The sequence below is a fragment of the Thermobia domestica genome, chromosome 8, assembly GCF_964235325.1.
Source record: "Thermobia domestica chromosome 8, izTheDome1.hap1.1, whole genome shotgun sequence".
NCBI lineage: Eukaryota > Metazoa > Arthropoda > Insecta > Zygentoma > Lepismatidae > Thermobia > Thermobia domestica.
Window position 1 is genome coordinate 1,527,557 of NC_137461.1, and position 54,437 is coordinate 1,581,993.

Below are 54,437 nucleotides of genomic sequence, written 5' to 3' on the forward strand. Positions count from 1 at the left end.
TCACTAACTGAAAATGTAGGAAAACGCCAAAAATGACCTGGGTCCGAAAGGGTTAAACGTTAAATTCTCACCATTCTATTTTATAGCTTCATGTAACTTACCATTGTACATGGTGGCGCACGAAAACGGGAAAATTTCAACTGACGTAAATGTACGAATAAACACACGACAACAGCATGCCATGAACAACGGCAGTAGTTACGGCTCTTACATCTCACTTTACCTCAAAAGGTATCGAAGAATAATAATTCAGTTCAAAATCTTTTGTCGTCGCGAATTCTATCGAAGAATTTGAAGCTTAATATATATATAAAACGATAATCATGCCTGTTGTACTGTATGGTTGTGAAACATGCTCGCTTACTCTGAAGAAAGAACGTTGACTGAAAGTATTTGAGAATAAAATACGGAGACGAATGTTCGGACCCAAAGGGAAGGGGAATAGCGGGAACGTCATAACAAGGAACTGCATAATTTATACGGTTTACCAAACATTGTTAGGGTCATCAAGTCTAGGAAGGTCAGGTGGGCAGGTCATATAGCCAGGATGGAAGAAAGTAGGAATGCTTTCAAAGTTTGAACTGGAAGTCCAGTAGGAAAACGACCATTAGGAAGACCTAGGCGCAGATGGGAACAAAGTAGAAACTGGATCCAATTGGCTCGCAGAGATAGGAATACAAAGTAGAACCTGGATCCAGTTGGCTAAGGCTAGAAGTCAGTGGAGAGCTTTTCTGAACGCGGTATTGAACCTCAAGGTTCCATAGGCCACAGAGTGAGTGAGTTAGACATCGCAGAAACTTGTTCCAATGCAGCGTACGGAAAACCCTTGCATACTTGGTGTAGGAATGTCTGTGATTTTTTCTTCATCTTTCATCTCTTCTGTTTCAATTCAGCGATGGATGCAGGATGTGTGCTGCACACTTTGCTTTACAAATAACCCCATGGAAAGAAATCGCAAACACAGTGTTCATGGGGCTCGGAGGCTATGGAATATCACCGTTACGTAAAATGATCAGTCTTCCAGCAAACACACTGACCGCACCACTCCAATGCTCCATCATTACTAAAGGTCAGAGTCTCCTCAATAATGTTGCAGCGGCCCCGAACAAATGACAGCACTAACGCGTTGTTAAACGTAGTCGTAATTTCCCGTTTCCTGCGCCATCTTGTATCTGCGTACACATATGTTGAAAAAAAGAAACGCGAAATGATGCGAATTTACTTGCATGGGCGCCCACAGAGGGTAAGAGGGGGCAATTGCCCCTCCCTGGATTTTCGAAAAAGGTTAACATTTATAGGCTCTTCTGGTGACATTAGTATACTTTTAAAATCAACATTCACTAAATGATTTAGAGTAACAAAATTTAGTCAAACCCATCTCCAAGATTTTAATCTACTTCTATCCCTAATGTGATGTTTCATATTTTTTCAGTAATATTCAGCCTGATGCTGCATGCAATGCTAAGTATTTTGAATGATGGTATCCGTCAGTTGAGTTGAAAAGAATTTCGCTCTTTGTTGTTTCTTTTGCTGACGTGGTGCTGATAGCAATGAGGTTTTGTTTTGTTGGGTTTAATTCTAGCAATTGTGTGTGTGTGTCTTGCCCCCCCCCCCCCTTGGAAAATATCCTGCGGGCGCCCATGTTTACTTGAAATATTGCTTATTAATATTAATCTATATAGAATATTAACGATTTTATACTAGGTACAATAAAAGGTATTACAAAACGTAATTTTAGAAAAATAATGTGAAATAGAAGATCGACAAAAGAAACTTAATTCTATCCTTACCTGCACTCAAATAAAACCAACCACCACAGTTATTGTTAACCACAAAGCTATTCCTATGGGCCTTATTAGATACCAACCTACGCAAAAATTGCGGAACGCAATGTAAAAGATACAAAAATCAATTATAATTGCAATGCTATTATCGTAAAATAAAATGCATATTTTGCGTTGCTTTGGCTCAAACCGTTACGGAATATGACCCCTAAATTCAAGGGATGTTCATGAACACTTGGTGGTAAATAACAGACGTTGTACAGCAGGCATGTGTAACTGATGACTCGACACATTTTTCTATGACCCTCAGTTCAGCCCGAGAAAATAATATACTATGCATAAGTTACATTGTAAACAGCTTTCCTTACGAAAAGGATCGAGTCACCAGCGAGATTTAGGTTAACTCTCGGAAGGCCAATGGGGTACATTTTGTACCCCACTCTTTGAAATTTGCTTGTTCCCTGTATTTTTCTGAGATTTTGGGTCTTTTTCTAGCTGAATATTTTTGGCCCTTCTACGTTTTCTACATGAAAGCTCCGGTGAATGTAATTAATTATTGAAATAATTGGTAATTCGTATTACTGAGGTCCAAAATGTACCCCTATAAGCTTCCATGTAAAAGTTTTTTTTTTTAACACACACACACACACACAACGGATGACTTTGCTCTTTGTGATATTAATCAGATGTTATTGACTAGTAATACAAACATTTGAGAACTTTACAAAATTTAATGTGAATGGATATTTCTTTTAATCTTTTCCATTTTTGTTTCTTGGAGTTTGCTTTTCTAGGTGCATACATTTATTTATTTAACAAAATCTTTTGTTGTTATCATAATCTTAATTCTCTTTTTGCTTTTCAAAATATTGTATCATATTGTTTGAATTTATCAATATTATATATAAAAGCTGTTCATGCAAACAAAATAATAATCTGAACGCTTTTCCCCACTATTAAGGTAAAAAAATAAGTTGGACTACAAAATGTACCCCACTGAGCTTTCTCGAAACAAAAGGAGCTTGGGATTCCGAGAGTTAATAAGATACTCATTTGACCTCTGTTCTGAGAATGTGCTTGAGCGAGTATTTTGTCTAGACACTCGAAAATCGGTTGCAAGAAAAAAGTTGCCAGGTGTCCGGAAACAAAGAATAGCTATCTATCTACTACTCGGATTTTTTTTTTCTTTTTAAAAAGAAATGCAGTATTAGCTAAGATTTTATGTACTTAATCACTGTTTAATACATTATTAAGCATGAAACTGGCTTTCTTTTTCCTCTTCTTGCGGCTCATGTCTGTTGTACTGTTGTACAGAGTCCAATAAAACGTTCACATGGATTTGTTTTTTCATTTTGAAGGCAAGTTAATATTTGGATTAGTTGTTAAGAATGACAAAATAATTGTAACTGTATTACCAAATTTTATTGTCTTGTAAATGTACAATAAATTATGTATTTTAAAAAGCTTCTGGTAACTTTAACCTGTAACCTTAAAAACAGATTACATTATCACCCTCTTAAGATATTTTCCAATATTATAACTATGACAGTATTGATTTCGCATTAACAAGATTGAACACTCTACTATTAATTCATACATTTTTTTTTCTGTTGTTGTTAGATTTTTCTCTCCCCCTTTTTCATTTCCCACATGATGAAGTATTTAGCGAAAGAGGTCATAGTTCACTTTTCTAATTGGTGATTATGTTCTTACTGTTTTCTAGTTCCGTAATTCATTTTCAGTTCCCGCTTCGGCATTAGTTTGTTTCAAATACAAAACACGTTCAGAAAGTAAGTTTCGTTTGCAATTTATGTTCTATTAAGAGTAGACGGAAATGCAGACGCTTCGTACAGAGTTGCAATAATGTTCCAAGAAAATCGGAACATCCGCCGCGTGCGGAGTGCTTACAGTCACGCGATTTTTCATTGCAATTAATTTGTCAGCAGCTGAAATTCACCATCCAATTGGTGAAGTGTACAGTGAACAGGTCACGAATACCTCAATGTTAATGGTACGGAGATGAATTCGACGGTTTAACGAAGCATGGAACAATGTACATGAAAAGGAATGCTTACAGATTTTGCCCGAAAAATATTTCCTAATCCTTTGAACAAGGGCGCCGTTTTTTCTGTAAATGGGAGGGAGGCATTCAGGTGCAGAAGGTATATATATATGAGGATTTTAAGACAAATTGCATTCAAATTATGTCAAATATTGTATATTCATAAATACAATAGGAGGGCCCACATGAGCTTTGTATTTGTTCCAGATATCGGCTTAATACAAACGAATTATTGTTACCTGGTAGAAACCCTATCAATTCATATCTATTTAGACCAATTTTCATTTGGCAGATTATCCGTGACTCCCTACGTTCCTTTGGGGAATCTCTTACGCGTGCATGGTAGGATTGTGAAACATGCAAAATTCAATACAGCAGGTATGACTTCTTCAGTAAATTTTTTACCCGCCCTCTTTACGTTGGATAGTTTCCGAACTATTGGCATCCGAAAGTAATTTTCTCACGCTTTCGGCACCTTGTAGATCCGAAACTATGTCCGATAGCCGAAAGTTCAAGACACTGAGAATTGCTTAGCCAGAAAATAGCAAAAACATAGTTACGACACTAGAAAAGTAAAGTAAGAATTCTTTCGCTTAGAAAAAAAAGCTCTGAACCTCACCTCTCGCGTCTCTCGTTCTGTAATTTTTTTCTTTCTTTTTCTACATTGGAAATATATACATACTTATTTCTATACACACTTATTTCCATAAGGACTGTACCATATACAGAACAATCATAAATTAATTCACTGGTACTTATCAACATTTATTATTGAACAGAAATTACGATATTTTATCATCTTTCTTTTAAATCCTGATAAAAACATTACAAAAATATGTAAACAGCTTCTATAAACATATTTTAAACTTTCACTTTGTTCACTAATTCAATCATATTTCTCTCTCTATATATATACATACACACAATAAGCTTCAAATACTATATATACACAACATATTGAAAATTAAACTGTGTTATAATACAACAAGTTGACTTCGAGACTAGTTGCATAATTAAAAACCCAAAATAAAAAAAAAAATACTAATACTCTGCAAGCTAAATTATAAACATAGCTCTCATAAACAGCACTCAAAATAAAATGGGTCCTATTTTCCTACATTAGAAACAGTGTTACTTCTCAGCTGCAGTTACGTTATCATTCTAGGCTTTTTGACATTATCTCTAGTAGATCATGGCTTTCTATTCGCGCTTATTATCAATTTTTTTTCTTCTGTATTTTGAAACTAAATTGTGCAACTAATTTAGCGCTTTCTTTCTGTGACACAAAGGACGAAAGGGATACATTTTAGAAAAGAAAATTTCGCGGTTCTTTTACTTATTACAAAATTGTACTTGTTCTCTCATTTTTGAAATAGAAAAACAGAAAAAGCTACGACAGCTAGAAGCTCTAACGACAGCATTCCCCTACAATCACTTACTTCAACCATTTCAAGAACAACTAAAGTCGCTCAAATAGCAACATTTAAAATAACGTTTCTTGAGTCCCTGATAAATTACATAATAATAAACAAAACAAAATAAGATTTCGACTTGATAATTCTCTCCAATGTATTTCAAAGGATAGAACAGTATTTTTGGTGTACAGTGCGTTAAAATAAAAACTCATTTATGGAGAGAATTATACACTTATGAAATAAAGTACACTTTAATTAAGTAGATATTCGTGAATATCGCTCCACTCAATCTTAAGATTTTAAGACAACAAATTTCGGTAACAAACAAAATATCTTCTTCCACATGTTCTCTATTCAATACGCTCACATATTCAGAATTTTCCAAATGGAACTCACCACGTTCTCTAAGAGAAAATAGTTGAAAAAAAAAATAGAAAACAATAGGAGGAACAACAGGCCTATGAATAACACTGAAATAAAAAAGTTAAACGCCTCCTTAAGACCGAATCTGTTGTCCAGAAAATAACTGAGCTGAAACTCAAGAAACACGACTTTGTGCATCTAATTAGTTTCTAGTTTCTTCGTTAAAAAAGAAAAAAAAAATCAAATCATGCAATATGTAAGTGTCGGAAATCTTATAGAACGGCTATGTCCATCAGCCCTCTGTCTGTCGACAGATCATCACGAGTGGAAACGGTAGAGTTATCGAAAAGAGGATTTTCACAATCGACTGAGCATCCAAAGAATAGTTTCTATTTCCTCCGTTAAGCATCTATTCACACCAAAAGTAGTAGAAATCAACCGTTTCCAGTTTTAACGTTCATCGCCGTAGACAAAAATGCTAATAAATAGCAACAAACGATTCTGAAATTGATTCCGCGTCTCAAGAAACCGTACCAAATGACACCAAATCCACAACTGGTTGAAATCGAATAGTACTTGCATTTGAGTATTGATTCACAGACAGTAAACCGGTAAGAGATATTGAGAAGCAACTTCTTGGAATGGATTCAGCGTCTCAAGAACTGATTTCATCTCCAACATTAACTCTCTATTCAAACCGGAAGTGACAGAAATAATGAATTTCCGGTTTTAATGTTTATGGTCATACAATAGAAAGGGTATGTCAGCAACAAACCATTTTTGCAATCGATCCAGCATTTTAACAAAAGATTCCATCCTCTCTTACATCTCTCTACAAATACCAGAAGTAATAGAACAGGTTTTATCCTTCTTTATTCTTCTGTTACTGCCGGAAGAGATACATCTGTTTCAATACTGAATTCACATAGTCTGGAAGTTTACGGTAGTTTCACAACTGTGAATCGAAACTCATTTTAATTTAGTTTGAGTTTAGCGTCCCTTTTAGCAGCGAGAGTATATGAGACGTGGACATACATCTTCACGTGGGATCCGAACTTAGATTTCCCACGTCAAAGGCGCGTATGTTAACCGCTTAGCCACAAGAGAACTCGAATCCAAACTTCTGCTTCCATACTTTGGCAGCCATATTTCGTCCAAGCCGCCAGATCTAAATTTAACTTTGTATTCTTATGCTTAACAATTCTGAATACAACTTTTCAATAACCTTTTATATCGTTTTAGTTTAAAATTCTCTAAATGTTTAAGATACACCTAAAATACTACATTGCCATTAAATATAAAATAGCGTTCTTTTTTAATTCTTTCGCAAATATTTTTTTTTTTTTTTTTTAATCAAACGAATAAACAATGTTGGTTCGCTAATATTCGATTATTCACCGCAATAGATTCTATCATTCCGTGAAAGTAACCTTCAGCTCTGTTAGATTCTTGACGAAATGATGGCAACTTGAATCATTCCTGAAACTCCTCAATCTCTTCATTACTAGACGATATAATGGAATGCCATTTCGATCTTCCTTTTCATTCTAGCGCTTTGAATCCTTATTTCTATTGAACGATTCTTTGACTTGTTCAACGTATAATGAATGATACACCTTGTCCAATGTATTGCTGCAATTTGCACCTTCATTTGACGACGGAATCACAGTAATATATTGGACAAGGTGTTTTGAGACTACGCTTCCCAGCGTGTCCCTTTCTTTTTATTTTAGTGATGTTGCTATGTTACCTATTTCTATTTTTATCTTTCGTGAATAAGGCTTCAGAGTAGACACGAAAGCTTCAAAATGAAAGAATTCATCAGGAATCAGAGTTTGAAGAAAGTAAAGTCTTTCGTAATATTTCCGAGTGTTTCAGCATATCCTTTGAAATGGCTTAAATTTGGAAAATTCTGAGTGTGTGAACCTGATGAGAACGAGATGGCATACAAGGTATATTGTGATATTTTCTTGGGGTTGAGTACTAGTACGATTTTAATTCAAAAGACACCTTTAATTCTTTATTGCAAACTGAAAACAGCCTGTCTACGGATATACACGGAGTTTTATTTCCGTGCCTCGTTCATAGCTTAAACATAGTTGTATTGTTGGAGCTGTTTATATATATTTTATTTCTACAACAGAACGAAAAATGAAAGACAAAAAGTATACTGCTTGAATCGTAATGTTAACTACTTCAAAATACAAAAGTTACAAAAACTAAGGCTGTACATGGCTTGCATTCAACCTCTAGCATCCTACTTTAACTACAAATAACGCTGCAAATAATGTATCACTTCAAAACCTACTTCGACCATGATGAGAATAATGATCATCCATTCTAAACGAACGTGATGTCGATCATTTAAATGCATCGACAACAATTCAATCAGTTCGCAACAGTGACTTAGTTTCTCATTCATTACCTGAAATAAAAAAATAAATAAATAACTATAATACATCTTTGTGTATATGATTATTTCAAATTATCTACAGTGTAACCATCTCACGCTATCAACACACAAAGGCAGCGGAAGACTGAAAAATATCTCTCTCTTTCTTTGTAGGATTTAAGTGGCAGGTTATAAGTTACCAGGCAACTAATTTAAAGTCCACACTAGACACTGAAACAGTTGGATCATCTGCCACCTTAAGATAGCTTTAAATTAACGCTAAGTAGATGATGGCACATGACTCCTATCTTCCCTATGTGTTTTCTAGAGAATAACAACTTGTCTCTGTACAAAGTTGGAATATTTACCACTTGAATTTTTGATTAAATTACTTTTGAACTTTGTCAAGGTTGGCTGGTTTAAATCAAAAAACGAAAACTGTTCGTAAAAGTATAACTGTTCGTAAAATCTTGCAGAACACACATTTGTGGGTTATCACGTTTCACTCCCGTATATTATTCGTATTACATTCAGACCTAAATTCTCCTTTCATTACTCAAAGAGATTATACTACAAAAGCAACTTTTGTTTTTCTTTTTTATAAGTTTATGAATGTTTCATTTGTGATTTTTTTTTATAGTTTGTTATTATTGTTGTGCAATTGCAATCGAAGAAAATTGTAAATATTGTTTCGTTTTAATAAATGTTTACTATTGATAAAATACATCGAAGTGCTTTTTTTGGGAAGGGGGGGGGGGCATACAAACCCCATGAGAGGTATTTATTGAAATCAGAAGTATCTTTGGTATCTATGTATGTATAAATGAGTCACAGCCACAGTGGACTCAAATAATTCGTATCTTTATTCACTTTTCTTACTGATATGCAAATTAAGTCGTACTTCTTTAACTTGGACTAATAAAAGTCGTAGAGAACTAACTTGAAGCTAATTAGTTCTTCTGTACTCTGCAGTACTTTGAAATTATACATATGTAATTCTGTACACTTGGTTTCACTTGTGCAATTGTTTATCTTTTTCTCCTTCTGAAATGGCTCTTGACAATTATATTAACAAGTATGTAAAGATCAGTACAACGCATTTTTATCAGGAGTCCTTCGTGAGTGAGTTGGCAGACGTATCGCATTTGTGGCCAATTAGTCCCGGTTTCGAGTTCAAATGGAGGACAATTTCTCTCGAATGTAAGCTGAGAAACGGTTTGAATTCCGCTTTATGCTTACGGGACCCCTTCCAGCATAACCCGGTTATTGCATAATAACACCAAAGCGAAACAAACTTATTTCTGTCCATATGTGGTATAAATACATGGAGCAAATTATTTAAACAAACAAACAAAAAAAAAAAAAAAAAAAAAAAACTGGTTTAAACAAAAAAAAACTTTTTTTTTTGTTTTTCAATAAAAACCATGATTTTTGCCAACCCTGAACACTGTTATTCATACAAAATATATTGGAAAAACAAGTACGTGCTACCATCTGTTGGTGATATTCGAGCCTTTACACTTACCTTAATGTTAAAAGTGTGACAAATCTCAAAATTGGGGCGTGTCCTCAACGAACGAGGAGCACGACTGAACATCACAAAGTAATGACTGAAGTGGCGCTGAATGCTCTACCAGATAATGCAACTGCTTTGAAAAGGACCGGATAAAGCTTAGAATTTGCCTTGTTCCAGCCTCTCCAATACCACCATCCAGTCAGAAGCACTGAGGAGGCAACTGGGAATACTGATCCATTGATCCGAAAATATTTCAAGAATGTAATGTTCAAATAGCGCAATAGATCACCATTCAAATTTTATGAGCACAAAACCTTTGAGTCAAGTAAGAATTCAACTGAACTCAATACAAGGGAATGCAGTCATTATTATTCCGTTCTTGTACACGTGGTATTACTAATCTTAACTATCACATTATTCCTCAGTCGGCTGTCATAGTCGAGCGGTCTAAAGTATTAGGTTGGCGATCACAACGCATGCCTGTCGCGGGTTCGAATTCTGCTTAAGGCATGCATGTTATATCATTCCGCAGTGTCTCCTTCAGCCTAAAGGGATAAAGTCACGAGATGTGAAATTCAAAAACGCTGCATAACTCATCTTTTCATTCCTGTTTCCTAATACAGTGAAATAACTAACACTCTCAGATACAGACTTCTTTTGTCTCCAACATTTTAGTAACCTCTTCATAATGAAAAGGAATCTTCTCAGCTCGTATGTATTTAGTAGAGAAAACAACTTTTTGCGTTTTGAAAATTAATCTTCAATTTATCCTTTCAACTGATCCAGGAGTACAAGCAAACTTTGATCAAAAACTAGTGTCCACAGGCTTACACGGTAGACAGCTACTGCAGACTTTTTGCAAAAATCAGAAATCATTATGATCGATTCATTCTCTGTACATTTTATGTGTAACATTTCATAATAATGCTGAATGTTCTTACTGAATTATCTATCTACATTTAATATGGTTAGTAAGTGAATTAAGGAGCTTTTATTGAAAAGAAAACCATATAAGAATTATATTTTCTAGTTCACCCTCATACAAACACATCCCTTATGAAGCAATTGTTTCTTTTTTATTTTACTCACTGGGATTTTCTTCTCATTTCCCCAGGAATCCGAACACTGGGTACTATTTCGATAGCAGCTTACATGTACACATTTATTACTAATGTACAGTCACAAACATAAATAAGGAGAGGTAAGAGTCTTTATTTCTTATGGCTGCAACCTCCACTTATTTATGTCCGTGGCTGTACATAACGGACCTCTCTCATTTACAGGCAAATAACCACGTTGCACCGGTATTCGATGTTTCACTGTATGTATAATTTTGGCACTAATCGTCTTTCGTGTACTCGATGGGAGAGCGGAAGAACAGTAACTCAAGTGCTGGAGCAATCACTTCCGGTGTAAGGATCCCTGGTTCGATCCCTGTCACGTGAACTTGTAGTGCACATCATGACGTCCGTGAGTTTTTTCGAGTTTCTCTCTTTCCCCCCACATTCTAATCCCACAAATTCTTTCGTAATCATTACCTTCATTGATGATCAGCCACTTTCAGTCTAAACGACATAACCGTGGATCTTAAAACTAGCAACGCCATTTCGTGTACCTGATTTTGAAGTTTACTCACTCAATAATTTCAACTACTTCTTCTCCAGCTTCTTCACGAGTTTGGGTAAGTAAAGAGTCAACTGCGGAAGTAGATCGCAGACAAAGCAGCTGAAATTACTGAGTGAATAAACTTGGAAACTAGGAACACGGAAAAGAACGTTATATCAAATATACAAGGTTTGAGAATAAAGCTGCAAGATAGAAAATAGTGAGATTAATGCCATGATATTCTTTCGTAGGTCACGTGACGATTTGGTAAAACGGGCATCAGTACCCTTCTAAACATCGGTCAACGAAAACACCTTACATCCTATTGGCATGGGTCCTTACATGGAACAAAAAGTGAACATTAAATTTTGCGTAAGTTAGGGAAATCATCAATACAGATTTCCGAGATGATCAGAACTGTTTACCGCGAAAATGCTGTTTCTCGTGGTTTGTGTTTGAGTGTACTCCCGATTTCGTGATGGACGTAAAGACATTTCTGATGATCCCAGAAATGGACTTCTGTCAACCAGTCGTTCAGACGATGATGTGAAGCGTGTTCGCGACCAGCTGTAGTCAAGCCGTCCGCATGATGGTGAATGTAATGTACATTTATCGCCACAAGATTGGGTCAAAGTGCTCATCTCTCGCGCACGTAGTTCCTAGTTCGATCCAATGTCTCGCCAATGAGTTGATGGACAAACACCGTATACGTTTTAACAAAAGAGACACTGACCAAAGCTTAAAACTTTACTTTATTTTAAATTATAATTTGTAACTGTTTCGGATATCTAGCATATCCTTCTTCAGACACGATCGAAATTAATGAAAATACAGAACAATTAATCCAAAGCCATGAATAGTCTTACTACCGTATACGTATATTTTCTTGGGGTTCTCTTGTTTTCTCATACTTTCCTTATTCATCCATTATCACCTATCTTATCATTACCGTCTCTCCTAGCCTCGGTGCATGATTGTGGCATATTAAAACCAAAAGAATGAAAAGAAAAACAAAATGCCACGAGATGCGTCCATCTCGCGCTGATCACCTCGTAGGTCTCTGTTGCTGATTTTCTTAGAACAAAACTTAATGTTCACCGTTTGTTCTACGTAAAACTCTATGGCAATGGGAACCAGGCTGTCTTCGAGGTTTAAAAGAAAATAGACGTTCTCTTCACCAATCTTCACATGCCCTGCAACAGAACAATATAATACCATTCATCTCACATGATAAAGTATTTTCTATCATTAGCAGTTAAAGAATACCAATATAAATCCTGGAACTTCATTCAAATATTGTAGAATTAAAAGATGAGGCTTCGCATGATTTCAAACTACTCTGTTATTCCCTTAAACCACAGGAAGAAAAACTAGCCTCGTGCTTCTGCTCTACAAGTCTCGTAACTCACGGCCTATTTCTATTGGAAAATGGAAGAAAACTTTCCTTTGGCAGCCAATTCACAGATACAATATTCACTATCCTACTTCTTACCTTTGTACGCTTCGAGATACTTAAATGACTGCAGGTTTTGTGATACAAGTCCTCCAGCTCCTCCCGTTCCCAGTAGAAATCTGGAGTGTCCAGGAGATCAGAGCCTAAATTAATCAAATGACGGAGGGCAAATAATTCTCCTGTCTTTCTTAGCACTTCTTCCTTCGTTATTCGGATTTTCGCTCCACGTTTCATGTCCTAAGTTAAAGAAACGAGCAGCGGATTGGTATTCATGTCAATATTAAGCAAAAAACTAATTACATTAATTTTTTATTATTTGGAGAGAAAGTAGGATTGCTATGATATTTATTCAGGGTTCCTATTGATGAGGAAAAATCTATTTCGCTGACCTTTAGCAGGAAATTTCCTTACTTTTATGACAGGTGTCGGATGACGTTGACATATAAATAATGAATAAATAACGGTAAATATTTATATATGAGAACATTTATTATATAGAGACAAATAATAATCAATTGCTCATACGTACATTCCACTTACCTTCCATAAAAATATGAGCAACGTTCCAAACTGTGATCATTAATATCTACCCACAAACGTCTGACAATTAATTACTCTGAAGATATGATACTTCTTAAACATTCCTTTAGAAAATTTCCCTGATTTCCAGTCTTTTTTCCTGAGTTTTCCCTGACTTCCCTGACCAACAGGAACCCTGTTATTTACCTTCTTATGTAAGATCCGATAAGTATATTTGCATACTACATATATTTACAACAACCTACATTACGGAGGCTTCACTAATTCCTACAACAGAGTGACTGCTTTGTTTGAAAGGATGAATGTGCAATAATATGGTTATTAAAATAAATAAACAAGGAACAGTCCTACGCAGAATATTAACTTAGGTTCTAAGATCAAACAAGAACCAACCACAATGAATTGAAACTTCTTATTGACATAAGATTGAACTTATCTCTATGTTCCTTGAGCTCATGTTTATGAATTGCAGTTTCTGGATTTTTAGAAAACAAATCTGTTTCTATTTTGCAAGTAAACACGGTTGCTACTTACTCGTAAGTCAACGTGTTAATTATTATTATTGTTATTTACAAAGAACGTTTTATTATCCCAAAATCTTAAGTTATTAGGAAATAATCGCTTGGAAAACGCTATTTAGTTAGTATATACTAACAATAACAACATTTCAGTGGAAAGAAGCGACCATGAGTTAAGTACTGCTTTTTGCAGAAAGCTCAAATGATTACCTTTTTCAGCAATCAGGTTCCTCATTTGAAACAGACTGATAATATTTTTGACTTAATAGTGTACAGGGTGTACCAGAAGTAGTGACTCGCCTTTTGAGTGATCATCAGATTTTTATTATAAACAAGAATGAAACAAAACAAAATTGCAGATACAGAGGAATGGTGTAAAAATCAAGTGCTTTACAGTATCTAATCCCTATTCTCCATTTAGAGGTCTACCTAGCAGCCATTAACGGAGTCGCACATTTCTGGACGCATCTCGACACATCTGAACGGAAATGTTGTGGAATTCCTATGTGATTCGAGCCGTCAATTCCGCAACACTGTTTATGTGTCTTGTATATACCTTGTCCTTGAAAAGTCTGCATAGAAAGAAGTCGGACGAGGTGAGGTCTGGTGACCGTGGCACCCAATCCAATGCCCGGGGAAGGTGTTGTTCAAAACGTCACGGACAATCCGGGCGACCGTCTTGCTGCCAGGTATCACAGATTCCTCCAGAAGTTCATCTCCTCAATCACTGAATCATCAAGGATACAGCAAGTGAATCACTACTTCTGGGACACACTGTAGGGAGGAATTTTACAGGTAAGTAATTTTGGAATTATGTTATCTGTTTGCATATTTTCAAAAGCAGTATGAACGCTCTACCACTGAGCCACCGCGCCCCCCTGTTCGGACGAAGAGACACACGTATAGACTATAAAAAGGTTTTCGTAAACCAGACTCATTTCAACAAAATTAACCCATGTTTACTGCGGATGGAAGGAAAACCGAGTAGATTTTGAAATATTGCATATGTTTATCAATTATATCCACCTTCAAGGAACGTGGAGGTGAGTGATTTTCCATATATTTATTTTTGGACCCACTGACACTACACACCACTCCATACTTTGCTATATTTCAATCCCTCGTGTAGTATGGTTAACCAACCTAATATCAATGCATTAGTACATCTTGTGATGCATACTTACTTCTGTGACGAATTCTATACTATCTGCGTAGCGGTCGAGTGACGCTTCCCATATTCCCAGTTTCACAGACAGCGACATGGCATTGGAAACGGTGTACTTTTCGAGGTCGGTAGGTCCATCGCTACTCAAGACGACGTTTCCATTGACCAGCCTCGTCTTAGCACTGCAAAACCAATAATTATACTCGTTACTTGGATCAAACAAGTTCGTAAAAATTTTAAATGTAAAGTACAATTACTGTCGAAATCTTTCACCACATTAAATATATGCATCAGGGTCAGCCAACCTTTTTATGTTCGAGGGCTACTTTTCAATTAAGAAATGACAAGAAGTCTACTTATGTATTCATTAAACAATAACAATGATCAATGCAGGCAGCATCACACACACCACCAAGGATTATTTCTCACAACGCGCTGGTCGATACATTGGACACTTCTGATATAGATAATACTTAAACGTCTGTATATAGAGGCTTATAGCATGGTCCTGTAATCCGCGGAAGTGGTAAAGAAGGGCCTGTTCTGTGCAGATGGTCTTTCCACGGTCACTAACTACACCGAATTCAAGTTACAGCGTAGCACGACGCTTACGAAAACAGTCGGTCCTGTATCGCATAAGACATAAAGAAGAGTCAATCGGTTTTCTTACTCAGACAGCTTCAGATTTTCGGATAAAGCTTTACAAGAATTCACCAGAACCTTTTTAGTCACAACGAACACATCTACCAAGAGCTCATATCCTTTGTTTGAAACTTATGTGTAACTTATCAAGACAATCATATAACAAAATTGTTATTCGTTCTAGTTAGGTAAGTGCTGAGAATACAGTGTAGTGTTAATGTGAACGTAAGTAAGCACCTGCTTTTTCTTTGTTGTGATTAAGGAATAAATCAAGCTATCGCCTCCAAGAACTTAAAAATTTTACTGAGACCGAAGATTTTAAATGCGCAGATTAAAAATTTCCCGGACCCAATTTGTGCATGTTCCATGTACTACTACTACTACTACTACTACTACTACTACTACTACTACTACTACTAAAAAAAAAAAAAAAAACCTTGGGCAACTGTTTTCTACAATCTTCAAGTATTGCGAGCCTAAGTATGTGTAAGAGCACAGAGTTCAAATTTGTACGTCAAAAGGTTCTCCAGATACAGTTTGGGTTTCATCATTTTTCTTCGGGCAATGACATTTACTAGTAAAGTGACATGAAACAGGTAAAACCACTTACTTCAAAACAATATTTCACTAATTATAAATCATGTTTTATATGATACCGAGAAGTGCGTAAAAAAAAGTTTATATAGGTAAAAGAGAAACTTCGTTAAAAGATTACAGAAATTAAATGAGTTGTGATATACAGAAAGCAATGAATGGAATGTGGTTTTACAAGCAACGTCAGTTTGCTGAAGAATCTGTGCTGAGAATGGCAATAATTTTTTACCGAAACGTTCGCAACGGAACTATAATTAGGGTGTTTTTGGGTAAGTACACTTTAAATAAATGTCGAGAATATAATTGGACGAGCAAATACATGTTCTATTCTTGTTTTAATATTCTCTAAAATTATTCACTCTTGAAATTAATTACTCAATCTAATTTCGCTGAAGTGTATCCTAAGAATTAATATATACGTAATATACAAGGTAAAATACGAACAAATAGAATAATCTTTCTAAAGCAAGGAAACATGTTTCCTATCTTTAATTCCCTATGAAAAAGTCCAAAAACCGATTGGAATTTTACACCACATTCAACACCGAGACGTAAACTACAGTTTAGGATGCAACAGTATTGCGTTCTAATTTCAATGCCTGCCCACCGGAAATTGAACCCGGGATCCCGTGAATAAAAGGCGCGCGCTCTAGCCACTAGAACAGGGGAGAACTGAAGTAAATTGTTGTGTCCTGTCATCTGAAGTGTTTTATATGTCTGTTCTAATCAATGTTTAATATAAGACTATTAGCGTAAGTCTATTTCAAGATTATATAAGCTCACACACACTATGAACACGTGTTTTCATGATTTGTAAACAAATAATGGCAAACGACAGATGTAAACCACACCTGCTGGAAGAGACGAGGAGGACTCCAATAACCTCCTACACAGATTCTCTCTCCAAAGGATGGCTATAAAAGAGGAAGTCGAGACCAAGAAGTCATGTGTGTCTTGTATTAGTCATAACCTACAATACCTACTCCAGACGCTGCTTTGGGCTAGGACACCATCCTATCAACCTGAGACAACAAAGTATGTCGAAGAGATCTCTTTATTTATACTGAAAACACTTATTTTAAAGTAATTACAGAACTTAAAGAAGATTTTTAATTGAGACTTTGTATAATAACTATATACGACTTTTTAATAAAAGATGAAGGTCTAAATGTTGAGTATTACAATATATATATATAAATCCAATAGTTTCCGACTTAGTACAACTTCAAAATTAGAAAGCAAGACAATACTGATTTCCACTACAACCAGTGTATTGTGCCGCCAAAGGAACTGTAAGTACCTATCCCAGTTTATCCATATTTATTCACGAATTTAACTTCCACAAATTCCAATTTAAACCTGCTTGGATGAAAGTAGGAAAAGTGTTGAGAGACACACACATCACTAAACAGGTAGGAATACTATTTCCGGCTTTTCACTTTATTTATTTACTTATTTATTTATTTTATTTTTTATCTTTATTTATTTATTTATTTATTTTTTATTTTATTTTTTGCTTGAAGTCCCACATTATGCTCCGAGGCAAAGGGTGATGATGCCATCGATAATAGTCGGGGAGGGGCCGTACAGGCTCAGTGGTAGAGCGTTCATCTCTGTGCATGGGGTCCTCGGTTCGATCCCAGCTCGCGCCAAGGGAGATTTGTGTGGACAAATGCCGTGTGGGGGGGTTTCTCGCGGTTCTCCCGTTTCCTCCCACTATCTTCATTTCCCATTTCATTCATTTCTCATTATCACCGTCTCCTTTAACCTAGCCGACACAGCCATGGGACGTAAAACTTGAAAATTTCATTTTTTTTCAATAATCGTGAAATGAAATGAAATCTGTGAGTTTTACGTCTCACGGTTATGCCGGTTAGGCTAAAGGAGACGGTGATTATGAGAAATGAATGAAATGGTGGAATGAAGAAAGTGGGAGGAAACGGGAGAACCCCGAGAAAACCCACGCACACGGTGTTTGTTCACCACAAAGTTCACTTGGCGGGGGCTGGGATCGAACCCGGGACCCCAAGCACCAGAGGTGAACGCTCTACCACTGAGCCACCGCGGTCCCCTTAATCGTGAAATGAACGAAGTGGAGGAAACGGGAGAACCCTTACAAAAACAATACACACGGTGTTTATTCACCACAAAGCTCACTTCGCGGGAGCTGAGATAGAACTATTGAAGTAGGAATCCCCCACAGAAGGGACAATGGAGGGACTTATGGCATATATATATATATACTCACTCTCACTCTCTCTCTCTCTCTCTCGCTCGCTCGCTCGCTCCCCCCCCCCCTCTCTCTCTCTCTCTCTTAAATGGCACATTTATAACATTAGCATAGATCATCCAGCAAACTATAAATTCCTGAAGTGGATCAAACATTTAGGAAGACTTTTAAGTTTTTTTATATCCATTTTTCCTATATTTTTTTACTGTATTGAACAAATATGGTTTATTTGTTTCCTACAGAATAAAAACTCAAGTACCTACTTCATTCCCGAATACGTATAATACATCCTCTCGCTCTCGTCTATCACCAGTCTATCGTCATAGCTGCTGTCCTCGAAGGCTTTGATGAAGTTTATGACGTTAATGCTTTCCAATTCATTCACATTCCACATCACCACAGAGCCTTCGCGAAAGAAATAAATCTCTCGAGGCTCTGGGCCAACTGGGTACTTGGCACACACGTGCAGGACGTTCTGGGCAACTGAAACGAAAGAAGAAAACACTGAAATATGAACGCACGTACGTTGTAATGTAATTATAGAGAAGAATATGTTTTGATTTGTGTCTCCGAAGCATACCACATTCTCATAAAGGAGCATACACTAAATCTGGACCAGGATGACCTAAAAACTGGCATAATACTATAATCAGAAATACACACAAGCTTAATGCAACGATTTGGAAAATAAGTTTTCCCCCTCACCTTCACACACAACTGAAGAAAACACTCATGAACGTTGAAAACTTTTGGCGAAGTTGTGTACTTCTAGCAATGAAGTAAGAGCACGGATCACAAATTTGTAGATCAGAATATAGTACATTTGTAGATTTAAGTAGAGTTCAAATTTTGTCATTTTCTTCGAGTGAGGTAAAATACCGATGCGACTTGAAGAACCCAATCAACGGGCTGCAGTTCTACGAGCAACGTTAGTTTCCCAAAAGATCACTTCTGAGGATGGCAACAAGTTTTTGCCGAAACGTTTATAGTTGAATTACAGTTTTAATAAAAACATGGATAAGTATCCCCACCATCTCATAACAGAGGACTCAGACCAGTTCGAAAACAAAGAAGCAACCAAAAGGATTGAACTCAGTAGTAAGTGAAAATCGAATGACAATACAATCAAGCTAGAATCTTACAATATAATAACCGACTATTTGGTAACTTGTCACATTTGTTTTAAGTAATACAAGTACACTAGCATATATACTTACAGAATCTACAGCGCAAATATTCATAAGAAAAGTGGTTTACCTTGAGCCTCCGTGTTTATTATTTTAATTGAAAATATCAGCATGGGTTTGAACCAGGGACACCACGCGCCCCAGGTAAACGCTCTACCACTGAGCCACCGTGCTCAAAGCCCCATTTGCGTGATCCTATTAAGTCTTAAGTGGACACAAAGTAAGAAATTCTTTTCATACAGTAATACGATTTAGTTGCAAACTGATTTACACTTTTGAGAGAAACATAAATAATATATAATCACTATACGAAATATGTGAAGAGTACTTACATGTCTGATTAGATGATTTCATGCACTCATACATCGGCGATGGATGGTACAAGTCCTGCTTTAGCAAAGCATCGTGCAGTCTTCCCAAATCATATTCTTCGGCAGTGGCAAAAGCCACAACACTAAAATACTGAAAGAACATTTCAGTAAATAAGTTTGCAATTGTGGAAAAAACAACACTTTTCAGATTATTTCCCTAATATGAACGTTTTAGGTAAGAGGCATCTATTTAGGCCTAGAACAAGCTGGGAAGATATTTATATATAAAACTTTGGAATGTACATTTGGTTGATTTTAGTTCAACTTCCCTTATGATAATAAAATCACTAAGCCAAAAAGTAAACTACATTTTGAGGATTTTTCAGGACAATCACTTATGAAGTGTTGTAGGTTTATCAATGAAAGTGAACAAAATAGCTTGAGTTGTTTCTCAAGCTATTTAGAGAAATAGTAAAGAGAGTAGAGTTAGAGAAATAGTATTAGAAAAATAGTAAAAATAATAATAATAAATAAATAAATAAATAAATAAAATTAACCCCTTTAGACTTTTCCAGAGAAATGACGTACAATGTAACATTACACACACACTAACAATCTAATCTAATTTGACCGATTTTCTGGAGGAAAAAAAAAAAAAAAAAAAAAAAAGACGCACCCGTCTGGTTGCCTATGCCACAAGCCTGCTGACGAAAGGATGAACATTTGAAATATAAGCAGAAATTCACTGAGACAAATTTCTGTTGAAACGAAATGCAATGTTAATAGAAAGAATGTATACCATATATTCTCTAGACCAAGATTAATGCAGCAGAAGCACTAGTAATACGATGTTCGTTCTTCTGACAGCCAGTGTTTAGAAACATACTCAAAACGATCAAACGTGACTCTCCCAACAGTGTTCACATTACGTTCTCTTCTTATATTTGCTCTCGACTACTGAGCTACCACGGTCCCTAAATAGTATCCTAACTCTTTCTATACTCTAATCTCTCAGCACATAACCACCAACTACGGACAGATTTACACTATGCCTGCAAACCTATATGCCATAACGACGATTACTCCTGTGCCTACTGTTCACTTTTACTACGTATGTTTAAAGATGGAATATGTTAAGTGATCCAAGGGGAAGAGTGGGGGTCGGAGGTAGATGAGCAGCGCAAAGAATTCTGCGCTATTCGTAGTCACTGTTTGGGCAGAAATCTACATAGTACACATATAGAGGCCTGCCTTTCATCGCGCGTTGTTCCCATATGTATAACTGAGGTTAAAAGGAGTTACCTTCTGCCCGTATTTTTATTTATTTATTCTTTTATTTATTTTTTTTTTTGGGGGGGGGGGGCTAGGTCTCAATAAGCTCCATCCAATGACACCAAGTTTGACCTTCGGAAACATTAAAGGTTACAGTAAGACATAAAAAAGTGAAAAAAAAAAATCTCGGCCTGTATAGACTGCAAAGCCGTAGAACCGCGCTCAACAAATAACGAAAATAATGAATCCTTACTGGGTGAACTTTACAATGCCCACTCCAACTGTTTGACTATTATTACTAAGTCACGAGAAATTACAATCAATTAAATTAAACGAAATGAGTCCAAACTTCCCTAAGTTAATGCGACCCTATCTATCTATTATACTCTAACTCCTTTTCACTCCGATGGACGTTATAACTTCGAAACCGCTACCAAGAATTCGCGAACGTCTTTTTTGTCGCGTGTTTCAATAGATATTCTGCCAAATATCTCCTTCTACTGTCTTTTAGAAATTGTATCTTAATTATTAATCTTATACTTTTCAAGTGAAGAGCAAACAAAACATGAAAACAAAGAATATCTGTGACTAACACTTAATTAACATAACCTGATGCAACAAAAAAATATAGAAAATATACCAAGAAAGTAAGAAATTTTAACTTAAAAAATTCTGTCTCTCCAAATCCAAATATATGCCTAAATAGAATAATTCTAGATAAGAATATCCAAATAACATATAAATATTGGTACAACATTGAAAACAGGATCATGTCGGTCTAATGTGAGGCTGCCATCTGCGGAAGATTAGCCCTAATGAATGTTTTGCGTTACGTTGCTGTACGCAAAACTTTGTGAAGACTAGTAAAGAATAATCCTTAGAGTATGAACTGCATTTATCCTATGTTACGATATGAGCTTAAGATCTATAAGCAGAACCAAACTGGGCTAATGTTTAGCAGAAGGGGTCCAGTAACTGTTTTAAAAAATATTACAATTTCGGTAATTTGTGTTCACAGTAGGTTAGTTTATGTTACATTATGTTAGTGTACGGGTCCAGCAAAAATTTTCAAAAAAATTAAGGAATTTCGCTTATTTCTACTAATATTAGGTTAGTTTAGGTCAGCTTAGGTTAGATTTGGTTACGTTATGTTAGATCCTAGTACTTGCATCATCTATTTCTCCTGTAAATTTTGTGACCCCTTCTGCTCAACATAACCCCCAAACTATATATTGTTGAAACTCCCTCCGTATATAAAATCCATCTATATGTACATAGACAGATGCATTTTATATGTACCCCTGGCAAACACACTTCCTCTTCTTCAACTAGTAAACGACGTTTGCGTTGTATCCTTTTCTTCGCTTGCAACGCCGGAACATTTTCATGTATTCCTTGCACTGCTTCACTCGCAGTATTACCGGATTTCAACCTCACATTTGCAGCCAATGGAAGGCAACATGTTATTTCTTTACTAAATTTCTGACAGTTTTGCTTCCAACCTATCTGCGATGAAAAGTATTGTTTATGAATTTGTTTTTTAAAACTAGAATGTAAATAACGATTGGACACTTGCATGGGAATCTGGCACTTCAGAATATCTACTCTTCGAGATATCGTTCTAACACAAACATTGAAAGAATAGCACATTTGAAACATCATTTTGAAAGAAGAAAATAAAACACAAATCCTCACGATTCGGTATCTTCCGCAACACAGTTAAATTTGGTTGCCTCCTCTGATCAGGAACTGTGAATTATATTCATTTAACAAAGCATCTAAGAAAAAAAAAGTTTTGTCCAAAAAAAATCGTTCGTACATGTCTGTAAATATATATGTGTGTGTTGTGTAAATTATAAACATAAAATGTACACAATGTATAAATGTACATAAAATCGTACTGCCTATTTCATATCTGTTGAATGTTGCAAATAACCGGCTTTACGCTCTGCGCCATATTTACAGCCTACATTTGTTATTAAATGGAGCCAGATACAAACCTGTCTGTAAACACAATCAACAAAATTTTCTTTCCCAAACCTAATGATAGAGAGCTTCATTCCGCGCAAGTCTCGGGCAAAATATGCATACTGCAATTCGATGTAAAGGTTTGAACAAGCTATTGTAAGTGCTATAACGATTTTCGTGTAGTTTTACTAGACGGATCCATTGTATAAGTTGTAGTAGGAGTAGGAATAGGGCAGGAGCAGCAGTAGGAGTAGGAACGAGTTAGAAGCCCCGCAGGGTTTCGTTGGGTTTTGTTCTCGACAATAAAATGCGCAAATTAGACTTTCCCAAATTTTTCAGTAAATTTTAGAGTCTGTGGACCCATATAGTAAAACTGCATCTCGATTTTCGCAAAGTACAATGTAACCGCCAATTAAATATCGCGGCACAGCGCAAAATTTTCCCTCCTGATTCGCGATTTATTTCGCTTGGGATTAACATACTGATGTTAGTCACATCGCAAAAAAAAAAAAATAAATAAATAAAATAGTTCGTGGTTCTCTGCAAATGCATTGTAATAATTTTGATAACGCGGGATTATTGTAAGAACGATTGGAAACCCCATGAGCAAATATAAACGAGAAGAGTAGTTCGATGAGGATAAAATTATATTGGTGTTGCACGACTACCGAAGATACCGAAGAAGAAAAACAATTGACTAACCGTAACCGCCTTAAGCAAGCATGTAGAGTTAAAGTAAATTATTTTTGCTGGAATTGTTAAGGATGTCTGAATCGGATTCTTCAAGTGATGATAACATTGAACAATTCAAGGATGCAGTTGATAAACAGCTTTTTCGTGATTCAATGTTCGGATCTAAGAATGAAAACGGTAAATAGTAACTTCCATTGCGCAATAGTATTTGTAAATTTTGTGTTGTTAGTACGAGGAGAAAATACGTTTTGTTCCTCTTCCTAGTAGATTTTTATTATTATTATTATTATTATTATTATTATTATTATTATTGTAAAACAATGTAGTTTCGGAAAAGTGAATCAGTTCTAATGGCTATAAATCTACTCGCCACGGAATGCATACAGAGATGGTATTGTGTTGTATTTGCTATGTTCGGTACAGGTTGAGGATACAGACTCAAGTGCATTTCTCATATAATTCACTGTTAGTACCTTCAAAATCATGCTTTAGGTGAACTTTACAACACACTGTAGCTGCGCATCGAGTAGGATAGGGAGAAGTAGAATACAGGAGAGTTGGGGTAACTTAGGGTAGTTTGGATTCGTTTTATTAAAACTTTTGGAGTGTAGGTTCTTGTAAGGATATCAGCTGAAGCGGGTATTGTAAAGTTCACTGAGTATTTTATAGTAACATGACATTCCCCACTGACGTACCGTAAAAAGATTATTCGTTCCAGAAACACGTATCAACGTTTTTTTTTTTTCTTTCTTGAAACAATTCATGAAGATATTCTACAATTATTTTTTTGCGACATGCTCAAATATTTGCGTACAGACTGATTTGTTGTGCAGACTGATGCATCATAAAAATGATTATTCATGCAAGAAGCTCACACCAGCCTGTCCTAGGTGGCCACTGCAAGCCGGATTTGTATCCGTTACACGTCGGGGTAGGATGTTCTGTTAAGTCCGTGCGTTGTCTCATAGGAAACAATGACGAAGTGACTGTGAGTGTATGCAAAAACTTATTCAAACAAAAGCGCACACGAAGCTGTGTTAGATGGCCACTGGAAACAGTAGTTCGCTCGTGCTTGCATGTTGTGTTTACAAATGTCTTAATACCATGTAGATAACAACCCTTGTGACAGTATCAAACTGTGTGCTGTAAATATAATTGAATTATCAGCAGGTTTACGAGTTTTTATGACACTTGTAATGGATTCACAGGAGTAACTTTACTCATGTAAACATAAACTTCATCTTCCTTATATCGTGTGAAAATACTTCGTTGGTGGAAATTAATATCTAATACAGACCTCTTTCATAATTATGTACTCACTCATTTTAGCTGTAAGAGTATCGTTTTTATGATGACCTATTGTAAACTTATACATGCAAGTTATGTGTGTGCTGACTTTACATTATGCAGTCCAGTTTTAATCGATACGAAACATAGGAGTGTTTTATTAGTGCTTTGCGTCAGATGGCGTTCTTGTACTTATGTAGATATGACACGCACGGTACAATTGTGTTATATATTTAGGCCTATGTTATAAAAATATATAAAACAGTGATAGGTGATCAGCAAGGTGGTGTTGCGTTTAATCGCGTCAGGACAGGGCGAGGCCCTGCGTGGAGTTGAGTCAATAGGAAACAGGCACGTTAGCGAGGGTAAGAGTTTTTTTTTTTTCCTTTTCTTTCAAAATCTGCTAATAAACGTATTTGTTCTCATGGTTGAAACTAGTACTGTTGTTCGTATCTTCGTAAGGATATCAACTGGAATGAACTTTGTATAGTTAACCCAAGTGGTCATTACAAGATAGCATTCATTGTGTCTGTTTCGATTCAGGACATGGCGAAGCTGATGAGTATAGCTAAGTTAGACAAGTGTGAAAGTAGGACGAAGTGGTCTCATGAGGCAGTGTGTTCTTGATGAATAGGAACTTTTCGATTAAGCATTTGAACGTATATAAAGCTTAAGTGCGTAAAAAACACAACAAATTGCAGGTTTTCCAATGCTCCTATATTTCCTATTTTTCCTATATATTTGCGTCTCTTCTTATAAACTAGCGAAAAAGTATTCATACACCTACCAAATGAAACAGAAAATAAACAAAAAATACAGAAAATTCAAGACGTCTAGAACAAATAGAAACGGAAGATGGCAAATAAGCTGAAGAAAATGAAACTGTAACTGGTACTTTTGCTGTTGTATATATTTCCTTAGATGCACTAAGTTCTGTGTGCAATTGTGTATTCAGATACTAAACAAACCAACTCTTTGTATCATGTGTTTTATGATATAAATTTTGTATTGGTTTTTACAACTCTTTTATACTTTCCTTATAGTCGTTGCTTATTACTGGTGAGCTACATACGAAAACATTGAGAAACTTGTATAAAATTTTGTAACGAGATAATTACCCATTTAGTTATATTTAGAGTAGAATATATGTTCATATAACAATTGGTGTAATTTGCATCTGATTTTTTTGTTTCTACTTATTTGACAATTGAAATGTTCATTTTTCACAGCTTCACGAAACCTCCTATATTTTTTCGTCGTGATTTCCTATATATATATATATTTTTTTTTTTCATTAGTGTTTGAAGCCTGAAACTGTGTTAGGTGGTCACTAGAAGCTAGCGGTGGGGGGCGCGGTGGCTCAGTGGTAGAGCGTTCACCTCTGGTGCTTGGGGTCCCGGGTTCGATCCCAGCCCCCGCCAAGTGAACTTTGTGGTGGACAAACACCGTGCTCGTGGGTTTTCTCGGGGTACTCCCGTTTCCTCCCACTTTCTTCATTCCACCATTTCACTCATCTCTCATTATCACCGTCTCCTTTAGCCTAACCGGCATAACCGTGGGACGTAAAACTCAAAGATTTCATTTTTCATTTATTTAGAAGCTAGCGTTGGAATAAAATTAAACTTTCTAATGATATTTGTAAGTTTACATATGATTTACATGCTTTGCGCCTACATAAATAACTTATTTTGACATTACTTTTGTTTTTTTGTTTAACGGACAGCACCCTGAATATAAAGTACACTTGCAAAGATAAAGGAGTAAAATGTTGCACGTTGCTGTTCTTATAGAGGATTGCATCTACAGAAGGCTGATATCCGTATATAGCTACTAAATAGTTACGAAAATCCATGGCACAAGATGTGGCAGTGCTAGATATATTTGTACTGGTACAGAAGGCAACATGGTTTCTATTGCAGAAGGCTCTGTTGGAGAACCACGAGGAGTTCTAGTCCCATTCATCTTTCACGGCTTTCTAGAGTCTGCTCACAGATGTTACGTGGCTCGTACCAAAAACCTTACTAAGCAATTCAATCCACATAAGTTCACTATAGTTCAGAACATATAACGTCGTTGGCCTCCCGCGCTTGGACCTGCTCGTCACTGGAGGTGTGGTAAGAGGGTAGCCAATCACCACCAACCGTTTCTGCGCTCAGAGAGCCACGATTAACCAAGCTGGCCATTCCCCATAAACTTCACTACAACTTTTTGCGGGAAGCAAACGACGTTGTACCTTCCTTAGTATAGTAGCCAAAGAAGCATTCAACAAGAAAAGATCGCTCTTAACTATAGTGCGTCCAGTAAGAGAACGTCTCTGACAGCTCGCAGTGACATTGCCACTACTCGCGTGTCAAGGTTTTTTTCGGTGCAACTGTAGTGGCAATTTAATTAATGGTATAAGACAGAGTGATTGTGGTTAGTAATACTGGTATCAAAGTAGGGGCTGCAGTGTCCCACCGCATGTGATAAGAAACGTCAGAGACCATCTCTTGTTGGCCGTGCTATAGCAGCCTTAGTATTGGACTTAGGAAGTTGTTGATCAGATGCTATATATGGAGCATTGGATTGTATGGTTCAGAGACTTGGACATTAAGGAAGTTAGAGAAGAAATATTTAGAGAGATTCGGAATATGGTGTTGGAGGAAGATGGAGAAGATAAAATGGACAGAAAGAGTAACAAACGAAACTGTTTTAAAATGGATAGGAGAGAAAAGGATGATTCTAGCTACCATGCTTCGTAGAAAGGCCACATCTTGTGAAGAAATTGTCTTCTTCATACCGCCATAGAAGGAAAGCGAGAAGTAGGAAGAAGAAGAACCAAGTTATTGATAATTTGAAAAATAGAAGAAAATATTGGGAGTTAAAATAGGAGGCCGAAAATGGAGAAACATGGAAGAAACATTTCCAGGCTCAAACTGAAATTAAGAAAGAAAAGAAAAAAACTCATTAGTCCCAGGACCTGCCAAAAGGCAGAATAATTAATAATAAGTCCATTAGTAGCTGGTTGAAAGATATGTATTCTAGCAGCCTCTTTCATATCCTGGTAGAATGCGAAAGACGATTTTGAGGTGTGTAACGAAACTTTGTATTAAATGGATGTGGACCACGTTAATCTCGTTTTCGTACATCTCAGGTAACTCCTGCTTGTAAATGGTCTCAGATATTTTCTGGTAGTACTATGAGTTGATTGTGTGGTTCTACTTCAGCCTTCGAATCTTTAGTTTCCTTCGTAACTACTTAGTCGGGAACCACTCTACACCCTTTCGAGAAAGCCTCTTTGCATGCTTGGACCCACTTTCTGAAGTTTCGAGCCCTTGTTTCTGTATATAATGGCTCTTGGTTCCCCGCAGTCAAGAAGGTACACCCACACCATACCCTATATGTAACCCACACCATACCCCATAGATGTAACGACGTACCCTCACCATTTGTTTGGCAGATGTCGCTCGTACAGCTACCAAGCGTTACACTTGCACTGCTGTCGGCGGACACTGGTAAATTGATGACCGCTTTGAATATCTTTTCAAGATTTATCCGGTGATGCAAGGTACTGTTGATCGTTCCCAAAGACACTTAGACGATTTCCCATCTGTCTTTGGATCGGGGAATTCTCTTCCATGACCATTTTGCAAAGTTTCGCCTACGTACTGGTGGTGGCTTGCTGGCATTGCCGTGTTCTTGATCCCTTTATTGGAGAAGCAAACATTAAGGCCACGGAATCCATTCCGATCACATCCTTGATTAAAATCAAACCCTTTCTCTTACACTGCTTCCTGATTATTGAAATACTAAACTTTGTACCGTAAAGTTAGTATAATGTCATATTTGATATATATTGTTTATGTTCATTAAGTTATTATTATTATTTGTTAATTTTTTCTCCGCTTAGAATTAAGCGTCCAGCAAGAGCAGAAGCATACTAAAAGGTACCTCCCTCCGTCTGTGAGGTTGAAGGAGGATGAAGAAGAAGGATTTCTTGATCTTGGTGTTTCCCGCAGCTTCCAGAGATTTGTAGCAGAACGCTTACAAAAGGTCATCGACAGGTAATTGTCTTATCATTAAACTCAGTAATATATTTTGTCATTTCGATGTTGCTATGAAAACAGTTTGGTATTATGCCTTAGTTCATAACAGTTCGCAGTATTATGAATACAGTTTTCAATAAGGATTTTTGGGATATCAGACAATGCAAAACGAAACTCAGGAATTCTGACTATCATTCCACTTACAGATTTCTGTAATTCGTGAATTTCTTTAAAAGGAATTTTAGTTCCGATAAACCTGAAACCGACATAAAAGATAAAAATGGGTTGAATTGTCTTTTTCTCCCAGATTGACAAAGTGCATTAAATAGAATGTATTACAATACGGTTTGCGTACAGCCTTAAAGCCCACCAATACTTTGGGAAAATACATTACCCAGTTTAAGAGTTATTACACGGATCCCAATGAAAATTCGGGCAAAACGAAATGAAATCTAAAAGTCCGAGTAAAGGAGCATATTAAAGATTAAAAAGCGGAAAATCCAATGTCAGGTTTCTCGGAGCCTTTAAAAGAAACGCAGCATAGGGTAGAAGATTCAAAAATTTTATTTGGAGCTAGAAATAAAATACAAAGACTGGTTTTCGAAAATTTATTTATTCATTAAAAAACAAAAAAAAAATAAGTAAATAAATAAATTTGCACAAGGGATGGTTGAGTGCAGAATGGGAGGCAGTAATTACAAAATTTTCACATGATTGGCATAACATTAAAAATAACATGAGCTGGCAACCGTCCGACAAGGAAAAAAAAAAAAGAGTACACAAATTGACTCTTCCATATTGTGGTCTGCATCAACTCAGTTCGAAAAATACCGACGTACTTGACATGTTTCCGTACAACACTGTTCTTCCATTTTTATTCCTTGATGTTTCTATTCTTTTTCTCCCTGTTTTTAACCTCCGAGACCAAGATTCCAGGGAAGAGTCGAAAGCTTGGAATTCTAAAGAATATTCAGGTTCGAATAGTTAAACCTTTGGGTAAATTAAATATGTGTTCAAAGTGCTATATCTCAGAGAGAAAAGATGAGATCTGTACCAAAACCTGTGTTTCGTACAATTTAGGCCTTTCTTTTATTTATTGCTGAGTGTGCAATGTACTTGCTACCCATAACTCATTTGAATCAGATTTATAGAATAATTTGAAGTTTTCTTTCTTTTAATGATTCTTATCTCTATCTGTTTTATAAGGAGTGAGTAGCCGAGAACTCAGTCTGTGGTGCAATAGATCCCTCCTATTCCAGACCTCTGTCTATTCCCAACTCTATTCTAGACCTAATGAACTTGTTAGTCAATAATATGTCAGTGGATTTTTTTTTTCTGAAGTTCTCCTGGTCATCGTAATGTTTTCATTCCACTTGTTTTTTCCGTGGTCATGTGTCTCCTTCAGTCTACATGGTATAATTATAGGAAATGAAATTAAAGACTTCATTTAATCATTATGAAATCAAATTTCTTCAAAACCAATTTTAAAAATTGTTCACCATTTACGAGGGAAGTTCGGGAGAAAACACTAGCTTGCAGAGAAACTAACAAAAAGAAAGCAGACTTTGGTAAATGAACTTCGGGGCCATTTTTCGCAAGGTGATAGTGCGCATTTAAAGTGTTCATATTACAAACTGGAAGAGCACAATGGTCTAAATTAGCAGTGAAAAAGTTTTCGACTCGTTACATATGTCGTACATTGCGCAAATTTTTTACTTGACGGCAGAATCAGTAGCATCTGTGAGTCACGGGTTCGATTCTTACTGGGGTCAACTTTTTTTTCTTTCTTTTCTTCAATTAATAAAGCAGACACTTATAGCTACAAGTAAAATAGTAATTCTCCATATGTTTATAATGAATTAACCATTTCACGTACCCGGCTTTTTGGGCTATTTTTTAGACTTTCAGTCAAGCAGCTACTGCATCGTCACTATTTATCCTAGGATCATGGTTCATATCTCATTCTCTTCAGAATGGAGCTGGCTTCAAATGGTACCACTTACATGCTCATGCCATATACCAGGAGCGGGAAAAATGATGTCAAAGGGAAAATTTTGGAGGGATTTTTTTTTCTCGCACTTTGGGCCCCTCTGGAGCGGCCCTGTGTGAACGTAGTACTTGGTATACTTAATGTGTGTGCCAAATTTCAAGTTTCTATCTTGAATACTAAGGGCGGGAGAAATGTTATCAGGAATTCCCACCATGCCCCAAATTACCGTAAAACGCCATGATCTCAGGTAAAACATTTCCTGAGACATCCCTAATTACCCTAGTCATGTTTCGCCCATCATTCTCTTCAGCTTAGAACTGCCTTTCAGGCGGTATGACTCACGTGTCTCCATAATGTATCTAAGGCGGGAAAATCCCGAAAAAAGGGATTTTTTGGGTCTAAATATCCTTTTTTTTTCAACTTTTAGCCCCTCTGGACCCACCTGTTATAACGCAGGGATCTGAAAAAATCTGATAAAATACTACTAGGTGTGCTGAATGTTTATGCACAATTTCAATCTTCTAGGTGCAAAAATAATACCGAAAATGTCCAAAATTCCCCTATACAGAAGTATATTTTGATAAAAATTCCCTGACACTTCCCTAATTACCCTAGGGTCATGTGTCGCACATTATTCTCTTCAGAATAGAACTGCCTTTCAGGCGGAACCATTCACTTGTCTCCATCATGTATCTAAGGCGGGAAAATCGCGAAGAAAGGGATTTTTTGGTAAAATATCTCTTTTTTTCAACTTTTTGCCCCTCTGGATCCCCCCCTGGTTTAACGCAGAAATCTGAAAAAAAATCTAGTAAATACTACTCGGTGGACTGAATGTATATGCAAAATTTCAATCTTCTACGTGCAAAAATAAGCCCGCCAAAAAATAATGAACATAGACCGGCCCCGCAATATTAAAAGAAAATATATATTTTAGAATTATGACGTCATCACCTCATATGTCTCGACGCAGGAAGGTGTGAAACCATACGTAAGGTCTTCTACAATGCCTCTGGACTTGAAAAACAAACAAAAAAAACCGGACGAAAAAGCTCAAATAGGAGAGCTATAACGCAATGTACCATGAAACACCCCGTATGATACAAATTGTACCATGGGATCCCCAAAGGGTTAAAACAATAGAAATGTTCAAATCAGTTAAAATCTTTCAATGTTCCATGTTAACTAGCAAAGAAATGTAATCTATTTCGTAAATATATTGATATCACGAGTTATATTATGGTTATCACAGTCGTGTAAAAAATGTTCAGGACATGGGTACTGATCCTTACCATGATGTAATAATATACATTTCTCAATACTCTTCCGTATATGGAATTAGTGTAGAATGTAAAACTCACGAAAAGGTGTGAATTTAAGCCATTCGTAGCTATTTAATACAATATTCATAGCATATTAAGCCGAATGGTTAGCATTTTCGATATGAGTATTATATCTCAATCCGATTTTCATTTTGACTCCCTCGTAGCTCAACACTTAACGTTGTCTTGTTTAGTCCGGGAGGTTGGATTTCGGTTCATAAGGTTCTCGAATCTATTGCTAATTAGTAGGTTAGCGTATCATATTGTCGATGCTTAAAAGGGTCGCTAAATGCTTTTAAAAGATGCCAGTAGAGGAGAACAGTTTCGGTGTTACCGTTGTGAGGCAGTGGGAAAGGTCTGCTCCATCACTTGCAATGCCAATATAAGTACACATCTCTAAAAGTTACATCTAGAATTCCAAACAGTTTGGCTGTTAGGCAAAGAAAGCATGGACTGGCGAATACATTCCGTACTTGTTTTCAAGGAGATATGTTTCAATAGGAGATGAAAATGTTAAATTTATAGTTAAAATGGGTAGAAAGTTTTTATATAAAAGCTATGAACATGCTTTAAAGAATTGAGTCGTTGTCAGGGATACACAATATGATTTGCTTTGAGAAAAGTGTTGAACATTTAGTAATGATATTGTGTAGATCGTGGTAGTAAGAGACGTGTTCTGAGATGGAATCATATAATGAAAGATCTATTACTTATGTGTGTGTACTTATGATATGGGTTTATTCTTAATTAAAGGGAGTTAAGTTTTATTGCATACATTGAGTTTATGAATGGAAGCTGGTGACCTACGAGTATCATTCCAAAAGTTTTGTAATACAGGAGAATTATACGTCTCCTGAACAGACTTTTGTAACATATGTTCAAAGTAATTCCTTACAGCAGCAATATACTTATTTATCCTCTCTTTCCACAAGTCAAAAACCTGGCGTTACTTTTGTCTTGGGATGCCCTTGAATAAGTTCATCATCAAAGCTTCAATTTCGTCTTCTGAATGAACACTGTAGTAGTATTTGCGTGACCTGATCGCGTTTTGGACTTTGACCCCGACCTTTGTGACGTCATAGGTCAAAGGTCAATGACCTAGGGGTACATAGGACCGCCCCCTCTAGATTTTGGCAGGGGTACCTTGGCCCACCCCCTAAATTTTGGTAGGGGTACATAGGACCACCCACCTTAAATTTTGGAAATTGCCAAATCTAAAAATTGGGTGTGGTAGCCTAGGACCATAGTATGTACCTCTATCAGCATTGGGGGTCTATGTCGTTCCCTTTCATGGGTAAAGAACTGCCAAAAATCAAATTTCGGAGGTTATTGAGCCCGTTTAATAAGGATTTAACACGTTATATGGGTATGTACAGAGGTTTATTACCTTTAAATGTTTATGTTCTCTTTTAAATTTGGGAATTATCAAATAACAAAATTCGGTAAACGTTTTCTAGGACCCATTGTAGATGTTGGTGTTCCTCTTATGGCCAAATATTCAAAATTTAAAGGTTATTGACCTATTTTTTGATACGGCTTTATTATTGAATAAGTACAGGATTTATTACTTTTTCATAAGACACAGGTGTATTTGTGTACCAATCTTAAATTTTGGGAGGGGTACATTTCTTATTGTCATATAAATAATTGGTAATTGTTCATTGGGTAAATCATTGTCAAATATTAGTATGATCACGTGATCAGTTATTGACCTATGATGGGATTAGGAGTCCATGACATTGGTACATTGAAACTTTGTAGGATAATTTGAAAGTTTTCAAAATGAAATTACGTCATTGGTTTGGATTATTCCCGCCTATGGACCAAATATAGACGTAAACAATACGATGTACCACGTGATTGACCTTGATGAGGTATTGTACAGAGATTCATTTCCTTTGTTGTGGTACTTCTTAAGTTTGAGTACACACTTGTAGAAAACAGTTGGTTCTACTCAGGTAAACAATTGACGGACATTATTGACCTTATTGAACATATTAATTCTAAGACTTAGGTATATCGAGAGAAGTATTCTTTAAATTTGGGAATTGTGATAAACAGAACTTTAACATAAGGCGCGAAATTTGAAACAATACTTTGAATTTTAGTCACAGCTCATAGTCTAAGATCATTTGTGGTGATTGATTTGACCTTGAGCTTTAGAAATCTGATAGCTAACCTTATTGAATCTTATGACTCATAGTCTTAAGGGAATACATGCTACAACCCTGAAATTTAGTCACAAGGTGATGTAATCTGACACTGGCAAAGTTAATGTTGATGCAATTTGATTGCTTGATCATTATTTTTCGTGCAATCTGATTGGCTGATCACTATTTTTCGTGCAATCTGATTGGTTGATGATTTTCAAATCTTCGCTGCATTCAGATTTTTTTGTTTAACATTTAAAAACTTTTTGAAATTTTTGTTTGAAACTTTGGTTTGACATTTTTTCGTTTGATATTTTTAGTTTGAAAATTTTTGTTTCGAAATTTTTTGGAATTTTTTTGAAATTTTTGTTTCAATTTTTTTTTGTTTGAAACTGGTTTGAAATTTTGTTTGAAATTTTTTCGAAATTTTTTGTTTGAAATTTTTGTTTCAAACTTTTTTTTGAAAAATGTTTGTTTGAAATTTTTTGTTTGTAATATTTTTTGTTTTGAAAATTTTTGTTTCAAAATTTGGTTTGAAATTTTTTCGTTTGAAATTTTTAAATTTTTTTTCGTTTCAAAACTGAAAAATTTTTGTTTGAAATTTTAGTTTAAAAAAAATGTTCAATTTTTTCTGTTGAAAAATTTTTTGTTTGAATATTTTTTTTCGTAATTTTTGTTTGGAAAATTTCGCTTTCAAATTTTTAAGTTTGTGCACTCACTAGCGAAGAACCGGAACTGCTTACAAGAGAATTTGGTTTGAAATTTTTCATTTGAATTTGTTGTTTAAAAATTTTTTGTTTGAAATTTTTGTTTCAAAGCTTGGTTGACATTTTTAAAAGTTTGTGCACTCATTAGTAAAAAACCGGAACTGTTTAGAACAAAAACCTCTGGCAACATTGTTTATCGCGATGCAATAGTACACGTCAGAACATGGGGCTACTTGAAATGAAAAAACACAAATCATTGAAATGGATCATTTTATTACACTGCACTGGTTAATCACATACATCCATACCAGATAAAGGATCTGGATATTGTCGATACAATGTATTTTGAACTTCTTGCACTAGTTTGTCTTTAGCGTATAATTTTAATTCCAGTTGAAGTGTTTTAAGGTCGATTGCAATATCAATTGGTGGAAACTCAATGTCCATTTGATCACAAATAAACTGTTTATCAATACAGGTATGCACCCACGAACGATGTTGACAACCATCACAACATCTAGATACATGTTGTACAATATGCATGACACATTTCTCAAAATAGTACTTTTTCAGGAATATACTTGTTTTGTTGCACAGTTCCACTGCATGTTTAACACACTGGAATACGTTGATGAATTTGTTCCATTCCGTTTGCATTAGATACACCATGCTGCGAGGGACATGCAATGTACTCTTTTTACGTAACAGCACCATCTTCTCTTCGAGGACTGTACGCAGCACCACTTCATGATTTGAGCCTAATGATTTGACTATGGTCACATTAGCTCATCATGAAAATAATCATTCATTTGGTCGATTCGTGAACATAATATTTGCCATTCTTCAAAGTTCAGTTGTACACCAAATTGTTCTGTTTTGCCCAATCGAATCACTGGTTCAAATGTTCTAGCACTGATACCAATCATCACATGTTTTGTTTGAAATATATTTATTGGATAATAGCTTGCGAAGATGAATTCTTTATCGTTAGAAGTACACATCTTTCCTGCTGAAACGCACTTGCTCAAATGATTTCATGGGATGACACTGTGTTTGCTGATTTATAGAACTACGGCTGACGTCATTGGAAAGAAATGTGCTGACGTTTGAATTCATGATTTCATCTCAATTGCTGACGTCATGCTGACCAACCAAATTCATAGATCGCATTCAGCATACAACTACATCTGATGTCAGGAATGTGCTGACGTTTGAATTCATGATTTCATCACAATTGCTGACGAAACCAAATTCACTGATCCGGCTGTGTACTAAATTCAAATTGATGACTTCGAGCCAAGAATCCTTTGTAACATAAAGATACAGATCCAGTATTTAAGAAACGCAGCAGTTCTTCTTGTTTTGATGCTTCCATGTGTAAATATCTTACTGGTAAAATTATATTCTTATCATTTTCAAGCTTCACTACGATTCTTAATCCAAACTTTGTGGAGATTTTTTGGCTAGCTAAGATTCTATAAGGTACATTCTGTTGTAAATCAGTAATCTTGGTAAATGATTTCATCACATCACGTGTGTTTAGAAACTGCAGACAAGTAGCCATGATGATGTTATCATGAATACTAACTCGAACGATACTTATATATGATGCAAAACTGATGATGTTGCATTATCATGTTCTGACGTGTACTATTGCACCATCATAAACAATGTTGCCAGAGGTTTTTGTTCTAAACAGTTCCGGTTCTTTACTAATGAGTGCACAAACTTTTAAAAATGTCAAACCAAGCTTTGAAACAAAAAAATTTTCAAACCAAATTTTCTTGTAAGCAGTTCCGGTTCCTCACTAGTGAGTGCACAAGCTTAAAAATTTGAAAGCAAAATTTTCCAAACAAAAATTTCGAAACAAAAATATTCAAACAAAAAATTTTTCAACAGAAAAAATCGAACATTTTTTTAAAACTAAAATTTCAAACAAAAAAATTTTTCAGTTTTGAAACGAAAACAATTTTAAAATTTCAAACAATATTTTGAAACAAAAATTTTCAAAACGAAAATATTACAAACAAAAAATTTCAAACATTTTCAAAAAAATTTTGAAAAAAATTTCAAACAAAAAATTTTCAAACAAAAAATTTCGAAACAAAAATTTTCAAACTAAAAATATCAAACGAAAAAATGTCAAACCAAAGTTTCAAACAAAAATTTCAAAAAGTTTTTAAATGTTAAACAAAAAAATCTGAATGCAGCGAAGATTTGAAAATCATCAACCAATCAGATTGCACGAAAAATAGTGATCAGCCAATCAGATTGCACGAAAAATAATGATCAAGCAATCAAATTGCATCAACATTAACTTTGCCAGTGTCAGATTACATCACCTTGTGACTAAATTTCAGGGTTGTAGCATGTATTCCCTTAAGACTATGAGTCATAAGATTCAATAAGGTTAGCTATCAGATTTCTAAAGCTCAAGGTCAAATCAATCACCACAAATGATCTTAGACTATGAGCTGTGACTAAAATTCAAAGTATTGTTTCAAATTTCGCGCCTTATGTTAAAGTTCTGTTTATCACAATTCCCAAATTTAAAGAATACTTCTCTCGATATACCTAAGTCTTAGAATTAATATGTTCAATAAGGTCAATAATGTCCGTCAATTGTTTACCTGAGTAGAACCAACTGTTTTCTACAAGTGTGTACTCAAACTTAAGAAGTACCACAACAAAGGAAATGAATCTCTGTACAATACCTCATCAAGGTCAATCACGTGGTACATCGTATTGTTTACGTCTATATTTGGTCCATAGGCGGGAATAATCCAAACCAATGACGTAATTTCATTTTGAAAACTTTCAAATTATCCTACAAAGTTTCAATGTACCAATGTCATGGACTCCTAATCCCATCATAGGTCAATAACTGATCACGTGATCATACTAATATTTGACAATGATTTACCCAATGAACAATTACCAATTATTTATATGACAATAAGAAATGTACCCCTCCCAAAATTTAAGATTGGTACACAAATACACCTGTGTCTTATGAAAAAGTAATAAATCCTGTACTTATTCAATAATAAAGCCGTATCAAAAAATAGGTCAATAACCTTTAAATTTTGAATATTTGGCCATAAGAGGAACACCAACATCTACAATGGGTCCTAGAAAACGTTTACTGAATTTTGTTATTTGATAATTCCCAAATTTAAAAGGGAACATAAACATTTAAAGGTAATAAACCTCTGTACATACCCATATAACGTGTTAAATCCTTATTAAACGGGCTCAATAACCTCCGAAATTTGATTTTTGATAGTTCTTTACCCATGAAAGGGAACGAGGTGGACCATCCAAATTTATAGTGATACATAGTGAAGTCCTGTACTATGATACCAAATGCTTATATTAAACAATTTCTAAAACCGAGTGGATGAGCCAAGATACCCCCTCCCAAATTTTCAAAGGGTGCATCAATGTACCCATGTTTTATGATAGGAAATGGACCACTATACATAATCATATAACCATATAAGGTAATAGGACCTCATCCAAGGGGATAAATTAGGCCAAAACCAAACACGTGGTTGTACTAAAATTTGGCAATTTTTTACTCATGAAAGGGAACGAGGTGGACCACCCAAATTTATAGTGATCTATATTAGGGTTCTATACTATAATACCAAATGTTTAAATTAGGCAATTTGCAAAATTAAAGGGATGGGCCAAGTTACCCCTCCCAAAAATTTAAAGGGGTGCATCAATATACCCATGTCTTATAATAGGAAATGGACTAATATACATGACCATATAACCATATAAGGTAATAGGACCTCATCCCAGGGGATAAATTGAGCCAAAACGAAATACGTGGTTGTACTAAAATTTGGCAATTTCGTACCCATGAAAGGGAACGAGGTGGACCACCCAAATTTATAGTAATCTACATTAGGGTCCTATACTATAATACCAAATATATAAAATGGGCAATTTCCAAAATTAAAGGGGTGGGCCAAGTTACCCCTCCCAAATTTTTAAAGGGGTGCGCAAATGTACCTATGTCTTATGATAGGGAATAGACCCCTATACATAACCATATAACCATATAAGGTAATAGGACCTCATTCAAGAGGATAAATTGGGTCAAAAGACCAAACACGTGGTACAACGTATTGCTTACGTTTATATTTTGGCAATTTTGTACCCCTAAAAGGGAACGAGGTGGACCACCCAAATTTATCATAATACATGTTAGGGTCCAGTACTATAATACCAAATGTTTAAATTTGACAATTTCCAAAATTTAAGGGGTGGGCTAAGGTACCCTTCCCAAATTTTTAAAAGGGTGCACAAATATACCCATATCTTATGAAAGGGAATGTACCCCTGTATACGCCCATATAACTATATAGGATAATAACACCTCATCAAAGGGATAAATTACGTCAAAAACCCCCGAAATTTGAATTTTTGGCAATTTTTTGCCCATGAAAGGGAACGACATAGACCCCCAATACTGATAGAGGTACATACTATGGTCCTAGACTACCACACCCAATTTTTAGATTTGGCAATTTCCAAAATTTAAGGGGGTGGTCCTATGTACCCCTACCAAAATTTAGGGGTGGGCCAAGGTACCCCTGCCAAAATCTAGAGGGGGCGGTCCTATGTACCCCTAGGTCATTGACCTTTGACCTATGGCGTCACAAAGGTCGGGGTCAAAGTCCAAAACGCGATCAGGTCACGCAAATACTACTACTGTATTCCCGCAAACGCATTTTAAGGTTAAGGGACGACCAAAAGTCACACATAGCTAAATCAGGGGGAATAGAGGGAATTCTAAAGTAGTTTGACATGGTTAGCGTGGAGATACTCCCTGTTTGCAGTGTGTGAGGAACCATTACCATGGTGGAAGATTAAACCTCAGATTTTCAGGATTGAAGAGCATAGGGCAAACACACTATTTGTATCAGTTTGTTGTAACAGTTGTTTGTTCTTTAACCTAATAGCTGCGACTAAACCAGTGCTGCGGAAGAATACGCCGTACATGACTTTCTTCATTGCTCGCTGTTTTTCGTAGTTGTTATGTCGGGTCATCTTCAGCGGTTTTTCGGCAAGTGGGTGGTCATAAAAAAAAAAAAAAAAAAAAAGTATGTAGGTTTCATTACTTGTAACACAGAAAAAATTTGGTGTCCATCTCTGTCGAACATTAAAGTTTCACCTGGAATTCTGACGCTTTTTACATTTTGAAAGTCTTTTTTTAGTTGCATATATTCGTGCAAAATTGTATGCACTGACGAAATTCCAGTAGCTAAAGCCTTTTCTGTCCTTGCAGAGCAGCTTTGGATACACAAGGCTTGTACAGAAGCCTCAAATTGCGGCGTTGTTGAACACGAAGGTGTTCCTTCACGGACTTCATCTTGCAATGACTTCTGACCCCCTTGTACCATTTAGACACTATCATATGTGCTGAAGCAACATCACCAAACGTTGATATCAACCTCTCGTGACAGTTTGTTTTAGGCAAACGCGAAAGTCAGAGTAAACCGTGGCTCAAAATGCTTCACATAACTTCTCCATTCGTACAATTAGAATATCCACACTTTCGATCACAAATGTCATAATACTACAAAAATCAGAGATCACGCGCTGAAGTTCTTCTTGTCTTCAACCTCCTGATGTCGTACCTGTAACAAGAAAAAAGAAAGACATAGCAAAGACAAGATTTTATCTTTTATAGATTTTTTGTATATTGAAAAATATATGGAATGGCCCTTTTTTTGCAAGTTAGTCGAAAATGTGTGTAAACAATTTCAGTTATACGAGATGTGATTGAAAAGTTTTAAGACTGGACTTGTAATTTTAGAATGGCAGTACCCACAGGCTATTGTGATGGATCTCCTTCAAAGTAGTCCGTTGCTGAATGAACACACCGATTCCATCGGTGTTTCCACTTCTGGAAGCATTCCTGAAAATTATTTTCCGTGATGGTGTGAAGCACTCTCTCCGTATTTGCTTGAATGTCCTCAGTTGAGTCAATCTCTTCCCTTTCAATGACAATTTTAATTTAGGAAAGAGATAGAAGTCGGCCGGGGCCAAATCTGGGAAATACGGGGGTTTCGGAAGCACAGGAATGTTGAATTTGGCCCAAAATTCCTGTATTAAGAACGCACAATGCGCTGGTGCAGTGTAGTGGTGGAGAATCCAATTCTTTTTTCCCAGAGGGCAGGCCTTTTGCGCCGCATGTTTTCGCGCAGACGCTGAAGGACACCTTTGTATTATTATTCCTGGTTGACTGTCTGCCCCCTAGGGGCAAATTAATGATGCACGATACCCTTAGAATCGAAAAAAAAACACCAACATTGTCTTCACATTTGAGCGACTTTGTCGCACTTTCTTTGGTCTTGGTGAATCTGGGCTCTTCCACTGAGAAGATTGGGCCTTTGTTTCTGGGTCATGCCCATAAACCCACGATTCATCACCTGTTATTACCCTATTCAAGAACTTTGAGTCCATTTCGGCTCGATTAAACAGTTCTTGGAACATGTCAAGTCTGAGTTGTTTCAGCTCGTGTGACAACACTTTTGGAATGAATTTCGCGGACACTCGACGCATGTTCAAATCATCAGTTAAAATTGACTGAACCACATAGAAACTTAAATTGAGCTCTTCAGCCATCTCCCTAATTGTAAGTCTACGGTTCAAGCGCACTAAATTGCCAACTTTCGCAATGTTTTCGTTAGTTTTTGATGTTGAAGGCCGGCCAGACCGGGGGTCTACTGACTCGCAGCCATCTTTGAATCAGTGAAACCAGATAAACACGTTTGACTGGCTCAGACATTTGTCTCCAAAAGCTGTTTTTAAGAGTTCGTAAGTCTCCGAAGCACATTTCCCAGTTTTAAAACAAAATTTCACACAAACGCGTTGTTCCAATTTTTCATCCATTTTGTGCACTTAAAATCTGCCAAGACACACACACACACTCCCGCACTCAACTGGTTGCTACACCGTACTGCAGCGTTTCCCAACTTTTTTCAACATGCAGCACACTACGGGTGTAACATGGATTCTCGCGGCACACTTATAGATATTATTATTTGTAAATATAAAACATACTGGTATTTTTTCTTTGATTACTGATTTCCTTCGCACAGAGAAGAAAGCTCGATCACTGGGTTTTCCTCTGATAAATCACTATGCTTATTTTTCATTCTAATTTAAAAACAGAAAATAAGTGCAATGAAATGTTAGACTCAGGTTATTAAAAATACGCTTCCTTTTTCGAAAAATGTATCCAACCTTTTACTAAGAATGATCGTTAAATAACGAACGAACAAACAAATCTCTTTTGCTTTTAAAACACAAATGTAGGTAATCTGTCGAAAGGATTGAATGATATTTTAAATTTTCAAGTTACGAAATAGTCTGCAACAATTAAGAAGCAATAATGGTCATAACAATAACAAATATTTTTTTTTTCAACATTAGAAATATACAGAAAATTAGCACGGTATGAAACTTAAAATTGTAGTTCATAGTAGAGGTTCATAGTAATGTGCAATACAAATACACATTTTCCCCTACGTTTTGCAATTTGATTGCTATAGAAATAATAATTGTGTTTTAATATCCTCGCGGCACACCAGCGGCCCATTCACGGCACACCGGTTGGGAAACGCTGCCGTACTGAATAAAGATATCTCGGTGCATGTTTCAACATGTCTTAAGGACACACCAAGCCACCGTTTCCATGCTAACGGGCGATTATATCTACTTCTCCTGAGCAGTGTTGCCACCTGTCTTAAAACTTTCCAATCACACCACGTATTAGGCAGAGCATTGAAATGTAGTTATAGTGTATGCATGTAAATGTAAATTAAGTGCCGTGATCTGTCTTATTTCTGATATATACTTTTTTTTTTTTTTTTCATAGTCAACTGAAGGAAGTGAAGCACAACCGTGAATGCTTACGAAACAATCATTTGGATAACGATGAAGGAGGTATTCGATTGCTTTCAAACTCTGTCAGTTTTATTCGTGATAACGACAATCAAGATAACCCCAGTAGAAGGGACACGAAGAGACGTCGACAGTCAGAGTGTTCCAGTGGAACAGACAGCGAGGAGCAAAGTAGAGTAATCGCTGCAGCTGTGACACCTGATTGGGTGATTAACAAGAAAGGGGCGTATGGGAAATGTTGTTACAGAGGAGAGGTCATAACGATAGGAGGAAGTAGTGACGTGAATGAAGAAAGTGTTCCTAATAAAAAGAAAAAGAAGAAGAAGAAAAAGCGTGAAGAAATTAAGGAGAATGATTTGACCACTGAGGACAATAGTGTTGTGAGAACTTTCTCGAAAAATTCAACAGAAAATATAGACAGTGGTGAATCTTTACCAACGAAGAAAAAGAAAAAGAAGAAACGAAAATTAGGGGATGTGATGTGTAGTGAAATAGACAGTAAGAGTTCCCCGAATGTGGAAAACATTACTGTGGAAGAAGAAAACTGTAACGCGGAAATTTTGATACATGACGACGTCAGCGTCAGTGAAAGAAAGAAAAAGAAGAAGAAAAAGCATAAGAGTTCTAGTGATAGTGTAAATGAAGAATATCATACGAAAAAATAAAACAAAAGATTTATCCTCAAATACGTAATGAAAATATAATAGTTGTTGAAATGACATTTCAGAGCTCGTTTACACCAAGAGGTGGACGTTTGTTTGATGGAGAAAAAGAAAGTGTTAAAAATAGAATATAAGTTAATAAATATACTTTTTATTTGTTAAAAATATTTTTTAGCTGATTCTAATGTAATTTCTTGTGAGTGTGTTTCTGTATTCATAATGGGTTTATTCCTACTTCTAGGACATACAAGAAGCCGCGGTGGTTCAGTGGTAGAGCCTTTGGTGCATGGAGTCCATGGTTCGATCCCAGCTCGCGATAAGTGAACTTTGTGATGGATAAATACCGTGTGCGTGGGTTTTTTTCGTGTCTTCCAGTTTCCTCCCACTTTCTTCATTCCACCGTTTCATTAATTTCTCATCATCACCGTCTCCTTTAGCCTCACCGGCATAACCGTGGGACGTAAAAGTCTAAGTTTTTTTTTTTTCATATTTAGAAGTTTCCATATAAATGATCCTTGAGCAGTATTGTCTTGATGTAAAAAATATACTATTTTATATTTCTCTAGCTTCCCTTTTTATCTTCTACTACGTCAATTAAAATACTATTTCGTCTTGGACAATATCCTAACATTAAAAAAAATAATGTAGTAAAAATAATTTCGTATTTTCCTAAGCATTCGAAGTGATTGCGAAAACTCACGTACAATATTTTTTGTCGTCTTTTCGTAATGTCCATCTTTTGGTTCAGTGCTCGGTGTCCACAATGCAATATTCTATATCTAAGTTATTTTTGTTGCTCTTCATTCAGTGACTTACACAGGCCCATATTTAGGTAAGTGCTATTCTGTCCTCGAGCACAGGGCGGCAGAATTTTGGAACTCTTTTTAAAATTCACAATAAAATAATATTTAAAACTAGCAACCCAAAGAGTCCCGCGCAAGCGCGAGAAAATATGTTAGTTTAATTCGCTCTAGTTACATTAGTTAATAATTAGCTATCTTACCAGATAATTTTTAAAAATCATTCTTTCCCACTCCCCACCGCAAGGGTGAGGATAAACTTGAACATCGTGAAAACTGATACCGTTAAGTTAAACGACCTCGAAAACCATGAATTCAACATTAATATATGTCGTTTTCGACTACTTTAAAATCTCGCCACCTCGCTGAAGAGTGGAGTATAATCTTGAAGTTGAATTGGATTAAAACTGTCACTATTCATCTCAGCGACTCCAAAAACTATGAATTCAACTCTAATATTGGTCGTTTTCGGAAGGGGGCGGCAAATTATTTAGAGAACAGGGGCGCACAATATATAAATATGGGCCTGGACTCACGTGGAGTGTTTCTTATATCACCACAGTCACCTTAAAAAGATATTTTACCTTTTCTCACATTGCCTTCTGTTTATCGTTTACATTTCATATGTTCGTTAATAATATTAAACAGGTATTAAAAACTAGTCATATATTCTAGTCTCTTTTGTCAAACTTGAATAATGATCACACCTTCCATCATCTCAGCTAGTAGTAAACACTCTTCAATGTAAACACACGTGGCAAAATGACCACAAGCTTTCATTTGACACCTGGATGAGCCCAATAATTGCAAAAATAAGGAAGCTGTGGTAATTTAGTTCCATGATACTGTACCGGAAAGTGAAATTGAAGCAAAATTCACATTTTTTAAAAATTTCTCTCCGGCATATTAATCATCCAAAAAATCGGAAAAAGAATAATTTAGCATAATTTCATTGGTATTAATGTATGAAAAAAAAAATTGAAGAGAATCTCAGACATTGAAGCACAGTGTTCTAGATGATTTGACATGGAATGACCCTATTGCGAGCGGTGATGATATTTAATGCGAAAAGCAAAAAGGCTAATACTCACTGCAAAAGATATATAGTAGAATTTTTTTTTCTACATGAAACAAGTAGCCTTTTTGCTTTTCTCAAATCTAATTTTACTTTCTCATCTAACTTGTTGTCTACCACTTTCCTCCCTGGCTATATTTTTCAGTGGGATTCCACTAAAATCAGCACAAACTTATAATCCGATAACTGCACTTTTTTGTTATCATTAGCGTTTTATCATAATTTCTACTATACTGGTTCGCTACTTGCTGCAAATTTAGAAGCTCCCATATACAAATGTCATTAGGTAACTTTGCTTTAATACTCTATTGATTGTAGTCTTTATCATGGCATTCAAGAAGACAAGTTTCATATAAGTAGATATACAATGTAATAGTGCTACTTAACATGTATTTGTTCTTCCTATTCCATTACTTCTTCCATATAAGTACTTTCAGACTTTGTCCACTTTCTCAACTACACAAAATTTTGGGAGGGACGTTTCTTCCCTGTCTCTTCTACCAAAGGCGGGCGTCAACACCATAATCATTATTCTCACCATTCCAGCTCGCACCAAGTGAACTTTGTGGTGGAGAAACACCATGAGCGTGGGTTTTCTCGGGGTTCTCCCGTTTCCTTTCACTTCCTTCCTTCAACCATTTCCTTCATTTCTTATCATCATCGTCTCCTTTATCCTCGCCGGCGTAACTTAAAGATTTCATTTCATTTTTCCTTTTTGTTTTACCTCCTTCATATCACAGCATTCAGAAGATGTTAAACTTAACAGTATATATAACATTTTTTTTTTTTTTTTTACATATCTCCATTTCCCGTCAGACACGTCCGCTCTCTCATATAATCTGTGTTTAGAAGCAAAATGGTCATGACAGAAATACAAATACAAAGAGCTATATATATTGAGAAAAATATGCAACAAATACATATATCTCATTAGGAAATTAAATATTATAGTGACCAATATAAACAAAATAATTCTATTTGACTGAGTATTTTAAGAGTTACAGATTCGTAAGATTTAAGGGCAAGTTGCAGATAAGTTAACAAAATCTATTTCTACTTATTTGACTAAATTAAATATACACAAACTTCTGTTGAACGTTTTTATTTGCAATAGAAGTTCGAATTCCAAATGTAAGTGTAAAAATGATTTACATAAAGCAGAAAATAACTTAATTTGAATGTACCGAATAAAAAATCTAAGTCCTTAAACCTGCTACACTTTCAGAAAGATAACAAACACTACATTTACTAAATTTGTCGCTTGTAATACACCTCAAATTAGTCACTATATATATATTCTTGTAAGAACAATTGGCGACATCCATAAATAATATATTCTCAATAATATCAGAATGATTAAAATTACATATATTTTCCGTACATCAATTTATCCCATTATGCACCAAAATGTATATATTAAGTCCTGTGTATGACCTATATTTTCTTCTGGCTTAAGGACTCAAAAAAATTACTAAAACATCCGGACAACCCTAATTATTTTATTATTTGTAAATATTTTGCTCATTCAAAAAGAAGTTCAATTTCTCCCAATATAAAGCAAATCCTCGTAATATTCCAAGACAGTAAAATAAAATACACATTATGGTTTAGTCCCTTAACATTATACAATTACAAATTTAGTTAAGAACAGCTCATAAAGTTCTGTAAATTCATTAACAACAAATAGTTTTGAAAATTCTATTGTTCTGTTTATTAGTTATTGTTAATAAAATTATTAAAATTATTAGAACTGTTTAAATTCCATGATGCGTTTTGCTTTATACTACATGAAACAAATCCTGATTGATAGATTACATACAATACGTGAACAAAGCATTTGACACATGTGCATTTAATAAACTTTCAATTCAAACTTAAATTAATAATATATATCATTACGTGTTTGCCACGACTCGATTTTGGTGTTGTAGAGCGTTCACCTCTGGTGCTTGGGGTCCCTGGTTCGATCCCAGCTCGCGCCGTGTGGACTTTGTGGTGGACAAACCGTGCTCGTGGGTTTTCTCGGGGTACTCCCGTTTCCTCCCACTTTCTTCATTCCACCATTTCACTCATTTCTCATAATCACCGTCTCCTTTAGCCTAACCGGCATAACCGTGGGACGTGAAACTTAAAGATTTCATTTCATTTCATTTCGATTTTGGTGTTGTTTGCCACGGTAATTTTCTCTCTGATTTATCTTATATAATAATCTTGAAGATTTATAGAAAATCGACTCAGACGTCGAGGGTTGCCAGATGACTATATTATTACAATCAAATCTATTATATTTATAAACAGAATGCATACAAAACAAACTGTCCCAAACACGTTATTGGGTTACTGCTCTTATTCCGAACCCTAGTTTTGAGTATTCATTAAACATTTCTCTCCAAAGGGAGTTTAGGAGAGTTTTTAGTTTATTCTCAAAATTTAGATTATAGCTGAATTTTCCATTTCTGACTGACTGTAAACCATGTTAGTGGATTTATATATTTGGTCGTTTGACATTAGACAGCACTCAATTGCTTATTAATTTATGTTTTAATGAGTTTGTATAGCCTGATTCTATTGAGATATATTTACATTTAAGCATAGTTTGAAAAAAAAAAAAAAACAGAAGGATACTGTTACGCGTTTATAGTCATGCCAGGAAATATCTCCGTTTCATCAGTTTGAGGTGTGATCTTCCGTTTACATTTGTTTATATTCAGGTTTTCTACATATATTTGCTTGCTGTTGTTTCATATTATCAGGATCTCTGGTCAGATTTCAGCTCGCGCGAAGTGGGCTTTGTGGTGGGCAAACACCGTGTGCGTAAGTTTTTTCGGGATTCTCCTGTTTTCCTCCCACTTTCTTCAATACACTATTTTTTATTCATTCTCATCATCATCATCATAATATCCTTTAGCTTACACGCCATAATCGTGGGACGTAAAACGGAAATATTTCATTTCATTTTTCTCAAGTATATAAAATCCAGTTCTTTAGTCGTGTATCATAACGAAAAACAGAACATTATGAAACAGAAGGTGATATTAAGAACTTCGTTAAAAAGAGAAAATGAAATTATATCAATTTACTAAGCTATTGTGATATTAATGATGTTTTGTGTTGATTTGTTTGAAGCTTAATGTTCTCTTTCAGCAGCGAGTCTAATGAAACCTCTCTCGTTCGAAAGGCGAGAATATTTACCACTTGTTCCAGAGGATCAAAAACAGAGGTGCCAGGCAACTCTTCCTTTTACTCCAAGTGTGTGTGTATATATATCTTCACGATAATCAGATCTGATAAAATCAGAATGCAAAGATTGTGGCAAAATCGTGGCAAACAACACACCACCATATATAGGGATCAGAGACGTGGACATTGAGAAAAGCTGGAAGTATAGGAAAATGAATGAAGACGTACTAGAGGAAGCTGATAAAGGACGACAGATCATGCAGATAATAAGAAAAGAAGAAACAACATGCTTGGCCATCTTATTCGGCACTCCGATTGGGTCACTGTGCTGATTGAGGGAAAGACAGAAGGAAAACCAGGAAGAGGAAGACCAAAGATAGAATATCTAGAAGTAGTTACTAAGAAGAGACCTTATCAAAATATAGAACAGCCCTTCCAAGGGAGATAAAAGTTTTTAAAATTTCCATGTTGGCCACCAACCTATGGTTGACATGAACAAGAAAAAAAAAAAAAAAATATATATATATATATATATATATATATTCAAATTTAAGTAATATTCTAATATGGACAGGAATCTGAAGTAATTTATACATATTAAATATAAATTACAGAAAAAAACAATCAATCTTCTACAGTAAAAATTCTGATTAACCATAATGTTATCTCATTTAATTTCTTTAATTTATATTACTGTAGAATACCGATACAACAAATAGCGTAGTAAATTATTAAAAATAAGGCACGCAAAATATTGAACGATACTCACCAAACATCGTAGACAAATTCTTCCATTCAATAAGAAAATACGTATCTTTTCGAGACACATTGTTTCTGAGATAGAGCCATGACGAAATACACTTCACAAGAGTCATTTCAGAAGGACAAAAAGATGCACAAGTTGCACAAGTGAAACCATTATACAGTATTACATATGGACAATTTCAAAGTACTACGGAGTACAGAAGAATTAATTTAGTTCAAGTTAATTAACAACGGCTTTTATTGGTCCAAATTAAAGAAATACAACTACTTAATTGCATATCAGTAAGAAAAGTGAATAAAGACACGAATTATTTGAGTTCACTTTGGCTCAGACATATTTATAGCAACTAAATGCCTCTCGCGGGGTGATTTATTTTATCAATGGTAAACATTATTGAAACGAAACAATATTTATAATTTTTCTTTGATTGCAATTACATATCAATAATAACAAATTATTAAAAAATCATAAAGGAAACATTCATAAACTTATAAAAAAAACAAAAGTTGCTTTCGTAGTATAATCTTTTTGAGTAATGAATGGGGAATTTAGGTCTAAATATAATACGAATAATACACGGGAGTGAAACGTGATAACCCACAAATGTGTGTTCATCGAGATTTTACAAACACTTACACTTTTACGAACATTTTTCGTTTTTTGGTTTAAACCATTTTTTTTTTTAACCCAGCTGGTTTAAACCAGCCAACCCTGCCCTTCGTGGACGAAAATATGAATATGGGTTACTTGTCCTTTTTCTTATGAGGAGAAACTCAATTATTCGAGCACAATACACTCGTAGCGATCGAGTCTTTAGCTCAAGCGATTACATATACAATTTGTCAAATGGTTTCTTAAATCATTTTAGATCGAAATTTTCAATGTTACTCTTACGAATATTTGTGTAATAATCTGTTGAACGGACAGGCATCATAAATTATAGTTGCCGCTCGCGAAATATTAAGGTACGGTTAATATAATTCTTATGAATTCAGGTAGCCGAAAATTCCCTACTGTTATTCCGAAAATAGTAAATTTTCAGTGAAATGCAGCACTTAGCTTAGTGTGAACAATTTCTGTTGAAAACTTCCTGAGTACAGGGTGATTATAAAGTATGTAACTAAAACTGCTTGGATACCAAGTGCCCTAACAGAAAATAAAATTGAATAATGCTTTCATTTATTTCTATAGATGGGTGCCTTTTCAATATATATATATATATATATATATATGCAAAAAGGGCTTCAGTCACACAAACATAGTTTTGAGGAAAATAAACAAAAACATTGGAGAACAAGCTCATTCTGCGTAAAATAATCAAAGCTGGCATTTGTTTATGCAATGCAGACCCATGAGACAGATGCATAGAAACATAGCAGTACCCTATAGGAATAAAAATCCGTTGTTAACTCAAAGTAGCCATATGGATGACTGAAACCCTTCTTGTATGAACTGATTCATTTATAGTATAGTACCATTCTGAACATGTTTGCTTAAACATTCTACTATGAATCTCTGCGTTCTCTTCAGTGACCTTCTCCAAAGATTACTCATATTCTAATTCATCATTAGGGAAATACGGAGCGTCCTTTTCAACGTCCATATTTGTAAAGTTGTTTTTGTTTTATTTAAATTCATGTCTGCATTGAATTACGAAGTCCATGGCTCATGCGTCTGGCTCTTGTTGCGTAAATTAGTCAAAGCGTTGCATCCATTTCCAGCAACTAAATCTGCTGCTGCTACTACTATTACTATTATTATTATTTCAGCTTAACATTCTTCCAACCGCAAATTTTATGCGCTTAAACACGGATTCTTGTTTTGGTTCGTTGAACTAGATTTTAGTGTACCTTTCAGCTGCGAGGCAATATGAGATATGGACATGGCTTCACGTGGGATCCGAAGTACAAGAGCTCCTACAGGGAATAGAGCCCATGCCTCCCGTACCGAAAACAGGTATATAAACCATGTACTCGTTGATTTGTTTTAAGAAATTCAATGCAAATGTTGAACTGAAAGCAATAAAGTTATAAATTGCTCGATGAGGAAAACTCAATCAGAAAGTGATATTGGTAATAATAATGATATTCCTTGTTTTCTTTCAAGTACTGTAGAATAAATATGGAACATGCACTGCTTTAGAAGGTTAATTGGTTGATTTAGAGTTCAGGTGCCTTTCAGCAACGAGGCTGTATGAGACATGGACCTATAACTTGACGTGGGATTTGGACCACAAGAGCTCCCTCCAGGAACCGAAGCCGGGTCTTCCGCGTAAAAATTGTATAAAATGTTTTATACAACCCAAACCCACATACATATCGGAATCATAAGACCTCTATACATTAGACAGGGGCGGACGAAAGGCCGGGCAACTGCCCTGGGCGCCACAATCAGGGGGCGCCAAAACGAGCCTCAAAAAGTTAATTTTATAACGTGTTTTCTACCGACTTTTTTCGTTTATATTCTTGTAAAGTAGCGTCATTGTATTCCACCTTAAAAGAAAAAGAGTTTCATAGTACTAGCGGGGTTGTATTCACAAATGGACATATGCGATGTAGAAGAAAGAGTGGAGGAGGAGTTGGTATTGTTTATAGCGGGCCATGATCTTTGTGAACTTTTTTCATGCAATGTGAACTTTTCCCAAAAGTAATTTTGGAGCAATATGAACCGATAGAGGGTTTGAAGAGCTATTAGTTGATGCAAGAGAATTTGCAGTGACTCTCGAAATTGACCCCGTACGTATCTCAAGTGAGTTACAATTACGATCACGGAACACCAAACGTCAGTTTAAATACGAAGCCCCTGATGAGCACATTGCGGATCCCAAAATGTCTTTCACAAGTAGCTTTTATTTTCGTGTTTTGGATCAAGCCATAAGCTCTCTAAAAGAACGGTCTTCTCAACTAAACCACCATTATGACCTATTTGGATTTTTGTACAGAATCAAAGATGAAGACAAGGATTCCCTGATGAAGAAATGTGCTGACCTTCAGGTGGCTTTAACAGATGAAGAGCATTAGGGTTTCCAACTTCAAGAGGAGGTATTGGTTTTACTCTCCCTACTACCAGATGAAAATGCTAAAGACCCCTTGAAGTATTAAAATAATCGACAAGTAGCCAGCTGATTGAAAATTTCTCTAATATATCAATTGCACTCACTCTTCCTGTCAGCGTGGCTTCAGCACCTCGTGGTACTCCCCATGGTGTCGATTGAATTCCATTATTCTTCAAGACATTGACACACTGTACATATATGTTATTGTCAGAGGCTTCTCAGATAAAAAAAGCTCGGAAGGTTATATTGTAATTGTTGTTGAAAACAAATGTAGTTAAACATGTTTATTTGTTGCTAATTTTCAGTAATAGTAGAATTTAACTTTTTATTTAGTTTTTCTTAAGTTTTGTTATGCTATTAATTATCACGTCTGAGGCCAAAGCTTGCAAAATTAGGAAAACTATTTGTGTAAATTATTCTAGATTTTGTAGAAGAAAAAGATGTGGATGCTTTCTCATACAGTTCCCTAAATTGACTTTGGTATGGTTTACCGACTTACTAAACTTACGAAAGTTAGAGGATTTATAATACTTGATAAGAATGTTCAGCTTTTGTTCAAATTCACGAGATACGTTTTATGAATGCTATGGACTTCAATTACTAGGACCTACATAAAAAGGGTTGTTTATATTGCTGTGCATAAAGCACGCTCAACATATGTGAAATGGATTTATTGGTATTTCACGTTATTAGAATAGATTGTTACATAGTCGGATAAAGGCCTGTGGTAGAGTGACCTCTAATGTCATTGATATAACAAAACTATTTACAATATAGTAGTAATGATGTCACCATTACTAGTATTCAATAAATGCTGTTCGCAGTGGCGTATTTGGGATTTTGTGTCGGGGAGCTATGCTAAATACGAGGAAACGGGAAAATTACCCACCTGCGTTTGAGAATTAAATATATTTTAATCGATTGTCTACTAATATATTAGGAAAAAACGTGAAACTCGTATGTCGGTGGAGAATCTTATCCTCTCCCCTTCCCTAGGGAAATCTGAAATGACACTCCTGCAAACACACGTTGAATAGTTGTAATCTCATTTCAACTTCACTGGCTTCATTAAAAAAAAAAGAAAAGAAAAGAAAGAAAGAAAGAAAGAAAGAAATATTCAGTTTTATCTGTGTACGTTTTTACCTGAAAGAAAATGTTGAAACAAGTTTAAGCTGAAATATGCTGATTGTAGTTTTAATGGCAAGAGTTGCAGACTGGTGAATCTTATATGATATGATACAAAAATTTAGCAGTGAAGCTAACCTTTTATTCTATTTATAGAAGAAAAAGGAAGCATCCTCTTGGCCTACCTAATTTCCCTCTCTTGATTTTCTTTAATTCAAATATTTACCTTCCTTTATAACTAAACGATGTAAAAATAAAGTCCCATTATGTTGATATTCGTGCAAGTTGGTGTGGAACACGAGTTTCATTTATCAGCTCCTCTTCGTTTTGGTGTTACTGACGACGGCCGACTTGAATCATAACTAACAACGGTCGAAAGTATAATAGGAGAAAAGAAAGAAAGTAACAACTAAGAAAAAGAAACGAGTAGAATGGACGAAAGAAAGAAAAAAGGAACGCAGTTCTTATATGAAATGAAGTTTGACAAATACGGTATTTTTTTCTGAACAAAGAGCATAAGAAAATGGAAAGTCAATGAAATTCTTAGAGGTGGTACGAAGGAATGCGAAAAATTAACAAATTTGTTTTGGGGGAGGGGGGCTTAAGCCCGATAGACCCTCCAAATACACCAGTATCTGTTCGATATTGTTTTTATTTATA

At 35.6% G+C, this 54,437-nt stretch overlaps 2 protein-coding genes across 2 annotated transcripts; one reads left to right on the forward strand and one right to left on the reverse strand.

Annotated features, from left to right (window-relative positions):
* Nucleotides 1-3,184: 3,184 nt before the first annotated feature.
* Nucleotides 3,185-23,026, reverse strand: LOC145692625 (required for meiotic nuclear division protein 1 homolog). The gene is made up of 6 exons (XM_081767958.1): nt 22,349-23,026; nt 19,799-19,928; nt 18,543-18,762; nt 14,833-14,995; nt 12,630-12,827; nt 3,185-8,049 (listed from the first exon to the last, which is right to left on the reverse strand). The coding sequence occupies exons 1-6, from the start codon at nt 22,709-22,711 to the stop codon at nt 7,891-7,893; spliced, it is 1,233 nt and encodes a 410-aa protein (XP_081624084.1). The 5' UTR covers nt 22,712-23,026; the 3' UTR covers nt 3,185-7,890.
* Nucleotides 23,027-23,658: 632 nt separating this feature from the next.
* Nucleotides 23,659-43,943, forward strand: LOC145692626 (uncharacterized). Its single transcript, XM_081767959.1, has 3 exons — nt 23,659-23,887; nt 28,887-29,040; nt 43,089-43,943. Exons 1-3 carry the CDS (start codon nt 23,782-23,784, stop codon nt 43,777-43,779), a joined length of 951 nt encoding a protein of 316 aa, XP_081624085.1. The 5' UTR covers nt 23,659-23,781; the 3' UTR covers nt 43,780-43,943.
* Nucleotides 43,944-54,437: the final 10,494 nt, after the last annotated feature.

Excerpts from the sequence above, each read along its gene's own strand:
- LOC145692625 (XM_081767958.1), bottom strand. The coding sequence starts at position 22,711 with ATGATGTTTCAAATGTGCTATTCTTTCAATGTTTGTGTTAGAACGATA. Across the intron at positions 18,763-19,798 it reads GAAATCATCTAATCAGACAT|TTGCCCAGAACGTCCTGCAC; the intron begins GTAAGTACTCTT and ends CTTTCGTTTCAG. Across the intron at positions 14,996-18,542 it reads TATACGTATTCGGGAATGAA|TGCTAAGACGAGGCTGGTCA; the intron begins GTAGGTACTTGA and ends TTGGTTTTGCAG.
- LOC145692626 (XM_081767959.1), top strand. The coding sequence starts at position 23,782 with ATGTCTGAATCGGATTCTTCAAGTGATGATAACATTGAACAATTCAAG. Across the intron at positions 23,888-28,886 it reads CGGATCTAAGAATGAAAACG|AATTAAGCGTCCAGCAAGAG; the intron begins GTAAATAGTAAC and ends TTCTCCGCTTAG. Across the intron at positions 29,041-43,088 it reads TTACAAAAGGTCATCGACAG|TCAACTGAAGGAAGTGAAGC; the intron begins GTAATTGTCTTA and ends TTTTTTTCATAG.